General features: G+C 47.5%; 7 protein-coding genes across 8 annotated transcripts; all 7 read right to left on the reverse strand.

Annotated features, from left to right (window-relative positions):
• Positions 1–2,091: 2,091 nt before the first annotated feature.
• Positions 2,092–3,525, reverse strand: HOXA4 (homeobox A4). Its single transcript, XM_009982669.2, has 2 exons — positions 2,943–3,525; positions 2,092–2,420 (listed from the first exon to the last, which is right to left on the reverse strand). The coding sequence occupies exons 1-2, from the start codon at positions 3,523–3,525 to the stop codon at positions 2,092–2,094; spliced, it is 912 nt and encodes a 303-aa protein (XP_009980971.2).
• Positions 3,526–15,541: 12,016 nt separating this feature from the next.
• Positions 15,542–17,341, reverse strand: HOXA5 (homeobox A5). The gene is made up of 2 exons (XM_009981703.2): positions 16,780–17,341; positions 15,542–15,792 (listed from the first exon to the last, which is right to left on the reverse strand). Exons 1-2 carry the CDS (start codon positions 17,339–17,341, stop codon positions 15,542–15,544), a joined length of 813 nt encoding a protein of 270 aa, XP_009980005.2.
• Positions 17,342–19,443: 2,102 nt separating this feature from the next.
• Positions 19,444–21,471, reverse strand: HOXA6 (homeobox A6). Its single transcript, XM_009992075.2, has 2 exons — positions 21,036–21,471; positions 19,444–19,703 (listed from the first exon to the last, which is right to left on the reverse strand). The coding sequence occupies exons 1-2, from the start codon at positions 21,469–21,471 to the stop codon at positions 19,444–19,446; spliced, it is 696 nt and encodes a 231-aa protein (XP_009990377.2).
• A 7,114-nt stretch (positions 21,472–28,585) lies between these two features.
• On the reverse strand, positions 28,586–30,365 carry HOXA7 (homeobox A7). 2 transcript variants are annotated; one of them, XM_086614795.1, is made up of 2 exons: positions 29,990–30,365; positions 28,586–28,869 (listed from the first exon to the last, which is right to left on the reverse strand). In XM_086614795.1, exons 1-2 carry the CDS (start codon positions 30,363–30,365, stop codon positions 28,586–28,588), a joined length of 660 nt encoding a protein of 219 aa, XP_086470921.1. The 2 variants fall into 2 exon arrangements, with proteins under 2 accessions (XP_086470921.1, XP_086470920.1); XM_086614794.1 differs by having other exon boundaries at positions 29,984–30,365.
• A 6,986-nt stretch (positions 30,366–37,351) lies between these two features.
• On the reverse strand, positions 37,352–39,255 carry HOXA9 (homeobox A9). The gene is made up of 2 exons (XM_009992495.2): positions 38,709–39,255; positions 37,352–37,590 (listed from the first exon to the last, which is right to left on the reverse strand). Exons 1-2 carry the CDS (start codon positions 39,253–39,255, stop codon positions 37,352–37,354), a joined length of 786 nt encoding a protein of 261 aa, XP_009990797.2.
• A 6,605-nt stretch (positions 39,256–45,860) lies between these two features.
• HOXA10 (homeobox A10) lies at positions 45,861–48,367 on the reverse strand. The gene is made up of 2 exons (XM_009988901.2): positions 47,554–48,367; positions 45,861–46,135 (listed from the first exon to the last, which is right to left on the reverse strand). Exons 1-2 carry the CDS (start codon positions 48,365–48,367, stop codon positions 45,861–45,863), a joined length of 1,089 nt encoding a protein of 362 aa, XP_009987203.2.
• Positions 48,368–57,862: 9,495 nt separating this feature from the next.
• HOXA11 (homeobox A11) lies at positions 57,863–60,230 on the reverse strand. Its single transcript, XM_086614727.1, has 2 exons — positions 59,567–60,230; positions 57,863–58,095 (listed from the first exon to the last, which is right to left on the reverse strand). The coding sequence occupies exons 1-2, from the start codon at positions 60,228–60,230 to the stop codon at positions 57,863–57,865; spliced, it is 897 nt and encodes a 298-aa protein (XP_086470853.1).
• Between the last annotated feature and the right edge of the window lie 8,829 nt (positions 60,231–69,059).

Below are 69,059 nucleotides of genomic sequence, written 5' to 3' on the forward strand. Positions count from 1 at the left end.
GAGTTACGCGCCTGCGGATAGTAGTTACCTCACTTACAGTTATATTTTTCTCCCTTTATAAGGAGATAGCTGGCAATTCAGGGTTTAGTAAACAGCAATATGTGAGTGGAAGTGCACTTTTCAGGCCTGCTTCTCGGTCAGATTTGGAGGCAGCAGTGTTTGCTGAGGGTGTTTACACCCACCATCTCTCCGATGCTGGAGATGCCACATGCTCTGCCAGCGGCACGTTACATTTTTCTGTGGGACGATCCTTACTTCCTGGCCAGGCAAGGATGATGGCAGTACCGCTGGGGCCTGGTGCTGCCTCACCCAGGGGGTGATGGTGCACCCAGTCCTGGTGGCCTCACCCAGGCGAAGAGAAGCATTGATTCCAAAATCCCTCTTCGATGTATTTAGGTAAGTAAATAAGTCTTGGCCTTCAGGCCTTCCCTGGACGATTTACTAGCACTTGAGCTACTTTCCAAGCATTTTCCAACCCGGCTCAGTGCTATTCTCTGTTGTGGAAGCCCTGGGCAAGGCTCCCCGTTACCAACTCCGCTTTGCCTGCGCTCCTTCGCTGTCTGGAAGCAGCGAGGTGAGCAGTCTGAGCTGGCACCACTTGAACTCCATTTTGCCACAGCCATTTCTACAATCTCAGTCAAATAAACCCCTTGAGTTGTACCCAATTTCGTGTTTCTGCCGAGGCTCTCTTGACACATTTCGAAACAGTCTTAAAAATAAAATAAAAGTAAACAGAAACAGAAAAGGCAGCTTAGAGAAACTTTAGGTTACCGCCCATGTATTCCCCTTCAAAAGTGCTAGCCAATTGAGAAATCATAATCGGGCGAAAATGAACGAATAAATCACGACTGGCTAAAGATTTAAAGTGTTATAATGGGGAGCATGTGTGACTTCTCCTCCAGCAAAACCCGTCATGGGAGCTTATTGGCTCCCAGTAGAAGCGTAGTCTCTCTGTAATGCAGCTGAAAATAGTCATACGGACGGAGATGGAGAGTCGTGCTAATTCTGCCTTAAGTCCGCTAAGGAAAGAACACCACTCACCTATACAATGAAGCAAGACCTTTCCTCGTCCTGCAACGCTCTTTTTCCCAGCCAGGTAATTGGGAGTCAGGACTTTTTTCACTATATTTAAAGCAACCATTACCTTATTGACAAGACGAATCCGAGTTAAAACAATGCGTTAAACCGTTGTTTTCCATTCCTGGTGCCAACATCAGCCAAGCACAAGGTGGATGAAACAGCACTGAGTGGACTTGTGTTTCAAGCATTTAATTATTTTCTGCAGGATAATCTTTATTACCAGCACTTGGCACTGTTATACATTACACCAAAAATCCACAAATTGTACATGGACCCAAACGATTTAGACGGTGCCAAATATGAAGACAGCAACAGCCTTTATAGCAATACTTCTTTAAATAAATGCAACAGGGAACGTGGAGAAAAACTAAGAGATCACAGCTACTGCGGGGGCTACACTTAAAACCAGTTAAGTTACCTTTGATACATAAAACATTTTCCTTTAGACAGCGTGAGGGGACATTTTTCTCAAGTCTTTAACCTCCCGCGGACGTGTTCGCTCTCTCTCCCGTGTTGGCGTGTGTGCACACGTGTGTGTGCACCCTCACACACACACACGCACACGGGAATCCACGAACACGCCACGAAACAGCGCTATTCAAGTCAATGCCTTACACAAGTGTCTCACGAGGTCTTTGTTTTAATCGTCTTTTATTTTTAAAGTGTTCTCTAAAAAAAAAAAAAAAAAAAAGTCCGTCTTAGGTACAGAGAATTCGTCCGTGACAGCATCCAGCCCCCTCTTACATCGAGGGCAAGAGAGAGTTTCCATAAATAGAAAAAAAATGATGGGCATGGAACCATTATCTATATACAATGTAGACAATCGTCCGGGTTTTGGTTTAAACATGTGCCCGTTCTTGGACACGTCTCGTCTTCCTTTCCTGCTCCTGTTTTGTTTTACACAGTTGTTTGGTCCAAACGGCCAGCCTCCACCACGGGGCAGCTGGAAAAGCCCAATAGATAGGTATATATATATATATATTAAAAACAAACAAACAAAAAAAAACGTATTTATAGAGCAGCTGCGTTGGGTGTAGCCCCATCGAGCGGATGAGGGTGGCCCTGTGTCTGTGCTTTGGACTGCTGGCTCAGTGAGGACTGGTTTGAGGAGCGCATCTTTGTGTTAGGCAGTTTATGGTCTTTCTTCCACTTCATGCGTCTGTTCTGGAACCAGATCTTGACCTGGCGCTCGGAGAGGCAGAGGGTGTGCGCGATCTCGATGCGTCGCCTCCTGGTCAGGTAGCGGTTGAAGTGAAACTCCTTCTCCAGCTCCAGGACCTGCTGTCTGGTGTAGGCAGTGCGAGACCTCTTGGGCTCCCCTCCGTTGTAATTGGGATTGACTGAAACGTGCGCACAGAGGCACACACACGCACACGCGAAGGGGAAAGAAAGGGGGGTGGGGGGGTGGAAAGCGATGGAACATAATCATTATTTAATAACTCGACACCAGGTTCACTTAAGATACATAAACGGCAAGAAAAATTGTTTCGCAGCCTATCGACAGTGGGGACAATCGAGGAGCAATAAAAAATGGTGATGGGCATTTGGGTTAGAAGAAAAGCTTCAAAGACACATGGCCCAGAGCCACCGCAGGGCAATTAAATTTATGGGGGCTATAATTACTGCCCTAACAGTTTGGCGTCTCGTAAATCTTTTGATAAAGGACCCCGGATACAAAAGGTTTCTCACTTTTTTTTTTTCCTTTTTTTTCCCCTTTTTTTTTTTTATTAGGAAACGCGAAGGGAGAAGGAGGGGGAAAAAAAAGCCACACACGCAAGGACCCATCCCGGCCCCGGGAGCACCCTCCCCTCTGCCCTCCTCTGCAGGCGCATCCCCACCTCCCCCTGGCAAGGGCAACTCACCCGTGCTCACATGGATCTTCTTCATCCAGGGGTAGACCACCGGCTCCTTCCCCTTCAGCCCGGGCAGGCTCTTGTCGGGCAGCAGCGGGCAGCCGGGCCCGGTGCCGGCCCCGGCGGCGGGGGCCGCTTCGCAGCGGCGCTGCAGGGCATGGCCTGGGAGCAGGGGCTGGGGCGGGCCGGGGTGGCCCTTGGCGGGCGGCGGCGGCGGCGGCGAGGCGCCCGGGGGCGGCTGCTCGGGGCCCGGGGCTGCGCTGCCGGCGCTGCTGTAGCTGTAGGGCGCCTGGGGGTAGGAGGGTGCCTGTGCGGGGTAGAGCGCCTCGGGAGGCGGCCCCGGTGGCCCCGGCGGCGCCGCAGGAGCCTGGTAGCCCGGTTCCCGGCGCGGCCGCGGGAAGTACTCGGGTAGCGCCGGGCCCGGGTGCGCAGCGTGCAGGTGCGGCGGCGGCGGCGGGGCGTGCGGGTGCGGGTGGTGCGGATGGTAGCTGGCGGAGCTGCCGGCGCTGCCGCTGTGCTGCGTGTACTCCTCGCAGGGAGGGAATTTGGGCTCGATGTAGTTGGAGTTTATCAAAAACGAACTCATGGTCATTAATTTGTGAAGTGCAAAAATACTAATTTTTCTCGCGTTGTCGTTTTTCTGGGCTCGGCGAGGCCCCTCCCCTTCCCCCCTTCCCTCCCCTCCCTCCCTCTCCCCCTCCCGTTGCTGTCAAGTGCTCGCCGCTGCCAAAGTTTGGGCCTCCAGCTTCCCCCCACACTCCCCCCCCTTCCCCGCCGCACTGCCCTCCCTTCCTCTCTCCCACCCCTGGAGCGCCTACAACACACACAACACACACATGCACACACACACCCCCGCACCCCCCGCCACCCCATCACCACCTGACCGCCAGCGCCAATTACCGCGCGGGGCCGCGGACCCCGGATCAGGAAATGGAAGGAGGGCGAGCGGCCGCGGGGCAGCTTCGCTCCCGCGGACCTACCGCGGGGGCCCCTGCCGGGGGCGGCCGCTGCCGCCGGCCCCCCTCCCCGGGCGGCGGCAGCCCACCGAGGGAGCGCCCCGCCGGGGGCTGCCGGACGCCCGCGCCCCTCGTCCGCTCCTCACCAGCATCCCCGACTCCTCCCGCCCGCCGACCCGGGCCGCGTCCGGCAGTCGCGGTGTCAGGAGAGATAAAGCTAATCCACCTCTGACAGTCTTTCTCCACCCCCGTGCCCCCCCTCCAGCACTTTTTGTTCCTGCATTCCCCCGCGGGACTGCGTAGGAAGCGGGGCGAGGAAGAGGAGCGCAGCCCAGCTGCGTGATCCGGAGGGAGTCAGGCGTTGCACAAGGCGTTGCACAACCCTTTTAAAACAAGCCCGTCTCCAGACGCCTGGAGTCGGGGCTGCGCGCACGCAGAGGGCGGCAGCGGCTGCCGGGCGCAGGCCGCTGGCAGCTCTCCGGGATCTGTCCCCAGCGCCCCTCCGCCGCGGACCGCGGGGGACCGGGAGCTCTGGGGCTATCCCTTTGTACCTTTGAAGCCGTCCTAACCGGAGGAATAGATGCAAAAATTAGTAGGAAGCTGGCGGGGAGGCCGAGGAGAGCCCTGGCGTGGCTTGCGGGGTGCGGGGGATATAGCGAGTCTGAAAATAACGGGGAGGAGAGGGGGAAGGGAAAGAGGGGAAGGCGGACGCGACGGTATCAAATACTTCCTACCGGCGATCGCAGGGCTCACTACAAGCATCCCTCCCCTCAGAGGAGCCGTTTCCAAACTACGAATTTAAGTCCGTCGGTTCGGTATGCCTCGTCTTGGGTTTATGTCTTAATTTTAATTTCTGCGAGAAATCACTAGCGCCTTCGCAAGAAGTAACTCGCAAACCCTAGCGTAGGAGGGAGAGGGCACTCGGGCACTTCTGCGTTGCTAAAATGAGACTGTTAACGATATTTGCAGCTCAGAGGGAAAAGAGGCAACCGCCCTGACCTTAGGTAATTGAAATTTGATGGTTAAACTAATTACGCTCTTATTCTAACGGGAAAATAATGCTTACTGAACATCAGCTAGTCTGGTGCATTCGGAGTTAGAAGTGAACTTTTCGGACTATTTTTTTTTTGTTTGTTTAGTTTGTTTTTTTTTTTTTTCCTTTTTAGGAAAGCATATAAACACACAAATATTTACCGCACCCTTCGAGAATGTAATTGCTGAGTGGGTAATCTCATCTGCTGGTATGGGAAAATACATCTAATATATCAAGCGCAAATATGATACGGTTTAGGTCTCGCCCTCCTAAAGATATTACATTAACAGTTACCCTGGTTTATATTCAGATTATTGTCTTTTGCAATTTTATAGATAATGGATACATGCAATAAAATTGTATTTGAATATATATTCTATCTAACAAGGCACACATCGTATCGATTTATATTTTATACACACACACACACGCACGCACATTGCAGGCGGCTTGTAATATGTTAGAACATTTCCAGCACTTGGGTATACTGGGGTACTTATGTAAACAATCACTCATTTCCTCCTCCTATCGAATGTCTAATTTGTAAAGAGAGTTAAAACACATTTACTTACTCATTTCCAACAGCACATCTATGAAACTCCTTAACTGGGCTAATAAATAAGTTTCTCTATTTACTCTGAGTGGAGAGGAAATGCCGTTACACACACGCACACAGGGACAGCCGCAACTGTTCAACAACACACATTTGACAGGAAAAAGGAGATTGTTTTTTATATATACATATATATATGTATATGATAACAACAACAACAAAAAGCCGACAGCAACCCCTGTTGTAAAAGAATAAAGCTCCCACCTACACGACTGCAAAAAATAAAAGATTGCCCAAGTACACCACGAGCAGAGGGCGTTTTCCCGGCGTGAAGAGATATGCGTACACATACAGACACGTACGTACAAATACCTGCCGGCCAGCACCAGATGAATTACACTGGGTTACCGTAAATATTATCCTCGGCACAAGTCCTGAGACGCTATGGCCAGAGCAGTACGGCGGCTGCCGTGCTCCCAAGTCACCGTAAAACTCAACGAAAAGTGGTGTCTCGGTTTGTAAGCTCAACCCTATATCGGGAGAGCTGACCGGGCTCTGTTTCGTGTTATTTACCGTGATTAGATCTCAAAATATACTTATTTCACTGCCCCTCTTTCTACCGTGGGGCTCTGGCGCTTGCTTACAGAGAGAAGGATGCAATTCTGTATACGACTGTAAATCTGCAAGGTGACCTGAGCTGCCCAGCTGAAGTCTGTTTTTTTCGTGTGGTTCTGTTAGTCTGTGAAGATGTGCTGAGGCAGGACCTCCAAAAGGCCTGTTCCATGTCTTTGTGGTTTTGTTATCATAAACAAGAACCCAGCCAAGACCACCAAGTGTTATCTTGCACACGGCCATTTCGACATTTTACTGCAAGATTTATGGCTGTAATAAACAATCTCAGAAACCCTTTTTTTTCCCCCGGTACTTCCCGTTAACAAACTTGTAGCATCATCCTAAGCTCTCAAAGAAAGAAAAGGAAAGGAAAAATAGGCCAGCTTCCTTATTTTCCCAGAAGAATTAAAGGCTCGATTTCAGTGGCGAAGGAGACTTTAATCGATTAATAAAGGAGCGAGGGTTTCCTGGCAGAGAAGGAGATGGAGACCCCACTGGAATTAAGTTGAGAGGGAGATAGTTAATTTCCAAGCATCCAGAAGAGCCAAACTCATACATATCCAAAGAAGGGGGAAGGGGGTTCCCCCTTTTTTATTGAGAAACAGGCAAGCGCTCGTGCTACCCTCCACATGCACGGCTAAAACGTAATTACCCCGAAAGAGAAAATAATAAGAACAGCAAGAATAGTAACAGTAACAACAACAACAACAACAACAACAACAACAACAACAACAACAACAACAACAACAACAACAACAACAACAATAATAATAATAATAATAATAATAATAATAATAATAATAATAATAATAATAATAATAATAATAATAATTCGACCTTTCGCCGTGCCCGGGCATCCTCCACCGAGAGCGGTAGGAGGAGGAAGAATCGCACAAGCAGCCTGGTTTGAATTTGATTTGAAGCATTTTGAATATATTTAGCCCCAGCTTTCCCCTCTTGAATGCGAGGCTGTCCCAAGTTTCAAAGTGACCGAAAAGTGACACCGTGTGCGTTTTGTTTCTTATTAATCTTACACATTGACAGTCTTTGTTAAATAACAAGGCGTGCCCTTCACCAGGCGACATTTTCATATTTGTTAGACGCGGTGACCTGAAGTTCACCTCGGCCTTGGACTTAGTTTTTCTAAAAGGTCTATAACAGTGTCTCTTAGATAGCGGGGTGCTTTGCCCAGGTCACTACTTCTAAGGGAAAATTAAGAAAAAATCGCGGGAAAATGTAAACGTTATGGAATGTATCGACTGTATTCCCTCCTTTGTTCCTGGGAATGATACAGCCCCCGAGGCTGCTCCTGCCTCCGCGGGCGGGAGCGCTCCTTCCCCTACTCTCGCTGCCGGGGCAATGCTCGCAGTTTTGCCCCAAGTTCAGTATTCGGTAAAAGCGATGGCTTCTCCGGAACCGAGGTTCTTCTTAGCGCCGGGATGGTTGGCGGGATTTGCTCGCTCTGTCTTGGCGCGGTTAAATAAACACACGTAAAACGTGATTTGTGCTCGGGTTTTAAATGAATGATCTTTTGAGCAGACCTTCCACGCCAGAGAGCAGCGCGCTGAATCCAGAGAGTGAAAGGACAGAAAGAGTTCGACTCAAATCATTAACTGTTCTGCGCCAGGTTGTTGCCTCTTTTTTATTTTTATTTTAAAGGAGTCATTCAAACAGCGACTCGGGAGAGTCAATATTTATTAAAGTCGCAGTTTCAACTCCTTTGAAAATATTCTCATTGGTATTTTTATTCTAAACCAGCTTGAAACTACAGAATTCGAGCCACTAATTGTTTTGGTTAGAAAGCAAATGGGTTTCACCTACTCTTGATTAAGCCGGTTATAGTAACAGCTTTCGTTCTGGGTATATGAAAGACGCATTGTTGTTCTTGGAAACAATCTGCCTGCTATTCTCTAACAAAATAGATATTTGGTTACGGCTTTTAGCTTGTTATCAGGCTTCTTTCTTACACCAAATAAATACTCGAGATGTGAGAGGTTCTATACTATCTCCATCGAGACTAGGCTCCCTAATAGTACCATGTGCTCGCTACAAGTGAGGAACAGCAGCAACTTGTGAACAACGTCTGCAAGCCGAGCAAACACTTGCAATATATACTTTCCAGGCTTCAGCAGGTACTTTAGGCAAAACCTCTAACAACCACTTTGGCTAATCTGAAATCTAACCCCTCGCATACTCGTTCCCAAGAAATAGCGCTCGACTGCCACGATCCAGCTGTGTCTCTGGCAAATAATTCACGCGTACCGGCTACACAGAGGCCGGTGTAGGCTCCTGCCTTGGGGGTGGAAAGGCAGCAATGCATGCATGGGGGTGAGGTGCGCTTTCTCGGACTTCCTCGTCGACCTGTCCCCTCCTCCACACCTTTCGTATCTGCTTATGAGTATTTGGGAATATCCTTTCCCTCTTCCTTCGACCCCTCGTCCTCGTCATTTCAGGCCGAATCCGTTTTGCTGTGATCTCCCCCCGAATGAAATTCCCTGTCCGATAGTGGCCAATTCTCCCTGCAGACACGCCTAACCGAGGAGCTGAAGCTTCGACACCGAGGAACAAAAAATCCCAGGGATGTAGGAATAACTCTCAGCTCAGAGAAATTCCGCTCAACTTTTTCTTTGCGGGGGGAGGAGGGCGGGAGGATGGAGGGAAGGAAAACAACCCTCCCTGCTCCCCATTTCGCTGGGAGCCGCTGCCTCGAGTAATTCCAGAAGACTGTGAGATCCCTCCAAATGACGGAGCGGCGCAGGGCGCCAGCTTCTCCGCAACATTTTCCATCGGTAACACAAGACGGCCTCACCGCTCCGCTTTTTAAACGAGTTCCTTCGAACCAAACGTATAACCCTTATTATCTTCAGCATGTCCTGTTTAAGCACAGTTTAGCGGTCGCTACAGAAATGGGAGCGAAAACAAAGGCGCGGCTGGGATCGATACACGCGTTAATAGCTTCGCTCCTATCTTATCTTCCTGCCATTTTGCAAAGTGAGAAGGCTTAACATTAAACCTCTTAAAGCGGGTTATTATATAATAAACATGGGCGAAACATTTTGCTACCTGACTCTCGGAGGAGGCAGCACCAGCGGCTGCTGTGGGGGTAACATGCGTGTTTACCTGCCGCGGCTGAACCCGAGATATTCAGACACAAATGTGGCCGATAATTCAAGATGAAATACAAGGCGTATTACTCTTGAAAAGAGGAATTTTCTATCCTTTCCTCGGTAATTGAGGTCATTCAGCCAGTAGGGTTCACCTGGAGTCCATACTGTGATACACACGTAACTCAAAGCTATTTTATCTTTTGTGCTGATAGTCAAGATCTCGGCTATAACATTGACATCAAACTCTGTCTGGGCGAATGACTAAGAGTGGTGCAAAACGTAAACTTTTGACCCTCAACTTTTTGACCTGCAGTTGTAACGCCCTTAACCACAAAGATATACAAAAGCTATGCAGCTTCTTTTAGGAGTAAGAGACTCGCACTGTTTGTTTCAATAGTTCTGCCGTTTCCCCCAGCTTTCTAAGGGCTTTTTTTTTTTTCCTTTTTCTTTTTCCTTCTTGCTGTTGAGAAACCGGATACTTTTGCATTTTCAGTTATTGCGTAATTTTTATTTTATTTTCTTTAATCTCGCAGCTTTGTAAAGTGCTGTTAAATCAGTTTTCACAGCCTTTCAGCAGCGTTGGAGGGAAGCCTGTTACTCAAATGCGCTATATGGTTACAATTGCAGGTGAAATACTGGGTAAGTTCTGGGCGTGAGGTTTGAAGGAACGTAGCGACGAGCGTTGGGGGAAGAGCTGCAGCTCTCTGCTGCGAGGGTCGTAGTCATTTCTCCTTGATTTAAACATAAAGAAACAACTCTAATTGTTTGCGAAGCCTTGTCTAGGCAAACGAGTTGACTGTGAACTTGGTCTAAAGCGAGCTCTGCTGGTGATTCCTAGGGTGTGCAGATTTATCTTTTCTGCATTTACTTAACCTGGCAGTGAACTGCACGGGCTGCCATTTGTTATCCAGAGACAGACTTCACCTCAAGCAAGGACTGTTCCACAAAATTGCAATAATTACCCAATAACCTTCATAGCAAATATTATTATTGAAAAGACATTTTTTGGGGGGGAGAGGATATAGGAAAGATTCCTTACGCGTGCTAGAAGGCGAAATCCTTGCGAATTTTACACGCTCTCTATGTCAGATTTGATATTGTTTCTGCGTGTAGTTGCAGGAACATGTGACTGCGATGGTCCATGAGTATTTGCCTTCCAGAGAGACATTAGTGAGGATGCTCTAATTTGAAAGGGATAATATTTTCGAAGATGACCAGGCGGCTGTGGGAGCTGTGTTTTTGCACTCTGGCTAGCAACTGCAGCAACGAATCGGGGTGATTTTAAAGGCGGGAAAGAGAAAGAGCTAAGAAAGCAAAGCGATGTCTTAACTTGGTCAGGATTTACTTATGTCTGCATTTAATGCGTTAAATCTGTATTTGCGGGGAGGGAAAAGGCATTGCTCCAGTATCCAGGGTTTGAAATCGAAACCTCCTGATCCGCCCCTCATGATCTGTTCCATTCAATTTCCCATGGAGCAGATTGCAAACTCCTCTGTTGTCACCCTTCCACAGATACACACTTATTAAATGTAAGGAAATGGCAGAATAATAATTTCCCCGTAATGTTCTGCAATTAGGGCGTTTGCAGGGATTAGACAAGGCTGCAGAGCTGTAATTTACGGATGATTTTCCATCGGATTCTTATACTTCTGGTTTAGAGAAAGTTATGCCTTGCAAAGTCACTAGGTACATTAAGAGAGTTGCCTAATCTTTAATTGGCCTTACGCTTAGACATGACACACTACACTCAGGTATTTCTTTCAAAGGATTAGGTGAACTACATTTCAAATCGTAGAACGCTACTTGCCATGCCTGAACTAAACCAAACTTCACGCGCATTAATCCCCCAAAAACAGCAGCAAAATAACGTGCGCAGATAAGACCTCTCTCCTGATACCCAGCGATTATTCTCCACGACGTTTTCCCTCGGAAAACAATTAGGACCTGGGAATGTTTTGGTAGAGTTCGGCAGTCTGCGATTGAATTTCAAAATTCGAAACTGATTAGAAAATCTTAACGCGTTTCTGGACTTGAATGGCTTCAACTGTCCCGCTTAGGACAGGGCAGGGCCAGAAATACGGAGAAGCTGTCATTTCTGGCTAACTTGCTTTTGTTGTTAAAGAGTTTCTTGCAGTACGGGCGGGTTAATATGCTTGGGGGTTTGGGGATGCTTTTATTTTCCGTAGTTCTTGAATCTCTGTACACTGCTTTATGTGGAATATGCTGCAGAAGCCACGTTCAAAAAGATGAAAATACGTAGTAGCAAATCTTCTTGAGCTAGACAATGAAAAATTACAATCCGCGATGATATCCAGGTTCCTAAAATATTAGTCGAACGGGTGTGCGTGTATGCTTGTGTTTTCGCTGGATAATTCAAATAACGTAGTGTTGTTGAATATTGAGTAATCGCGAATGGTTTGTGTCTAGTACCATTCCCTGCTACAAGCGAAAGATTTTCCTTGGAAAAGAACTCATATATAAAAAGAAACCCAAACTTTTAAAGGGTTTTCATGCCTTTGCCTCAAACTATAAAATTTTATGCATATAATATAGCATAATATATGGCTATCATATATAACGTTCTGGTATTCCTATTGACAAAAATGTGACAGCTAGTGTCTTATAAAATCTCCAGCTGTTTATTGCGGAAATGATTTTCAAATGTGCATTTGGATACACATTTTTAAAGCCTTTCCCGTTTTTTAAATATAAAGTATATGCATATGTATTTGCTTAGTGTTCATAGGAACATGCACAGACACAAAGGCTTCCAACTCCATTTGTCTTACACAGGGGATTTACTCGAAATATTAAATATTTGTAAAACTGTGAGATCTTTGAGCTGAGCCAACCTTATATACTACCGTTTCTTTAACGTTAAAGGGAAATCAATTAAAAATAGGGATCAGTTGGCAATGCGCAGACCTTGCAGAAGTACACAATCACCTTTCCCTCCTGTGCCCCTGTGCCTTTTTCTCATTTTAGCTTGCAGTAGCAGATACAACCTAAACCACAATGTTCAAATCCGATAGCACTAGTGAAATAAAACAAAGCCCATCTCCCAGCTCGCAGCAAACCATTCCGTTCTGCAAACCCGAGTTTATGACACATGAAGGAAAACAATGCGATCTGCTGAATCTCTGCTACTCCAAACCTGAGCGGAGAACAAGATACTCGCAGCTGGTTTGGAGATAGAAATATAAGTGTAATTTGGAAGTAATTGCCAAATCTCTTCCCTAGCCCCTAACTAGTTGGTGTGCACCCCCCGAGATCACTCGCCTAAGCAACAGCTCTAAGGATAAGGATCAGGCCTTAATGCTACCCAGAGAAAGACAGAGTTCCTTTCACCCTTTCATTCAAGTCCTGGAAATTCAAAGACTAAAGTTAAATCCGGCCATAAAGTTTATTGCTGAGTAATCACACTCTAGTGAGAACAGTCCACTTAAATAAAAAGAATGTCGAAGTAAACACGCAGCTGGGGCCTACCCCACAATGGCAGCCAGCAATATAAGGCAGAGAGGGAGAGAGCAGAAGCTGGGGGGATATTTACAATCTTCAATAAACCTAGCCCGTATTTCATAATTTGCAGCACTCTAATGACCTGTAGTCTCTTGTATTAATGCTACAAGTTACAGTCAATTGGTTCGCTTTAAAAAAAAAAAAAAAAAGAGCCAGATGAACGTATATATGTATACACACGTACGCACCCTTTGTATACATAAATAGACCAATATTAGACACACGTATGCACGTGCACAGCTTTACACAGGCGTATACGTCTATTTATACATGCATGCACATGAGTACATAATTTAAATATATTTATATTTATGCAATTACATGTAGGATTTGGAAAAAGTTACAGCAACATTATAAATGCGCATCTCTGAAACACACCACGCGCTTGCAGATGGACATATACACACAGCTTTCTGCACAACCCAGTGCAGAAAATATGAATCTGAAGGGCTCCGGTACAGTCTGTGCCATTTTAATACTAGCTCTGATGTGCAACATATTTCACCAATCCAAAGATTATTACCATATCAGCATGCCTCTAACTCTATCATGTCTACAGAAGACACTGCCCAGATAATATCAAGCCCTATCTATTTTCTTTCCCCTTTTTTAATCGCCTGCAGTAACTACTCTTCGCTAAACAAAACCTCTCCAAACTTGGAGAGTCTATTGGAGCAAAGGAAGTAATTATCTTCTGCGGTAGTCAAAGTGATTAAAGCTAGGCCCCAAAATCCATCTCTGCCAAAGTCGCTTATTGTGGTTTACTTTGATTTGATCGTTAAAATAGAGAGCGAGCTGCTGCGAGTGAAGGGATGGGGGGGTGGGGGGGCAGGATTTGCAGCGCAACCTGGATCATTAGTGGTTGATCCTGCCTCTCGGGCTCGGTGGGACCGTCCTGAAAAGCTCCAGGCGGAAAGGAAGGGAAAGAGAAAGAGAAAGAAAGAGAGGCGAGAGGCAGCAAGAGCGAGCGGGAGCCTCGGCTTCCCCACTGTACAAATAAACTTTAAGGAACTTGTGCACAAAACTTACCTTTGACTTGCAAGGAGCCATTTTTCATACAGTATTGAGAACTTGTGGTTTGGATACTTCTGTCCCTAAACCTGACAATTTGAATGGCCAGGAGGCACACGTAGCCTGCAAAAGAGTCAAATGAAGTCCAGCGTCAGTGAGATTATATGTTATGTGGTATATAATGTTGGATGTCAACTCCCCAAAACCATAAAACTTACTTTAATGGCACCACGTGACTTTTTATAGCCAGTGAGCCTATCTGTCTGTGCTATGGATGATTTTACGATCTAATTCATAGACAAAACCCTATTCATTTGGCACCCAAATGTCATATAGCCGGAACTGGGGCTTATAAAGTTTACTGTTTTATAACTTTTAAGGGAAGGCATCAATGTAACCAGTCAGTAAATGTGCAAATCTTTAGTTGCTCTTAGAAGCTCAGAAGAGTTAACCATTCAAGCTCTGATGGGGTAAGTAACATTACGTTTATAGCAAACTAACCGTAGCGAAGAAAACCAAAAATCTTTAAAGGGTGAAAAGTGGGAATGTGGCTAGCGAGGGTTACTACTACGCGCAGAGGGCTCGGACGTGGCCGTCCTGCAAATATGCTTAAGAAAACCACAGGAGAAATTCTAGAGCGATGCAAACACGTCTTGGAGTTAGTAGCGTGTTTTAACAAAGCACATTATTTGTTTTGTTTTGTTTTGTTTTTCAACCATCAGCAAACAGCTAACAGTTGATTCACTCACAAAGGGTGTTGATTGTGGTCCTGCGATGCAGCTTTCCACCTAGCGAGATACTAGCAAAGAGGAATTTAGGATTAAACTTTAAATTAAAAATACTGGTAGCGGACAACCGCAGCATCTACCATTTGCAACGTGCAGCAGGAGCCAGGTAAAATATTATTGCAAATTCTGCACGGGTTAATTTTTTTTTTTTTTTTCAGAGGCAAATCAGGAAGCACAACTTCTTGCTTTGCACAAACCAGATGACGAAAACTTTACAATAGAAAGTTTATTTTTTTTGATTTCCAGTCAGTTTTTTTAAAAACAAATACAAAAAAAAAAAAAAAAAGCTGATCACAGTTTGCTCAAACAGCCAGACTTTGACTATATTTGTAACTTTGTTCACAAAAAACATACATCACAGAAGCTGCGCTTAATAAGAGCCACTTCTAAGAGTTCGTGCAAAGAGTCATATACAAAGGCACAGCAAGGACATACTGCTTGGAATCACAGTTTTCGTCACAGATTCACTATTCACTACACGTAGGACAAGTTCAGTTGATTTCATCATTTCACCTCTACAACAGCATTAATTACACAGGAATTATATAGGTAGTTTGAATAAAAATATTTTTAACAGCTTGGAGCTATACAGACATTAACACTTGACCACACATGCACAGTTAAGTAGGTTGAGTGCAACACATAACATTTGTACTAAACCGGGGGAGGATTTCTTTCTCTCTCTCCTTTTTTTTTTTAATGTTCTTTTTTTTTTTGTTCTTTTTGTTTAGTTTTGTTTTAACAGTTACTTCAAGTAACACAGCTCGCTTCATATAAATAAGTTAAAACATCTATTATTTTTTTCAAGACAAAGCCATTCAAGACAAAGAAATGTACGATAAAAGCAGATCTACTTATACACGCGAGAGGATGGTAATAAACAGGCTCATGATTAAAAGATGAATAAGGGCGACAAGAACAGGGTTTCTTCACAGAAGTAGCACACGGAAGTTTTAGAAAGTCAACTTAGTACTGACATGAGACGCAGGGTCAGCTAATACTGCTCAGTACTTTTAACTGATCAACCGCTTAGGGACGGAATGCCCCTCCTGCAGCTGCCATGCTCATACTTTTCAGCTTATTATCCTTTTTCCATTTCATTCTCCTGTTTTGGAACCAGATCTTTATTTGTCTCTCTGAGAGGCAAAGAGCATGTGCTATTTCAATCCTTCTTCTGCGGGTCAGGTATCTATTGAAGTGAAATTCCTTTTCCAGCTCCAAGGTCTGATAGCGGGTGTAAGCAGTCCGAGCCCTTTTCCCTTCCGGTCCCCCTATGTTGTCTGGAAGAGAGAAGTACATGATTTAGATTATCAGCAGTCACTCGGAGCCTTCGTCTCTTATTGCAGCTACCAGAGACCAGGACCGTTATTCTCAGTCCTGCTTGGTTTTGTTTCTGGTTTGGATAAAGGCTCAACAAGTTCTCCTCCAGCCTCTTTTAGGAAAAGCTTGGGGGATGGGGATTTGGTGGTCTCGGTAAGTTTTCGCTTGAATTTGGGGTTCGATTTTTTAAAATAGATTTTTCTTTTTTCCTGAAGGCTAATCCCCCCTCACGCCTCCCCCACATAAGCTGGTTTGGAGGATGCCTCTGCTGCTAGCTGGGTTTTTAGGGCTGGGAGAGCAAAGCTGAAGCTGAATCGTGCATCCCTTTCCCATGGCTGAGCTGGGGAGGGCTCTGGGAAGCAGCTAGCCCCCGGCTGCTCCCCCAGCAGCGAGGGAAGGGCAGGGCAGGTACCCGGGGCTGAAAGTTGCTCCGCTTCCCCGCGCCCCTCAAGCCCTCTCCCCGGCGTTTGGGGGCGACTCTCCCCCCTCCCCCACGGCTTCCCAGCAGTGAAAACTGCCCTCCTCGCCCTCTCCTATTCTCTTTTTAATACGGCTCGGCAAAATAAATGGGGTCAGCCGCGCCGTTCCCACTGGAGGATCCCCCTTCCAGAGGAGAGCCGGGAGCAGCCTCTGCTACCGATTCCCCTTCGGGAAGGCTCTTTCTGCTCCCCCGCTGCCCGCCGGGGCCGGCGCTGGGAGCCGAGCGGGCTGCGTTTTTTGGGGCCGGACTTTTCTTTTTTTTTTTTTCTTTCTTTTGGGGGACGGATTCGCCCAGAGAAGGGAGCGTGCTTCCCCTGCGAGCAGAGTTGTGCTGTGCGCGGCGGCTGCCCGCCTCACGCCCTCCTCTCCCCCCCTCTTCCCGACCTTGCTCGGCGCAGCCACCCGGTTTACATTAAATCCTCCTTTTCCTCCAGAGAAATAAAGAAAGAACAGGGTATTTGCTTTACCATGACTTATGTGCAGTTTTCGCATCCAGGGGTAGATCTGGGGCTGTGAAGGCTGGGCTGTGCTTTGGTCGGTCGGGGCACTTGCCTGCTCGCTGCTTGCTGGAGTGTCTTCCTCAGTCCCAGACGAGGTGCCAACCCCGTCTCTGCTGATGTGCGTGTTGCTGCTGGAATTGGACGAAGTGCTGGTGGAGTTGGCGAGGGAGTTTTTCACCCCGTGGTGACTCTCGCTGACGGGCGAACCGGCCACGGCGGTGCAGGGCAGAGGGTCAGGGGGAGGCGAGTGGGAAGACGTCGCGGGCTGGTTGTACCTGGGCTCTGTCGAGGCAGAGGTGGTGTTGGCCGGGTAACTGCGGGGTCTCTCATTGGCACCAAAGTGGGTGGAAGCAGAGCGCCCGACGCTGAGGTCCATGCCATTGTAGCCGTATCCGTACCTGCCGGAGTGCATGCTGGCGGAGTCCCTGTATTGCTCGTTCACCGAACTGTGATCTCCATAATTATGTAACTGGTAGTCCGGGCCATTTGGATAGCGACCGCAAAATGAGTTTACAAAATAAGAGCTCATTTGTTTTTTGATATGTGTGCTTGATTTGTGGCTCTTGGTCGTTTTGTGCGTCTATAGCACCCTTGCACAATTTATGATGAATTATGGAAATGACTGGGACATGTACTTGGTTCCCTCCTACGTAGGCACCCAAATATGGGGTACGGCTTCACATCACGTGCTTTTGTTGTCCAGTCGTAAATCCTGCCTGATGACCTCTAGAGGTAAACTCGTGCACTGGTGGGGGAGCTGGGAGGGCGCAGGCGGCCCGGGGCGCGCCGCCGCCGCGCGCCGCCGCCCGCCCGTCCGCCGGCCTCCAGCGCCACCCGCTGGCGGCGCGGGGGATGGCGGCGGCCCCCACGGGGTCGGCCCGGGGTGACGGCCCCCGACGGCGGCGCGGAGAGGCGCGGAGAGGCGCGGAGCGGAGCGGGGCACGCCGCCGCCGCCGCCCGCGGCACCGGGAGCGGGCGGCGAGGCGGAGGGGCCGGCGGGGCTTGCTCCCCCGCCCCGGCCGCCGGAGACCCTCGCGCCCGGCAAGCGCTCCGCTTTGTGCTTGTTGTCTCCGCAGCGCGAGGCTTATCTACACCGGCTAGCAAACCCTGTACGATCCGTCCTCGGATGCTGGCAGCATAACGTCCCTTCCAAATGTGTATATATATACATATAGATAGTTCCCCCCCTTCTTTTTTTTTTTTTTTTTCCCATGCCGGAGGTTTCGAGGGGCGCCCGGGTCCTGCCGATATGAAATGGCAGGTACCTATGAAAGATAAATATCGTGCAGCGTTTTTCCAACTCGGGGTCAAATTCCAGGCGGCTTTACGGCCGCCGTTATTTTTACGCCTCTCGGAAAAGAAAAAAAAAAAAAAGCATTAAATGCGGCGGTAGCCATTTTGCATTAGTATTTCTCAGATTTGGCTTTTAAAATATTTAGAGCGGTAGCCCAAATTGCGCTGCCTTCCAAACAAAAGAGCCTTGATGCGTATACAAGTATATTTGTACACAGCTTCACACGCACACTCACGTACACACAATAGAACACAGAGAGATACAACGTATATATTAATCAATATTTTCGCTGCGCTTATTTTACTTACACAGAACTCGAAGTGGAAGCATTTTATGGCAGCCACTTTTCTTTAGAGTATCTATCTATTTATTTTTTCCAGTGCTAAGAAATGCGAATGTGAATTAAGATACCACAAAAGCGGGGTAGATCCACGAGCTATTATAACACACACTTTTCTTTTAATAAAACAAAGGGGGGGGGATAAAAGAAAGAAAGACCGACCCAAGCCCATGGAGCCCCAAGAAACGCAGTCCATAATTCAAAGCTCTTTCAGTGTAGACCTGAGCTCACCGAAACCTCGGTGTGAGCTCAACGGGAACCACAGAAATTCGCCCGCTTGGAAGCCTCTTCCCTCATTTCCCCTGAAGTTTAACGCCGAGTTTTTACTTTAATGCTAATAGTGCAGATTAGGCAGTTTAGCGGCATTTAGAAAATCTCCCTGCAATTCATGTTGGCTTTAACTGGAAGTTTATACTCAGGGTTTTATATAATGATTTTTTTTTTAAGGCTTTTTCTTCTTTTTGCTATTTAAATATCTTATACATGCGTAAAACTTTTTTTCCTCCCTTGCAGACCGTAAGCTCCCAAACATAACATAACGAGATGGCCCTATGTAGTGGGAGTTATCAAAGACATAAACTCAAGATTTTCTAAAATCTCTCGTATTTCTACAATACGAGCATTGCTAATTAAAAAAAAAAAAAATCACTCGCTTATCTCTTCTCTCACAGGCACGCCAGGGACACTCACTCACACACAGATGCTCACCTCAAATATTTAAAAATCTGGGCAATTTCTCTAATACTTTAAGCAAATCCATCTACGCTTTGGAAATGTGGTTATATACATACATGGATATAGGTTGAAAGCTGGGACTTCCACGTATATTAAAGAAAGTCACAGATGATCGCAATGTATAGCTTTTAACCAAGCCTGTTGGGAATTAATAGACTGTGACAAACCTATAGGATTTTAGTAGCAGAAGGAACACAAGGTAAATAATAATAGTAATAGTAAGCGCTAAGGAAAGGCCTGGTAGCGTTTATTAAACGTGGTTCTACTCCCCTGACTTTTCCTCTGTTTCTTCGCTGCTGGGCTGTGTGGAATTTATGAATTTGTTTTCCTTTTTCCATTTCATCCGCCTGTTTTGAAACCATATTTTAATCTGGCGTTCAGTAAGGCAGAGAGCGTTTGCAATCTCAATACGTCGTCTTCGGGTTAAGTATCTGTTAAAATGAAATTCCTTCTCTAACTCTAGCGTTTGGTATCTGGTGTAAGTTTGCCTCCCTCGTCTCCCATGAGTTCCATATACTGTACCTGTAGAAGTAAAGACAAAACGATCGCATTGGACAGGGCCCAGTGATTTCAGACCAGAAAGAGCCGTTACTGTATTCTGCCTCCTTTTGCAGGCACAATCACGGGGGGGGGTGTGTGTGCTGATTTCCTGGAGGTTTTGGGTTTTTTTTTTTGTCCCTCTTTTCCTTTTCTCCTGCCTGCCCAGCTGCAAATGCGGGTGTGCAGCGTGCTTACGGTGATGGAGTAACTGGGACACAAAGAAGCTTTAAGGTGGATCTAGGGAAAGTGAAATAGGTATCACCCTTGTGAATCGCTGCGCAGCGTCTAGCCTCTGCGTGTTGAGAGCCTGTGCGCGCACACGCACGCACACACACACAGACACACGTGTGCGAGCCGGAGAATTGTACGCATGTGTGTGTGTGCGTGTGTGTGTACACGCACATGCGGGTGTGTTTACACAAACACACCCTATTGCCATGGCTGTGACTACAGAGGGGTCTGTAATTTAAGTATAATTATAGACATCAGCTAAAGATCATAGAAGAGCCTTTGCCATTTGCTCCGGAATTCATTGCCCTCGAATGCAAAGCAGCATCAGAATGCTTTTGCTAAAAGTTTAACTTTCAAAAAAAAAAAGAAATGCGACCCACAGTCCAGCGAACTTAAACTCGGGAGGAGGGGAGTCATTAGCAAACACTGGAAGTAAATGTCTTAATACGGGATTATTAAAAATAAGTGTAATCGCAATACAACCCTCCCCCCACAGCATCACTCCTAGACAGAATAGTTCAATTATGTGAAGTTCACTTGTAAGTCAGAGAAAATCCGCGATGCCATGGAAGTGCGCCCACGGCCCTAGAAACGTGCTCTCAATATCCAATACTTACAGGCTAATGAGCTGGGGGAGGGGGGCGAGGAGGAATGTGCCACAAATGCATTGGATCCTCAATACAGAGGGCATATTCCCTACATCGCTCTCTGACAATGAAACACCGGAGCAGAAGCTTTTGGGTGGGTTTCAGAGAGTGGTAAAACTGTTCTGCCTCTCTCTCTCTCTCTCTCTTTCCGCCCCCCCCCCCCCTCACTTCCTAAGGATTCGCCGGTAACTTTCACAAACGGACCCACAAGCTGCGCTTTCGGCCACCATTCCCAGGGTGCCAACGTGCCAGATCTAAAATAACCTGGGAAGGTTTCATGTTACACGCTGCCCTACAGGAACCGTGCCTCTCCAGCAGCCTGGACTCAGTATCTAAGTATCAAAAAAAAAAAAAAAAAAATTGGGGAAAGAAACTTTTCCTTCCTCTTTCTCCACTCCCCGCCCCCCCCCCTCCAACTTGCATCGAAATGCCTTACCAGCGCAGGAGTTCATCCGCTGCATCCAGGGGTAAACAGGGCTCGTGTACTTCCGGTCGGTGCCTTCGTCATTTACAATTTTGGCTTGGACGCCGCTGGATTTGTACTGTTGATCGGGAGAAAAGTGCAGGTAGTCCCCGGTCCCCCTCTGTTTGGCACTGCCGGAGGGAGAGGCGCTACTAATTTCCTTGTCCGAATAGAAACAGGAGGCTCCGTACTCGTAGGAAGCCCGATTGCAAGCAATGACGGTGTTGGACTGTTGGTAGAAACAAGGTGAGGTGTAAGTCTTGTCCTGCAGGCTGCTTGCCCCGTACGAAGCCGGAAAATGCCTGAGAGCATCATAGCCCGCCGGGTAAAGGGGGATCTGCCCGAGGAAAGAGTCCTGGCCCCCGGGCAGGCTCCCCGGGAAAGTGGGATTCACGAAATAGGAACTCATTTGCTCTCCCCCTCTCCCGGACCGTGATTTGTTGTGTATTAGTACATCTGGCGATAACTATTAGGAGTCATCGAAGTGGTTTGTTTCTGGATGGCCGAGCGCCAAAAGCGACAGCAGAAAATAGGAGCAGCTGACGGCGGGGCGGCCAATGGGAGCGCGCGCGGCGCCCGCTCCCCCGGGGCCGCCGCCACCGCGCCGCCAACTTACCGGCGGCCCCGGCCCCGCCGCGCCGCCCCGCGCAGCCCCCGCGCAGCGCTGCGCAGCCCCGCGGGGTGCGGCCGCGCCCCCGGGGCGGCACCGCCCCTCTGGAGAAAAAATATTCCAATAATAATAGGAATAATAATAATAATAGTAATAGAAATAATTCCCGGCGGGAGCAGGCAGCGCGGGCAGCGTGACAGGGGCGGACGGAGACACCCCCCACCCCCCCCACCGCCCCCGGCGGCTGGAGGTGTGTGTAGGGGAGCGCCCTTAAAAGTTAGCGGCCTCAGGCCGGGCGCGTCGCCCCCGAGGGAGCCGCGCAGCCCCGCGGGCAGGGTGGGCTCTCCGGCGAAGGAAGACGGCGGTGGATGCTGCGGAGGGAAAGTTTGGAGCGCAGGGAGCACGTGAAAGGGGGAGCGGAGCTCAGTGCGGGTTGGGGGTGGCGGCCTCCCTCCGTTTTCCCACCGCGCTGCCACAATCGCAACCAGGTTTTGGGTGATTTTTTTGTTTCGGAAATAGCCTCTCCGCTGAGGCTTCCCTTCGGAGCTCGTGCAGCCGGCCCCAGCGCCGAACCCAGCTCTTGCGAGAGAGGCTACCGCGTCCTGCGTGGAAGAGCTCTCGTATCTTAATGAACACACCCATAATTAATGCGGAGGTTGTGGCTGGGTCAGGAAACGGTGGCCTTCTGGGGAGGGGGATTTTTCTTTTACACCAAGCGCCCGAGAAGGCCCCGGGAAGGGCTGGGCGGGCTCCCGGCGCCCCCCGAGCAGCCCAGATAAAGTCCCACGTGTCTCTTCTCCCCGAGTCCCCCCCGCCAGCGTCAAGCAGAGGGAAACAAACATTCAAATTCAAAAACGAGCCAGTAGGACTATTCCTAATTAAAACAGCCCCTCTAATGAGTCAGCAGAAGCCAATCGGTTTCGTTGTTGCTGCGAATAATTTGATTAAACGCGGATGTGTGTCTTTAAGAGGGGAAAAAAAGAAACACACGAAACAAACATTTCCACCTTCATTTTTCAACATGGCAGTTACTCCATAGCGGAAACATAAGTCTTGGCCCAGGGCAGGGACAGTAACAGTATAATCAGTAACAGTTTCATCAGTAACAGCGCTGATGAAATTCGCTGAGATGCTTTTAATTCAGCCGTAGCTCTGCAGTTCCTGGATATAACATGAGGTTGTTCATTCCAAGCTATGTTTACTCATAATCCGTGCCCATTACCATAGATTGAATAGCCTGGTTTTAAACGCGGTCTGACGGAAAGTGACATTAGTAGGAGCCCCGATTCCTAAAGTAGCTTTCAAAGGAGTGTTTTGTTGTTGTTGGAAGACTATTTGTCTCATTTCCGGGGGCAGATTACGATACCTATAAAACAGTAGTGAGTTAAAACATCTCTCCACAATAGTTTGTATTGTTCACAGTCTCAGCTGGACTTTCACATTCAGATGTTGATTGCCTCCAATTTTTTTTTTCGACTTCCTTAACCTCTTCAGCCCGGCTAATCCACAAACACACCTGGTCGAATTACTACTCACTAGAAGCATGTTTTGGGAGGTCATTTCAGAAATGTGTATTTCCTGAAAGCCAGCTTTCTCCAGAAAAAAGTTTTTTCACTCACTGCGATTAGAGTTAAAAAAAGAGGAAATACCTGCAAACAAGCACACAGCACGCTAAACACAGAGAGGATTTAAAAGAGCAGATTTTCGCCACCACAGGTCAGAACGAAAACGCACCGTGAAAAATGAATACTCGGGACACGCGAAACACACCGGCCCTACTTTAAAAAGTTGTGCCCAGACGGTCTTTTGTTTGAATCATCACACAGAAATCAAACCAAAAAAAAAAAAAAATCTCGCCAGGCTTAGTTATATTTACATTTTATAGCATCAGTTACATAATGGTTTCTTTTTTTTCCTCTTTATTTTTTTCCTTTTTGTTTCTTTCCTCTTTTTCAAGTTATTGTTCGCATCCAATTCAAACTGTCGAAAGCCCAGCCGCAGGCAGCAAAAACATTTCTTCGTTGACCCCATAATATTAAAAGGAATAAAATGTGCACGTTTGCCTGGCTGGGTCGTGTTAGAGTAGTTACAGTGACAGCTAAACAATCCGCACTGCAATCTCCGCTTCAGTCACATTCAGGCGTCCTCTCCGCTCCTCCCCCTACCCCCAGAAAACCCCGAATTACGATAATCTGTTACCCCCCGGCTCTGCCGGGGAAATGCCTTGCCGAGACACATTTCCCAGCAGTTTCCCTCCACCATTTCCCCCCAGGAAAAGCAGAAAGCCGCTGCGTTTTGCCACCGCAACAAAGTCACACTTTGCTATACCCGTGTATTCCATCCGCCTTTTATTTGTTTTCGGAATGCCCCGCAACCCCGGCACCTCCTGCACCAAACACTTCGCCTTCCTCCTCCCGCCGAACACCCGGCCAGCAACCCCCGCCACCCTCGGACACAGGTGCGGGGGCAGTTACCCTCTTAAGGTTCAAAGCCTCCTTCTCCTCGTACATAAAACCACTTACAAATCCTTCCCGTGCTCGGCAGCGTCACCAAAACCAACCTTGAACTAATAGCTCCTAATCCAAACAGTTTGGGCAAGACGAACCGTTGTTTAGACTGGCGGGGTATCGGGAGCCTGGCCAGGGGGACGCGGGCGGGTCCTCCCCAGCCAGCTCCCACTGTGATATTTTACATTGACACACCGAGGTACAAGCAGAGGGGAAGGGGAGGGGGCAGAGCCGGCCCTGCTGGAATATCTTGCCCGGGGGCGAGCTCCGATACTCCCGTAAAAAAAAAAAAAAAAAAAAAGAGGTAGGCTGGATTTCTTTTATTAGTTTTCTTCTTTTTTTTTTTTCTCTTTTATTTGGGTTTCCCACCGAGCACTCCCAGCGCAGCCCTTCGCAGGGGCTGCGGGGGCCGCTCCGCTCGGCGCCCGCCTCCGCCGCTCCGCCACGCCGTGGCAGCACTGAGCGCCCCTGGCCCCGCAATAAATAATGCGGCGCTCGCTGCAGCTCCAGTCCGGCGGATACCGCAATGCCATGCAAATCCAAGGCTTTATCAGCCCGGCAGCACCAGCAGCGCCGGGGCCAGCACTCAAAGCACTCCGAGCCCCTCGTTCGCCATGAGGAGGCGGGAGCGGAGCCGGGCGGCGGCGGCCGCGGCGGGGAGGGGGGGCGGGTATCTCGGGGGCGCCGTCCCCGGGGCCCCGCTCTCCCCAGCCGGCACACACCGCGGGGCACCGGCCCGCCAGCCGCCGCTCCCCCGCCCGAGCGCCGCACCGTAACAGTCACAACAAGGAGAGAAAGGTGTGGGGGGGGGGAAAAGCAAAAAAAAAAGCTCCGTCTCCGGCGCCGAAATCGGTGCAGCCGCTGCAAAGCCGGCTCCGCGCAGCCCAGGCGGGCAAGATACCCACGCCGGAAAGCGCCAGGAACGCTGTTCCGACGGACCCACGACACGGGGATTTTTTGCAGGCAGCGCTTGATCTGATACAGAAAATCAAAGACACATTCGCGCTGTTTCCCCCCCGTCTAGAAATAATCTCTCCGCTGGACATGCCAGGGGAGCCAGGAGACATTGTGCTGACTGCTGTTTGGTTTTGGGGTTGTTGTTTTCTTTTTTTTTTTTCCCTGAAATAGTAAAGATTAAATTGCATCTAAATTTCAGTTGCCGCAAATGAACTTTAAGTTAATCCTGCGAAATAAAAAAAAAATAATGTTTGGGGGTTTCATTTTTTTTTTCCTCGTGCTGGGAAAAAAAAAAATCCCCTCGAATTTATGCTGTAAACCTGAATTCTTATAAAATAACCTGATTGTCACAACAACCCCCTGGCAAATGCAAACAGAAATAAACTTCGTGGGAAAAAAAAAAATCCACGTCTTCTTGCTAGATAATAGAAAGTAGACATTTTATTTAATTATATTTTTGCATGCACTGGTTAAGTTGAAATCAACTGAGCTGCAGCCACCTCTATTTTTGGCTGGTAAGATTTCCATTTGGTTTAATTGCACATGTCTAATATTTAAACGTATTAAACCATGTTTCCCTGCTCACGGTAGTGTCATATACATTTCTCACCTTTTAGGTTCTGGCTCACAGGAGCCCCTGCGACTTTGACAGCTGTCGCTTTGGCTGCACAGGAGACGAATCGCCCTCCTTTTGGTGCCAGAAGAAGCAGGAAATTAGCCAGGTTGCAAGTTGAAAATCTGCCACGCCAGTGCTTTGAATCCAATATGCCACACCTTCCAGCGGGGGAACTGGAAATTGCCATCCCGGATCTGTGTTCTAGGCGGCTGCTTATGCCGAACCTCCGCACACTTTGTTCACTATTGCCTTACAAAGAACAAATGAAATGGGGATTGAAAGCCAGAGAGATCCGAAGCAGGACAGAGCTCAGCAAAAGAATGCGGCTCTATTCTCGCAAGGGAAATTATAAAAAAGTTCATGTTCACGGTTACCATCCACATGACCGACAGCGACCAATGGAAAAACCGAACAACTCATAAAGTTGTATTGCAAAGTTGTAAATTTTCATAAACAACAACGGATTTATGGCCTTTTCCTCATCACTAAGAAGAGGCAGGTCTTAGAGAGGCGCCATCTTACCACAGAGGCAGCCCTGGAGTTTTTTTAAAAGACCTGGAGTTTGTACTAATTTTATTAAAATTACAATTAGTACGTTGACCAGGAACAGAGTGTAGTAGAAAAAGGGAACTTCTGTGCAAATGATGCTCTTGTTCAACCTATATTTACCCGGTCGAATAAAGGGACTTTTCGAGCGAGATTCTTTTTTTTTTTCTTTTTTTTTTTTCCTCTTTTTTTCCTTTTTTTTTTTTTATAAAAAAAAAAAAATTTAAAATATTAGATCTCCTTGACATTACACCGTACCTGGCAGAAATGGCACCTTTCCTAAAACCGGGCGATTTTTTCTCCTTTTAAACACCACCCTGATGCCCCCCGCACCCCAAAAACCGCACGCACAAACCGCACACGTATGCCACCAGATCATTTACACTTGGAAGTTTCGCATCGCACTTTCTGTTCAGTACCAAATATTATTTCACTGCACGCGATTTCGGCTTGATCGCCGGACGCTTGGACTGGGGTTATGATTTTAAGAGGACACAAGAATACGGTGGAAGGAAGCCCTCCCCTAAAGAAGGTTTTCCGCTTTATTAATCAACTGCGTTAGGGAAAAAAAAAAATCACGAAGTCGAGATAGAGAAATTGACTGACTCATCAATTCGTCACCTTGGATTTTTTTTTTCTCCTTCTGATTACGGGGGGGGAAAAAAGAAAGTATGGTCTAATTTCTTTATTTGTGTATGTAAATTATTTTTTATGCTTCCTTCTAATTGTTTCCCTAATAAAGAAACACAATTCATTGTCAACAAGCATATTTATTATTCTGTGTAACATAAAACACATTTATCGTGGGAGATACTTGAACACGGTATCACTTCCAAAGAGAGTTCACAGACGGGTTTTTTTTTTCCACTTCCAATACTTACACGGCATATCCAAATGTTCACAACGAACACATCGAAACACATTGTAACATACAATTTTTGAATAAACTTTAGCCAAATCTTCAAGACGGATTTATACAGAGTTCTTAACCATACATCATGCTACAAAGTTTTCAAATTAATTACATACTTCCCAATTTATGACATGATCTTACAAATGAGCTCTAAGACGAATATAAATGACAAAAAAAGCGTTCAAATATACAGTATCTGCTGTTGTAGGAAAATTCACGGTATTACGTATTAACACGTTCGGATAATCAGGACAAACAGGATTTTTTTTTTTTTAAAGGTGGTTAGATGGTCATTTAAATTCACGTTTCAAAGACCACTTTTCACTATATTAAGTAAGATCAACCTAGAATAAGAAAACGGCCTTTAGCAGAGGCAGCCGAAGGTAGAAGCCAACGGGAGATATCAAACCGCTTTGTACAATATTGGCATGTGTTCACTTCCTCACTCGGAATAGTAAAGATTCGAGAGCAAAGATATATTGCAGCATATGGTTTTCATTTATAATTGCTTTGGAATAAATATATTATTTTAAATTTAAATATATTCAGCCTTTTCGGTACCAAATTCTATACCAAAGCTATTGATGCGTGCTTTCAAACGACTACACTTACATTTCTAAAAACATTTTGCGATTCACATTAGTAATCTTATCTTCTTTTGACTACTAAAATACAGTATACTTTAGAAGATAGGTAGGCGGAGCAAGATATATAGGTAGTCTGGAAAATAGGTAGTACAAATAATTGCTGTAGATTGTAGTGGTTTGTGGAACATCTTTTTTTTTTTTTTTTTCCCTTACTTGCTGTTTAACCTTTTGTTAGTGTAGGTGTTAGTTATGATACTTTTTTAACAATAATAAAAAAAAAAAGAAAAAAGAAAAAAAGAGAAGTGCAGAGCTACTTATTCAAAATTAGGTAGTTTTTCTTGACGTGAACCTAATGCACTTTTCCCCTTACACATGATTTGGACTATTGAGTCAGGTAGTTACTTCGGAAGGTCACGGTTTACTATCTGTGCAAGCAGCAGTTCTCCCACTGAAATGTCCCCTGGACAAACCCACCCAGGTTTGGGTGAACGGAAAAACAAATGATTGTAGGATGCTCTTAGGAAATATCACCGAAAGGTTCGGCAAAGGGCAGGTTTGGGGAGCACAGAAGAGTGGAGAGAAGGCTGGAAAACCACCCCAAGAAACCTTCTCATGTTTGCAAACGCTCGCTTGCAAGATGATTATTAAAGGGAACTGATTTTTTTTTTTTTTTAATAAAAACAGTGAGTCTCTCCCTCCCTCCCCCCCCCCCCCCCTTCAAAGGGAGCTTTTCCAACTGTCACGTGCATACATTATACTAAGAGATCGCTTCCTCGACTGGGACTCCTTAGTCCTCCTCCTCTTCGTCTTCTTCCACTTTTTCGACAGAGGCTGCTGCTGACGTGGGCTCGTTGGAAGCCGGGATGCTGGAGCTCTCTTCCTTGTGCTCCTTCTTCCACTTCATCCTCCGGTTTTGGAACCAGATTTTGATCTGCCTCTCCGTCAGGCAGAGGGCATGGGCGATCTCTATCCTCCGCCGCCGTGTCAGATAACGATTGAAGTGGAATTCCTTCTCCAGCTCCAGGGTCTGGTAGCGGGTGTAGGTCTGGCGCCCTCGCTTCCTATCTGGACCTGAAAGCAAGGACACACGGCCAGGAGTTAGGCAAGAAGAAGAAGAAGAAGAAGAAGAAGAAGAAGAAGAAGAAGAAGAAGAAGAAGAAGAAAGGTGGAAAGTTTCCTCTTTGTAGTGTGTTTTTTTTTTTCCTTACTATTATTATTATTAAAAAAAACCCAAACAAACAAAAAGCAGCCGAGCAAGAGTAAATGATCCCCTTCTCTCACTTCCACACACACCCCCCCCCCACATACTTTGCCCTAACAAAGACATTTCAGCCCCACGACTTGCCCTGCTCAGGCAGGGAAAAAATTAAGTTGCTCGAGACATAGAAAAAGTGGATAGAAAGCATTCAGGAGAGGAGGTGGGGGAGGAAATTGCTTTCGGGAGGAGGAACTTTCCCCTCAGGCGATATATTTCCTTAAAACCTTCCAGACTTTCAGGTTTAGCAAAGCGAAATAAAAAGCTGGAAGACTGGGCTGTACTTATTTATTTTAATGTCGGGGCTCCCTCCACACACCCCCTACCCCAGCCTGAGTCGTAAACAATACATCGCATTTAGCTCCAGAAGAGAACTCTCCTTTTTCACACACTCTCCCTCCCCAGCTTCCCCCCCCCCCCCCCCCCCCCCCGCCCCGTTTTCCTGTTTAGTACATTTCTATAGATCCTTATCTCCGTGGAAAGGGCAGGAGGGACGAGAGTGGCACGTCTCGGCAACGTGGGCTGGCGAAGCCCTCAGCAGCCCGTCCCCCGCTCCTGAACGCCCCTCTCCCCTCCGCCTTCTCCAGCGAGCGGGATTTTTTTTTTGCCCAACTTCGGCAGAGGGCAGGGGAGACACTTGCCCGTGGGGGCTCTGGGAGCCCGCAGCCAGCTCTCCACGTTTCTATAGCAAACAGCGCAAATCAACTCAATGCTAAAATTCCATAGCAAATGGAGTTAAATAAATTTACGAGGCTAGAACCCATTAATTGGGCAATAAAAAGTTTTATGATACTCATTTACATACAATGCCACGGGCTTTCTACGCAATGGCGCCTCGGCTATAATTAAAACCATAAAGGCTTGTGCTGACAGTAATTCTGGCGACACGCTTTTGCCTGGCTGCCACGGCTCCGAGCCCTCTCCGCTTGCCCCTACCTGAAGACCTCATCCAGGGGTATATCCGGAAATTAGGCTCAGCCTGGTTGTGCAGGTTGCTTTCCTCCGCTTTCTCACAGCTGGGTTTGGTTAGCTCATTGCAGAGGACGGGAATGTTCTGATCAAAAGAGGAACAATGCAGGTTGTAGGCATCAGAGCCCAGGCTGTATCCGGAAGAGAACGGGCTTTGATATATGGTACTGTTCACATTGTACAAGCCGGGCATGGAGGAGGCGAAGGCACCCGCGCCTGGTCCATAGCCGCTTCTCTGGGAGTTGCTTGCAAAGGAGCAAGAAGTAGGCTCTGCATTTTGGAAAAGAGAAGCCCCCGCCGTATATTTGCTAAAAAGCGCATTCACATAATACGAAGAGCTCATAATTTTGACCTGTGATTTGTTGTCCGGCAGGCTTCAGTGTCGGTTTTACGAGGTAGCGTGATATATGATAACATTACACCCCCAGATTTACACCAAACCCCATTTTCTTTTGGACTGAGCTGCCTCGAGCACGTGACCGGTCATATGACGCCGCCCGCCAATCCCCGCCCGCCTCACAGGTGGTGCCGGCCGCGGCCCGCCGGTGCCCGGACATGGACGGGCCGGGGGCGCCGCTGCCGCCGCCGCCGCGCCCGGCAGCGCCCTCCAGCCGCCGCCGCCGCCCCTCGCCCCCCGCCCCCCGACGGCGCCGCCGCGGGAGTCGGGGGCGCTCGGCCTCCCGGGGGCACACGCGCACCCGCTGTGGTCCGCTAGGCGGACCGGGGGGAGTGTGGAAAAAAGGAAATAAAATAAAATATAGACTTCGAAGGAGGCGGCTCGTCACCCACGCGTTGTTCTTGTGTTTTTTTGTTTGTTTTTTTTTTTTTTTTTTTCCGCAAGGAAAATAAGCGGGGGGTAACTCCGCAGCGGGGTTTATGGGGGTACCCTGGCCGCCGGGCCCCACCGCACTGCCGCCGGTCCTGGGGGCTGCCCCAGCCTTGAAAACCAAGGCGTCCCCCCGGGAGAGAGCTCCGCTGATGTAACCCCTAGGAAAAAAAAAAAATACGGTCACCCCGCCCTCCCCGCCCCCTCGAAAAAAGGCAGAGAGAGGAAAAAAATCTGCGAGGACTCAGCTTTATGAACGCCTTAAAAATGAAAATATATAACCCCCCCCCCCAACCAACCAACCAACCAACCAAAAAATAAACCAAAGCCCCCAGAGTTGAAGAAAGTGCCTACGAATTACTTCAGATCTCGGCCGCCGGTTTAGTGCCTCTTTTACCTTTCCATCCTACCTACCTTACAGTCCTACGCGTGAGGCGGCAGCGGTACGCTCAGATGACGGGGAGCGTTGCTGCTTTTCTAAACACTGGGCTCCCCAACAATGCGAATGGCTCTCCATTGAGGATGCTGCACCGTGCCCTTCCTTTAAACGGATCGTAAAAGGAGTTTCCTTCCCTCAGACAGGGAGTTCTGGTAAAGACAGCTTTTACTGCCTGCCTGTATTGCACATCATAAACTGGAAGGAGCACAATGGAATTGCCCCGGAAATTCTCCTCTCAATTATAGTTTGGTGCCCCGTGTACAAGACTTTCTCACCAGTTAAAATCGTTCTTGGCGATATTTCGCACGGACCCTAAACTTTGCGTTTTGTAAACGTGGGACACCCTCTCCCCCCGCACTCACCTCCAACACACACGCACGCACCCTTTGGGACTCTTTATGCGCGGTTATTGCAGCCCCATGAATATAGGTTACTGACAGAAGCAAGTAAATTCTCCAAAGCCAGATCCCTGAGATACTGGTGCTTCAGAGCATGCAAATGTGACTGCTGCATCTAGATATTTGCCAAGCGTTAAGTACGTGAAAACGCAGTTGTTATTCACAGGCGTGAGGGAGAAGCTGGCGAAGAGCCCCCTTCGGTTATTTCTTCCAATTCGCCATATTAGACGATATCGCTGCGGGTCGTAATCCGATGTGGGAACATGCCGGCAGAAGAGACTGCTGGAGAGGAATAAAGGCCCAAGAAGTTAAACGAATGCGAAGCAAACAGGACGACGACTAAGAAAGATCAAAGAGGCTGAAGCAGATGACATTAGACCAATAAATTGCTCCTCTGGTGACAACATACCAAGATGCAAGAAGAGAGAAACAGCATATACAACCAATGTCTAGACTTAAATAAGGAGAGAGTAGAGCGAATAGATTAGCTGGATGGTTTTATTTCGAGCTCCCTGATTCTGTATGATCTGCAAGTTTATGCGGTTTTCTTTGCGTGTGTGTGTTTATTGCTGCCACCTTGGTTTTTTTTCCTTAATATTTTGCTCTCGTCCTTTTTTTCCTGTCAACCCTTAAGATTTCTCAAAAAGCCTTCACTGAATAAATATTAAAGGAGTCCCCAGACATGGGTCCCCGCCACCTTGTTACTTCACCCACCCGCTGCATGTTAGGAATAACGCTGCTTCTGAAACCTCTCATTTTGTCGCAACACAAACCAGGCAGGACCCCCGCTCCTCAAAGCGCACATTCATTTCAATGTATTGTTTTCCAATCGAGGAAACGGCGAACGAGTACAGATTGCAATTTTCCCTCAACGCAATATTCTCACACGCTTTAAAATAATCCTCTAGGCGGGATTCATTGTATTGTTGTGTTTTTGGTTTGGTGTTTTGTTTTTTTTTTTTTTTTTATTGTGAGCTCTAGATACCTCTCTTTGCCTTCTGAGCTTTTCCGGGAAGTACACGGTAGTGATAAACCGGTGCTCACAGTTATAAGCGACCTGGGAGCACTACATGATTATGGCTTGTGTATTAAGCAGTATCTTGATGTGGTTCGTACTAGGTGAGGATTTTGTTGTTTCGGAATCTGTTCTCGCTGTAATTTATCCTCGATTATAATGGAGCGCACTGTGCCCAGTTATTACTTAGTATGACGATGCATAACACTTTTTAATTTCAATATAATTTTACAGCCAAGGAAAAAAATAATTAATCATCATAAGTTTAGCAATGCCATTGTAGACAAACATTTGATAGGAAGGATCTTGTTAGAAAGCAGGGAGTGGCTTTTTCTCTGTATCCCTAGAAAGAATTAAATCTTTGAAACAGTACGGTGAAAAAATAGCTCAGTGCTCACGTTCCTTCCCGATGCTGAATTTCGATATAAAGAGATTGGCTTTGATTTAAGAAAATGTAAATAAAACACTGAGAAAGTAGTTCTGTTAGGGAGCACTATGCGGCGGTTTGTTTACTTGTCTGGCGGTGAACTGAAAAACACGACGTTCGTACTTCAGCCCACATTTTATGCTTCCTTTCGTCCTGCCTTTATTTTCCTTCCAATACTTTTTCCCCCCTCTCTTTTGGCATCTGCCATCTGAAAACACTCCACAATTCCCGCTAAGCCTCATTCTCAAGTCGCGAAAGTCAGCAAAAGCAAACGGAAAAAAATAAGGAAAACGACTCTAGGAAATCAAATAGAAGGCGAGGAGAAGTTAGGAATGACTTTGAGAGACACGTCGAGTTTGCAGAGCATCAGCCTTCTCGCATCTGCATCATATAATTACAACGGGTCCCACAGAGCTGAAATTGCTGGAGATGCAAGCAGGGCTTTTTATTTGTATCGAAGACAGCTGTGAGGAATTTTACTCCCCAGTAAATAATTTTCAAAACGAGAGGTTTGTGGCGCTGCCGTTTCCCCGCATGGCTGTGTCTCCAGCTACGCGGTGTGGAGAAGGGCATTGGAAAATCTGGCCGAAAATCCGGTGAAGCTCTTCGGGGGCTCTGCTCCCAGGCTAATCCGGGGATACTCTCTTCCACCCTGCCCGAATCCTTCAATTCCCCCTTTCTCCAAATACTCCATTTCTCATCAGCCCTTCGGAAGATCAGGGCACCTTCTTTGCAGGCTCAGAGCTTTGCCAGGGAAGGGCGAAGGTTTTTGGGCAAGTGGAAGAGGAGCTGGCAGCTCAGTGCCAGGGCTCCATCCATCTCTATTAGCTAATAGGAAATACCTCGGTGTTTTGAGAATAACAAATGTAGGGTATGTCCTTGGTGCAGAGGACGCTTTACTTTTGCCAGGAGAGCACTGAGCGCGGCCAGGCGGTAAACGCCACCATAACCGCGCCCGTTGACAACGGGACATCCCTCACCGTACTCCCGGCGTAAGGGGCCAAAACAGCCCTTTCAAATCTATCGGCCTTTGTTAAAACCAAACCAGCTCTTCCAACCCCAGTTATGCTCCCATAAAGTCGACAATTTTAGGAGCTTTCGGGCCGGCGGCCGAGCGCTTGATGGCGGGCGGCGCGCTCTCTTTCGCGGGCTCACAGCGCCACCTGCCGCCGCCGCGCCGCCACTGCCGCCGCCGCCGCCCGCCGCCCGCCGCCCCGCCGCGCCGGCCCCGCGGAGCCAGCGCCTCTGCCCGCCAAGGCACGGCAAGATAAATGTCCACTTCCCAGCATGGATTTAAGCAGTGGAAGGCCAATAAAAGGTTGTTATTTCCGCTCGCCCGCTTTATCTAAAACAGCCAGACAAAACAAATGAAAAGGCTTTTGTAGAAAATCTTAATTGTGGCTGGACAGTTGTAAACTCATTAAGAGCCGAATTCCAGACAGTTTGCAGACCCGTCATTTATTACACCTCTTAATGCTGATTCTTTGAAGTTGCCTCTGTCTGCAACAACAGAGGGCGTCCCAGCATCCCCAAATACAGGCTCAGGGATCAATTAGGGGCTTTTTGTGTGTGGTGCGCACCAGAACGAGCTCCCTTTCGCTAATTAGAACTCAACAAACCTTATCCTGGATTCCTTTCCTTTTTTTTTTTTTAAAAAAAAGGTGAAGCAGAAAGCCTTTTTTTTTTTTCCTCCCGCAGCTCTGCACATCTGTAAACTTCTTGCCGGCTCCCTAAGTTTTGTCTTCAGCCCTGCAGCGTTTTACACCCCATAAACGGTTACAGCAGTCATTTTCTTTTATTGCACTGTATGGCTCTGAATTTTCCTAACAACGACTTCTGCCAAGACCGTAACTGTGTTCCGTCTTATTTTGCTTTAATACATATATATAGACATATGTATGTAAGCGTACCTCCTTAGAACAAGACGGCTTTTATTGTTACTCGACATTCTTGCAAACAAGGGTCGGTGTGGCGCAGAAGTGTGCTGCGGCTGATATTATGGAGGATATCTACTCTGAGCAGTAAGATGTCCGCCCCAAAACAAGGGTAAATTTCAGCAAGCCCGCAGACTCGACTATTTGCTTTTGTTGCTGAGCTTGGTTTGGCTTGGGCGGCGGGGGAGGGGTGGCGTAATAGGGGTGTGTGTAGAAATCTTCCACTCCAAAGAAACCTTATTTCTGTTTATAAAAATTAAATCCTATTTTGTCTTCTCTGCTCTAGCCTGCTGCCAGCCCAGCTCTTTCCCTCGGCTAAATCAGCGAGTAAAATTGACACCATAAATTCTACCATAATCGTCAGTAAAATTTTATCTGTTCTATCTATACGTACATACATAATCTGAGGAGCTAGTAAAATGCAAGGGGTTGTTTTATTTGCCACCGAACATTTAAAAGGCAGGAAGAAAAGAAAAATCCCAAACGTGAAGGCAAAGGAACGAAAAAACAGGTGACGTTGAAATAACGTATTTTGCATGGGCGATTTTCTCTAGGAGGGATTTAAAATCAACACGCCGGTAAGGCGAGCCTTCTCACAAAGCTTGTTGAAGCACACTTAGCTCTGAACATTTCTGGTCCAGGCTACTTAAGCATCTCAGCTTAATGTCACCGTCTGAGCTGATTTACATTATTGTCTGCACTAAAGAACGTCAGACATTTGGTTTAGTCCTAAATCCTCCCCGCCTCGCCAGGCGAATTTATTAAAAACCGCGTTAACTGGGGAGCGTGTCCCCGCTGCCAACCGAAGGGGCTCCCTCTCGCTCTGCTAAGGGCCAGCTTACCAAATTGTATCCGGGACGGGGGAGCCGTGCCTCCTCTCGGCAAAGCAATGGCACGTAGGACCTGCATCTGCCCATTTAGGACGAAAATAATCCCAATTTTTCATCACCTGGGGTCTGCGTTTATAGACCCGTCGATTTGCCTTGGCTGAGAAATAATGCTACTGCTCGCCTCGCCTCCGCAGCTGCCATAGCCCTGCCACATCTGCGGCGAGGTTTGGCGTGCCGTGGAAGAACCCCTCCTTAACTAATCTTTAAACCAGCACAAAATATAAAAGAATCAATAAATTTTATTTGGCAAAAAGGTTAAATATCTTTTCAACACAACGATGTTGGTCAGTAGGCCATGAGGTAACTATTTCAAAATAGACAATGTACGTTCTGCATCAACACAAATTCCCAGATTTTATTTTTTTTAATCGATACAAATTTACAATAACCAAATGTAGGTTTTTTATAGTGTATAAGTTATTATCAATAAAATTAACCTTCATTACAATAACCATCAAATCATTCGATTAAAATTAAAACGTAAACCATAGTAGTTACCCTTTTCACATATATGTATAGCTCCGAAATCTGCTAACTGCTCACTGGTGCAAAAACAATATTTAGCTAGTCTGTTTACTTACTTTTTTAGTATATAGATTATATATACAACCGACAAAGACAATACTATATATATATATATCAACTGTGCATACTAAAATGACTTGCTTCAATATTTTGAGAACCGTAATTCCCAGACATCCCGGACGAACTTCTTTTCTACTTTTTTTTTTTTTTTTTTGCATTGAGATATATAATATATATTTTACAATCAAAGGTTAAGTGTCTAATTATACAGAAAAGACTTAATACACTACAGAGCTATACTCTATGCAATTTTTATAATAAACAACCTGAGTTCAAATTGAATTCTAGCTTACACATTACATCCGGTACAGCACCCAAGCACATAAATTGAGTCACAAACATAATTACCACAATAAAACACAGTGTTCAAGTATTAGAGCAGAGATCTCTCTGCCGCGCAAGGAGCGAATAAATTAACTACGTAGACTAAACTATACAGTCCGTAAATAGTTGTGCATTATGAAAAGGTAGTTTTTTCTTTTTTTTTCCTTTTTTTTTTTTCTTTCTCTAAGTGAAGAAACAGGTAGATTTATACAAGCCAGCTAAACAGCCTTTTCGTGCTAATGCCCCCTTTTTCTTTCCTATCAGAAAATTAAAAGTCTTACTGTACCTCTCCTGGCAAACTGGCCTCTGTGACAATTAAGGTACAATCATAATCAGAATTTGCCAAGGGAAAAAAATGAGGCCTGGACCAGACGCATTGCATGGCAGGGGTCGAGAGGAGGATTTTTGATGGTTTTGTTTATAACTTTTTTTTTTTTTTTTCTTTTTTTTTTTTAATTGTATGCATTTTCAATTTAACCCGCGTGTCGCCATCATTCGTCCTTCGCTCGATCTTTGTTGATTTTCTTCATTTTCATCCTCCTGTTCTGAAACCAGATTTTCACTTGTCTCTCAGTTAAATTGAGGAGTCTGGCCACCTCGTATCTACGGTCCCTAGTGAGATACATATTGAACAGAAACTCCTTCTCCAGTTCCAGCGTCTGATGCTTGGTATAAGGGCACCGCTTTTTCCTGGTGGACCTTGCGTGGAGCCAGTTTGCAGCTGGATTGTCTGCAACGAAAACAACAGAAGTTGTTCAGCCTCGGGAGGGATGAGAGGGCGGAAAGGAGGGGGGCTGGGGAAGGAGACCCACGCAGGACCAGCCGCGTACGTGTCTCGATATTGGGGTTTAGGACCTGGGACACATTTCCCCGGGCACAGAGGATGGTGAGGCACAATGGACTCCAAAATACAGAGACATGGAGAGGTCACACGCAACGACACGCGGCAAAGCCCTGCCGCCCCCACCTCCCCTCGCCTTTTTTATTGTTTGTAGGATGCAATTTAAAAAATAATCTTCCTCCTTCCCCTCCTCTCTCTCTGTCTTTGCTAGCTCACTCCCTCCTTCCTGGCCTCCACACACCCCTCCCGCCCCAAACTGCCAGCCCGGGGAGTGACCAGCCAGACCAACATGTCATCGAAATTGTTTCACTTTTTAATTTCGGCCTTCTCCCGTGTCATCACTGGCAAGACCCACGGAGCTGGCGAGTCAGTCTACAGCTGGCATAATTAAAGCCTCGCCCGCCTAGGACCCTTGTTCGCACGGCGTTAATCGCCGTAGTAATCCCGAGGCTTTCTGCCACCAGTCCCGCAGCCCTGGGAGAATCCAGCCCGGGATTTTCCACCAAGGAGACGAAGGGGAGTAGAGGGGGGACCAAGTCAACGGCGAGGTTTCTGCTCCCAGCCCCGCAATAGCCGCCCCGGCCTGCAAGACGTCTCAAAAAGATCAGATTCACATACGATGCTTTCTAGGCACCCTCTCCCTGGCGTTTGCCCACGCCTGGGAGCGCGGCGGGGCGGGAGGACGCGAGCACGTCCTGCGGCGTTTGCTGGGGTGGCTGAGGCGGGGGTGGGCGGTTTTCGCCTTTTTTTTGTTTTGTTTTGTTTGAGTTGCAGTTGTGGGGTGGGTTTTTGTTTTCCTCTCAGCCTGGAAAGCCCGAGCCATCCTAGGTCCCGTTCGAGCCTGCGAAAGGCAGCGCTTGGCTCTTGCAGATCGCAGACCCCGGCGAGCTGGAGCAGCGGCGGCGGCGGCAGCCGGTGCTCGGCCGCGTAATTAGCCCCAGCGCCTCGGCACCTCCCCGCGGCCGGCGCAGCGCCCTGAAGTCCATTACCCTCGCAGTCCCACTTACTTGGATCGATCTGCGGTTTCTCTCCGTTTGCCTCACTTTCTCCATTGCTTTCAGAGAATGCGCCTTCGTGGCTTTGCTTATCCCTATCAACTGGAGGAGAACCACAAGCATAATCAGAGAGAGACAAAGTGTGAGTGTCAAACGTGGTACAGTCAGCCCTTCTGGCCGCCAGCGGTTCAGGTTTAATGCCGTAATGCCTGCCGGTAGGTAACCCGGGGAAAGACAAGGAGCCCGGCACAGGCTCAAGCCACGAACGCATGTACCTGCCGTCGGGCGGTGCCACGGGCGCCTGGTGGTGCGCGTAGGGGTGGTAGACGGCGGGGACGCCGCTGGCGCCGGCCGGGTGCGCGGGGCTCCAGGGGGGGCCGAAGACGGGCGCCTTGGGCTGGAAGCTGCAGGGCGCCAGCTCGGGGTGCTCGGCCAGCGCCGCCGGCCGCGGCGGCGGCCCCAGCGGGGCGGGGGCGTAGCGGGGCGCCGCCAGCTCGTCCCCCTCCGGCACCAGGAAGGAGTCCACGTAGTAGTTGCTGAGGGTCCCGGGAGCCGACATGGCGGGCGCGGGCGGCGGACCCGCCGCGGTTCGGGGCTGCGGGTTTCACGTAACAACTTGGTGCTGGCGGAGAAGTAGAGTCAGTAATAAGTTGAGGGCAGCCCGGGCGCCCATTGGCTGCCCCGGTCACGTGGCCGGGGAGCAGAACAATAAAGTATAAATCAGTCCGCGGGCTATTAATGGGTCAGTGTTTTCCAGCCATAATTTTTATAGCGCGGCCATATGTTTTTATGCAAAGGGATATTGGAGTTATACGGCGGGGTTTGTTTTAATTGCGGCCAACTGAGATTAAAAGATCAGATTCCCTATTACAGCCCCCCCTTCCCCCCCCTCCCCTCCCCTCTCTCTTCTCTCTTCTCTCTCCCCCCCCCTTCCCCCCCCGTTTAAGCGGACTATTTTATATCATAATTAATCATCCCATCAGTGGGTCCTGTTCCCCGCGAAAAAAAAAGCCCACCACCCTTGTGATCGGGGACCTTCACATAAAATTATACAATAATTGAAGCAATAAAAAAAAGCAAAATAGCAGTTGCGGTATACTGTATTTAAATATATATTTATTATATTTCATAAGGAGTTATTGTTTCGGGAGCCACGGGGTTGTTATTAAGTCAGTAACTATGAGCGCGCTCATTTGCATCGCTGTGTTTCAAAGCAGTAAAAATTTACGAGTGCTTGGAAAGGTTAAATTATACTATTGTGTTTAGTTTGGGAACTCGCTGTAAATAATACCGTTCCGTTCGGCACAGAGCTGGCAGCGGAAAGTCAAATTCAACGCATCCCCCTTCCGAAACTGCTCCGCCGAGCCGGCCCTCCCCGCCTGGCCGGAGGAGGACCGGGGCAGGCGCTGGCTCGGTATTCGGGCTGGCCCGCACCAAACTGCACTTCACCACCCCACCCCGCCGGGCAGAGCGCGGCAGTGACCGAAATACCCTCCTCGTCCTCCCCACCGCACCGCACCGCCGAGCCGGCCCGCCCGCCCCTGCCCTTGGACGGGGCCGCGGCGGCCGGGGACCCCCTCGCCAGGCCGGGGACAGGAGCCGGGGCTGGGCGGCGCGGCGGCGGCCGGAGCGGAGCGGAGCGGAGCCGCCGTCGTGGCCGGGAGGGAAGGAGCGCGGGCAGAGCCGCGCGGCGGTATTTATCACGACGATTAATTCTTTAACTGTGCAGGGAAGCAGCAGGGGGAAAGGGGAGAAAAAGCTCCGTCTCCCCGCTGCCGAAAGGCACCCCGCTTCTCGGGGCGGCTATCAAAGGGGCACTCGCAGTCGGCCGTCCTGCATTCTGGTGAATCAAATTTATGTGCAAATATAGTTATTTATTTGCTGGCACCTCCTTTGACTGCAGGACACAGGCTAGCGGCATCGGAAACCGAGCGGAGGGTTACAGTCCTCCGCAGAAGGAGGGGAGGGTGCGCGGGGGGGAAAGTAAGAGGCGGCCAGATCCAAGTCCAGTGTTAGGAATTAAAGTCGTGGCTGAGCGCTTTGCAAACACGCCTGTGGCTCCCTGGTTTTTCTCCGGCGGACACTCACGCTGTCTGTCCCCGTGGTTAGCGAAGGAGCGTGGTCAATGGGATGCAGCGGGCACAAAAAGTCTCCGCGAGAGGCTCGATTTACTCGAAATATCTTTTATTGAAAATAGAGCCCAGCAAATGGTAGGGACGGCTGAGTAATAATTAAAATCACGTGTAAATATTGTGCATGCGAAAGTGTGGTTCTAATTAGTTTTACATCGCTATGTGAGCTGTCTCTCTCCCTCTCTCTCTCTCCCGCCCCCCTTCTCTCTTTCTTTTTCTTTTCATGTCTTCCCAACAGTTTAATCCGAAATCTTACAGAGATCCTATTTTAACAACGCTCTCTCCCCCCATTCAGGATTACAAAGGCCCATAATGAAACTATTATCCCCCATTAGAGTTCGAAAATTACGAAACAGTTGCACGATCTCCACAAACAAGGAGCCCGTTATTTTCTAACAATTTTAAAAATGCAAATAAAACTCTCCTCTGCTGTTTTTTGTGGCCATTGTATAGACACGCCGTAATAGAAAAAAATAATTGTATTTCTTTCCTGGAAAGACGGAACTCGACGTCATTTGTATTTATTATTAAGAGTCAGCTGTGGTGAAATGTGATTGTAGAACTTCCTTTTTCCATTCAGAAAAAATAATCTTAGCTGCAGGAGTCCTGGATGTTTATATTCGAATTTGGGTTCTCAACTTGCAGCGGGTTTCAATTTTTTGGTTCCTCACCAAAAATAATAGCAAATGAATAACAATAACAGTAACGTTTAAGAGAAAGTGCCTGCATTTTTATTTCCCCGTAAAATTCAGTGTTTGTTCACCGCCGGCATCCAAGCGGCAGGAGCGGGTGTACAGAAAGCAAGAGATAAAATGTAGGGAATAATTACAGACATTTTTCACGCGGTCACATTGCTGACAATAAAACTGGAGAATTTGCCTCTCTTTTCGTCCTTTTAGACCCATTTTTCCCCAAAGTACATTTTGCACACCAGCCACGAAGGCTAGTGGGGGTAGCACGGGCTTCGTACAATTTGCGTTCCAAATTACTTAAGGTTTTGGTGGCTTCCACCCTCGGAGGCAAAAGATCCCCCAAACAGGACAGAAATAGACGTTTACATCAAATTGCGGTATGAAATCAGAATGCCCCGGAATGAAGCACCGCTGGAGCGATAGTGCCTGGATAAAAATACTCCCTGCCCTTCATCCCAGCATAATCAAATTAGCAGAGCTCTCATTTCGCTAGCTCGTACCCCGGGCTGCAATAGGAAGGACACGGTCAATTTTTAAGCGAGGGGCATCTGCAAGCCCTGCTTCATTAGCCACGCACCGCGGAGGCGCGGAGTGTACGCGGGCGCGGGGCAGGAATCCGCGGGTGTTGGCCATCTCTCCTGAACGGGAAGTTCAGGATCGCCTTTCCCCAGCGTTTCCTGCCACTGCAAACCTCTCTCACGGAATCGCCGGTGCTACGAACGTGTTTTGGCTCAGCGGAGAGAAAAAATGATTCAGGATTTGGGGGAGCGTCCCAAAATCAGGATGATGCGATTCAAATGGGAAATAAAGGACAGAGGCAAACCTCTGTACAAGCGCCATACAGGCACGCACAGACATATACACTGTAAATACACTCTCGGTATGTACACAGACCCAGCAGATAGCCCGTCAGACGCACAGTGTGTGTGGAGGCAGACACAAGCACTTAAATTTGGCTGCAATGTAAAGCTCTACTCCTGCCCCAGGACGCCTCCTCCTCTAAGGAACGGGCTAGGATGCGTCTACCTAAAATCCGCTACCCAAACTCCTCTGAGTTCCTGCAGCCCAGCCTGGAGTTTCGAAAAGTTTATAGTTGTTTTTTCTTTTTTAAATTATTTTTTTAGGCGAAAATAACACGACCACTAAATAAATAAATAATTAAATAAATAAGAATTAGAAATAAGCCTCCAACGAGTGAGTTTTCTACCCTTTCCCCTGCCTGCCTTTCCGCCGCCGAGGGTGCCCCGCTCCGCTGCCATGCCGGCGCTGGCTGCCGGGCGGAGGGCCCAGCGGGAGGCCGTCCCTGCCCGCGTCGCGCGGCGGACACAAAAGGCGGCGGCGGCGGCGGGCCCGGAGAGGTCGCTGTTGCCCGTTCCGCCGCTGCGGAGAGCGGCCGCGCCCGCGTCGCAATCGTGATCGTAACCGAGGCCTTGCGGGGCAGCGGGCGCCCCCGGGCATCCTCGGGGGAGCGGGCCCGACCGGCCGCGGCGCGGGCCGGCGGAGGCCTGCGACAGGCCCCGGAGGGCACCAGCCAGCCCTGCGCGGGGTGAGAGCCGCCGGCGGGGCCGGGCACCCCGCTGCGAGTGCGGTCCGCCCGGCCGCGGGCCCTGCGCTCCGAGGCCTTTTTTTGTGACGGTGAGCGGAGCGGGGCCGGCAGACTTACCTTTCCCCATCCCCTCTCCTAGGCAGGCTTTTGGGTCTCTGTTTTTTACTAAATCCAGACAGGAAAATAAAAAACTGCGCGCCGAGCAGAATGCAAAAACGCACCTGACCTTGAATGCAGCCTACGAGATATATTAAAATCCCGCAAGCAGGCAGGGACTCGCTTAGGAGCTAGCTAACCTTGAAGAACTTGTCAAGCTTCCCCCCTCGGCTGCCGTGTTTATCTGAGGAATCAAAGGAGGCTCCGTTGCAGATGGGGAACAATGGCATTGGGACTTGACGCCTACAGATCACTTCAGCGCTAAGATTTCTTCGGGCAGAAAGGACCCTCGCACCAAGCATACCTGGTGATGATATCAACTGAAGTAATTAAGGCAGTTTCGTGCTGTAGAGAGAAAGGTGGAGCCCCAACAACATGAAACTACCTAAACCACAGAGCAGTTCTCAGGCGCTAATTAATACTTTCCCCATTGCCGTGGTCCTTAACGCAAGGATCCCGCTACGAAAATAAAACCAGAAACGTGACTAAAACATCCCTCTCGCCCGCCCGCCCGCCCCCCCGGCGCCCCTCCGCGCCCCCCGGCCAGCATCGGGTAGGTTAATGGAAACAAGAGAAAAATATAATAACAACATCCCCCCACCCCCCTCCAGGCAGCTTTCGCCTCTCCATGCAGATGCAATCGGGAAGAAAAAGGCCGTGCACGACAATGTTACATCATGAAACGCTAACGGCTCCCAAGAAGCCCGGGTTCAAAGTCTATCCCCCCTCCTCCCGGCGTACACATACCCTGCAAGGAAGCATTAGCTCTCGCTCTTCTCCCAGCTCTCCTTTTGCCTTCCCTTTGTGCAAGATTCTATTAGCTAAACATGCAGCGAGGAAGGGAGGATGCAAAAAAAAAAAAAAAAAAAAAAAAAAAAAGGCAGCTTGAGTGAAATAAGCTCTTCCACATGCAGCCAGGTAGGGAATAGCCTTGTCTGGAGGGACCCGCTGGCAGGGAGGAGAGGCTGGGGTCCCCCCCCTCCCCATGCGCTCACCTTTACGATTTCTTCTCAGCCCTGAGATAAAGCTAGCATTTTGTCACCGTCCTCTGGAATTAAAGATCTCCGCACACTTGTAGGTGTTTGATTAAAAAAAAAAAAAATCGTTTCCCTACCCTCAAGAAATAGTAATTTGCTTCCTCAGTCTATGCAGCTCCTCAGTCAACTGAAACCACTCGTTCAAGACAGCAACAATCCAGATATACTAGCAAGTCATAAAACTGAACAAAAGCCGACAAACCTTAGAGCACCATCGCTATATGGCCCAGACAAATTACGACCGTCTAGGTAATATTTAAATAGATTCCTAAAGTAATTGCAGGGGGTTTAGGCAACTATTCCTGTTGTAAAAGTTCTCGAAGACATAAAGTAGAACCTGAGGATAAACAGTCACAAAAAGAGGTAAAATTAAAAGGATTCATTCCACGTTTTTTTATTCTTCTATGAGAACATAAACATCGTCTTTTTCACGCACAGCAGCATTACAATATTAATTTATTCCGATTTAAGGTAAGAACTAGATATAGCTAGAACTAACATTTATAATAACCATAGAATGCTTTTGCTTAAAACAGTATCGGCATTTTAATAATAATAGACATTTATACATATCTGTATTTATAGTTTTCCCCTTTCTTTTTTTTTTTTTTATCTTTTTAAAATTTTTCACCTATATGTTTGACCCTTTAATGCATATAACTTCACAGTATAAAGGAAGACGAGCATATTCTCCCTCGCAATCTCAGACTCTGGCTCAGAAAGTCCTTCTGATGTTCAGGATACATACTTTTCAGTGAAATTAGTGAGGAAAAAGTGACTACTTTCTTCTCAAGGGGGAATTTCTGTGTGCTTGTCATGTGTTACCAACGGTAACGCTATTTATAGACCAAAATAAAAATCACTAATTCCACATATTTAAGCAAAACTACATTAAGTAAATATCTACAACCAGAAAGAGAGAGAAATTCAGAGGTAAGTGTCATAATTCAGTCCATGAGCAACACGAACTCTTTTATACCTTTAAAGAGAAGATATTTCATTTTCCTGGCCGATTTTAAAGCTGTAATATTGACTTTTAAGGTAAAGCAAAAAAAGAATTGCTCTTAACACCCGTTCCCATGAAGCCCTTTTAAAGGATGCCTGCATTTCATTATTGTAAGTCCTGCATTTGGAAAGAAAAAGGGGGGAGGGGGGAGAAAAGGAAAACAGAGAGGGGGGAAAGCTCCCAATATATAGAAATATGGCAAGACTTAAATTCTTCATTCTGCAGCTACGTACAGTCCAAGTTACACCACTTATAATTTAAAAGAATGCGCCTTTAACCGAACTTGTTTACTTTTCAGAGAGAGATATGAGGGGAAATATATTTGCAGCTCCTGAAATAGTATTTCTCTGTTTCAAAGCTTAGAGGAACAAATCGGCCCCGGGGAAGGCTGAAGAAAGCGGGGAGGTTCATGCACGGCATTTTGTGCATTAGCGTGGCTTTAGTCCGGCCTCCCCCTCCCACCCAAAGTAGGTCTTACGATGTTAAGGACATATTGCGAACGTCTAGAAATCGTTAATCCATACAGGTGCGGATGACTACAGCCTAGGAAAATGATACTGGCTCTTTAAAACATAAAGATATGTTTAGAGGTTCATCAAGAGAAATTAAAGTTGGCTGTGAGCTCCCGAATCCTATTCTCTCTGTTCATTTTCTTCAGTTTCATTCTGCGGTTCTGAAACCAGATTTTAACTTGTCTGTCTGTGAGGTGGACTGTGCGGCTGATCTCTAGGCGACGCTCACGAGTCAGGTACATATTGAATAGAAACTCCTTTTCCAGCTCGAGAGTTTGATGCTTGGTATAAGGGCACCGTTTCTTTCTGCCACTTTTTGCCGTGAGCCAGTTTGCTGCATTTTCTCCTTTTGAATTGCCTAGTTTTGAGAAAGTAAAAAATGGGCGTTACCAGCGAGTAGGAGGCAAAGAGCCGGAGGGGACAGAGTGGAAGGAGCATCTGTGTGTGTGTGTCTGCGTGTGTGCGGGGGGCTCACTTCGCCAGCTACGAGGAGTTGGAATGTAGGGTGTCCTTGTGGGAACAAAGAGCTTCGAAGTGGTTTCTCCAAGAGTCCTGGATCCTCCCGGGAAATTCTACCTCTGATCAAAAAACTCCGGGCAGCCTCTGGTGGGACAGCGTGCCCCGCTGGGATCTTTATCTCCGACACCCCCCCCCAAACAGGCTTTTACCCGCTCCTCCTCGGCCTCTCCCAACCTACTGTTACTGGGGGACAGCTTGGTGAAAGGCCTGGAGTCTTTCCCCCCCCTCCCAGGCACCTGCTTCCAAAAAAAACCCCAAAGCCTGAGGATCTGAACTTTGTAAGCATGTTCTGGAGGTGAAAAACAAGGTGAGCTGAGGACCCGGAGTCTTCCCGCCTCCAGTCCCTGCCTTCCCGGGGAGCTTCGCCCCGGCCCTCTCTTTTTCCAACCATTTCCAGAGAGAAAATAAAAATAAAATAAAAAAAAATATCCCCCCGTTGCAGAGTGTTTATTCCTAGCAGTGGAACTGCCTGGCAAAGAGGTAACAGCGATCCCTCGATGGCTCTGAGTGGTTCGTGGTTTGGGGTTGGCTCTCTAGTAGTTTTCCGCTTTCTTTTTTGTTTTGATCTTATTATTTTCCAACGGGGCTCCTGAAGGAGTAACAGGGCTTCTGAAATGCGGCCGGAAAGAAGCTCCTGAAAAGTCTGCCGCCGAGGGAAAGGGAGGTATTTTTTTTACCATGGGGACCCGAAAGGAAAATAAATAAGCAAATGAATAAATAACAACCCGGTTATCTAGTGTAGACGCTGAAGGATATTCGCGAGGCATTCATCAGTCTAATTTGATAGCAGTTCATAGATGGCACATTTCAGAGCGGCTGTTACTCCGAAAAGCATTCTGGATCGTAAAATATAACTTACCGCGTTAATAGGTTTATTTATTGGCACTGCCTATTGCTTATTTTGGATGCTTTACAAACATCTCTGTTATCTAGTAGGCACCTTCTCATCACAGGGGAAAGATTGATCTTGTTTTTCTGTATGTTTTAGCAGCATGCAGGCTAAAGTTGCCCAGAGCGGAGGCTCTAAGGGTTTTAAACTATAGGATGGACATTAATTTTTACGGCAACCCCATGCCCGAATATTACAAAGTTCAGAAGGTCAGTCTGAGCAGCGCTTCTTGGCAGCCCCGCGGGGCTGCTGGGATCCTCCTTTCGCATCGCGATGCCACTATTATCCTCAACTGTTTTTTTTTTTTCCTGTTTTTTTTTTTTTAATCATCATCACCACCACCATCACCGTCATCAGTGTTCGCTTACCTATGGGCTCTTTCTCGGGAGAGGCTTTGCTGCTCTCTGACGGAGCTGGAGAGAGCTCCTCTGCGGTGGAAGATGAAGCCTGAGTCTCGTCCTCCCTCTGGGAGACGCACGCCAAGGGACTGGGGGAGCGCTCCTCGTCCTCCTTCCTCCCCGCGTCCGGGACGGGAGGCAAAGATGGAGGCGTCTGGAAGCGGCCGGGGGGCTGCGGAGGGAAGGGGGCAGCCCCGGCCGGCCCCGCGCCGTAGCTCTTGGAGGTGCCATAAGCCTGGGAGAGGCGGAAGTAGCCCGGGACGGGGACCCCGCCGCCGCTGTTGGCCGGGCTGACCTCGGCGCTGAGCCGGGGGAAGGGAGCGAGGTCTGTGGCGGCCGAGCCCTTGGGGCATTTCTCTGAGTCATAGAGGCAGTAGGAGCTCTCCTCCTTAATGCTTGGAGCGAAGGAGCACGAGGTGGCCTGCTGGCTCTCCGGCTCTTCCATACGACAGGACCGGGGGGGGTCTAGCCACACTTCCATCCCTGACACGTAGGGGTGCGAGCCGGGGACCATGCTTTGAGAAGTACCTTCATTGCGTTTGCTCAAAACGGGGAAAAGTCCGCAGCTTTGCAGCCCGTAGGACAGATCGGACGCCTGTGGCAGGTAGATACCACTGTTGGGGTAGTAGCCGCCTCCGCCTCCGCCTCCTGCTCCCGCCGCTTCCCCTCTGCCCGAGCTGATCAAGGAGTCTACCAAAAAAGAGTTTGCAGCCGGGCTCTCGGAGCATGACATTGTTGTGGAATAATTTGGCGAAGGGAGCAGATAGCCCTTTCTGGCTGACATTTCTTGTGCAAAACATGCTGAATATGATTAGAGATACCCCCGCACCACGGCAGACGCTTGCAGCCAATGGAAGCCCGGGCCTCCCCAGCAACCCCTCCCCGTCTGGTTTCGTATGCACCGAGCTGCTCTCAGGTCGACCTCTGAATTTGGGAGATAGATGTATATTAATGTGTAATATGGATTTCCATACACACAGGCGCGCACGCTTCGCCCACATGGGCGAGTGGCTGCGTCTGGGCGGGAGCCGCGCTGCCGGGAAGGGGAAGGAGCGGGCTTTGCTAGTACTAGCTCCAAGTTTGGCTCCCCTCTTATCACACGCACTGCTATAAAATAGCCCGACGGTCCTGATGTTTATTATACCTAGGCTGGAGCGGTGTCCAGATGAAGCTTTTACTATCACTCCTCTCTCCCCGCGGTTGGGCCTTCCAGCAGCGATGTCTGCTCACCTCCCTGCGCAGCCTATGTGTCTCACGAAATTAATAAAGCCGCGGCTCGCCCGGTGTTTTATGCTCAGGCTCTGCTCATTTTATTTGATTGTCTCGTTTTTTTAAGAAATAAAAGACGTGTTATTGTTTATCACGGATCATTGGAAACCGTAAAGGGGCCTGGTGCCTCTCGCGTTAAACTACTGAGGAAGGGGGCTTCTTCCAGCCTAACATCACCGCCACGACGCCAGGCTGAGCTTAAATTTCCTGGAGATGAAATGCTCGCTGCTGCGCTGAAGAATCTCTTAGGGAGCAATGCCACTCTGGGAGGATTGATTGTGCGGTTGCAGCTCCTAATGCTTTAGTTAACGCTGGATTCTTCCCGAGGTCTGATTACCATTTAAAACATAAAGCCAGACACATGCCACAGAAAGAATCCAGACGTGAGCAGTTCAAATGGATCCTCACAGGATGCTGCGCACCCTGTTTATTGGTGTGTTTATATTTGGGCGATCATTTTTATATCTCTTCCGTCCCCTCGTTTGGGTCAGTCACTTTTCGCCTCTTCAAAAGCACCGTCTCTTTCACAAGCAATGTACTAAATAATAGAAAGAAGAATAAGCAGATGAATCCTGAGATACTAGACAGCCCTGCCCAGTCAATATGTAATTGTGGCGGAGGCAGCAGACAGATAGCAGACAGACAAGGACGGAGACAGAGAGACAGATAGATTTTCTAATGAATCGCTTAATGATGGCTTGTTTTCACTTCCATCATCTCTAGCTCATGCCATTTTTAAGTCGCCTCACTGCCTAGCCCGCGGAATTAAGGTCTTTTTAGCCCGAGGGGACTTCGGGGCTGCCCAGTACTCGCTGCTCATCCCCGAGGAGCAGGGCTGGCTCCCCTCTCCCGCACGCTGCCCGGGGACGCAGCCGCCGACCGGTCTCCGCTTCCAGCAGGGCGGGCGGGGGAGAGCGACTGCCGGTCGGCCGGGGGGTAAGCTCCATCCCGGGCGGGAGCCGCTGCCTGGCACCCGGCTGCTGTGCCCGGCACAGCGCTGGCGGCGGCGGTGGGGCCACTGCCTGCCGGGCGGGGCGGCGGCGGGGCAGGAGCGGTGCCCCGCATCCCCCGGCGCCTACCCTTGGCGTTCCAACGGCCCCGGGGAGCAGCGGGGGCAGGGGCTGGGGCAGCCCTTGCCCCCCCTGCCCCACGGGTCTGTCAAGCCCCACGTGGTCTCTTCCCGCAGCGTTTGCCTGCCACGAGGAAATGGTTTTTCCACATCGTGACATTCCCCCGGAGGAGTCCCTCTTTGCGGCCGGAGGAGAGTGTCCCTTCCCGCGGGCCAGCCGAGCCGGCGGCGCCCTCTCCAGCCTCCCTCCGCGCCCCGTGGAAGGACCGGGGGAGGCAGAGGCTGCTACAACTTCGCAATACCTATAGCAGCTTTACGGAAAGGAGTCTGATTTTTCCAGTGTGATGGGGCGAGCATCACAGCGCGGCTTCCTTCTGACCGGCCCGTGGGATGCGGTGAGAGGGGTAGATCCCACCGCCTATAGAAACCCGCCGAGGTGTTTTTTCCTCCCCCCTCGTACTTCCTCCTGCAATATTGTTTGTATTTCTCCAACCTGACTAACCCCGCGATGTGTTAATGTGCGATGGACAAACCCTTATCATATTCCTATGAGGGCCATATCACTGCTAACAAAATTAATACCACATAAGGCACAGGTTTATTGGCTGGTATACCGGAAGGCTATTATCAGTAGGCTTAGCGTTATAAATACAGATCTAAATAAAATGAAACGTGAGCCCCAACGCCGCCTTCCAAATACGTTTCTCTCCACAAGTCAGGTATAAAAATTACTCCGGGGAAGTCCGCTCTTGCGGTATGTTTATTTTGCATTTGCCAAATTAAATAGAAATGGATTGCAAACATAAAAGCCGTACGGAACCGAGGAGCAACACTTGAAATCCTTCCAAAAAATAAGCAGCTCCCTTTCAAAATTTGGATTAAAGCGGAGGGAAAGGCCTATAAAAGTACGCTGCAATCCTCGTCGGCCGGAATAAAACAACTCGAAACGCATTGGAAGAAAGACGGGTTGGCTTTTTCTCCCTCTCTGCAAGCTAAAGCAGAGAAACCAGACAAAAGGCACGAAGACCAGGGACAACTTGGAAGGTTTTAGGTTTTATTTAGCGTTCCCTCCTAGGTTTCGTAGCAGAGGTCTGGGGTTAGCCCCTCGTGTCAGGTTCTGCAGGAGCTGCCGCTGGCAAGGCCGTGTGTCGGTCGCGGTGGACGGTGCTGGTTTGATGGTCAAGGCACTGGCTCCGTCTAGATCATGAACTCAGCTCGGCTTTGCATTATCTCCGCTTTCTTTAATCGCTAACAAGGCCAAGGCAAATAGTAACCAGCATCATCAAACTCAGTGAAGTAAAACTAATAATGTTCACTTGATTCGTAACTATAAAAGATAATGGTCAATTCTGGCTAAACCGAGCTAATTTGGCATGCACTGGGTGTAGCTACGGCATTTCCAGCGCTTAACAATGTGTCCCTTGGAGCTTAACCCCTATTTAAAAGAAATTTTAAAGAATATTGTGGACGCCAGGGGACGAGAAATACTTTATTTTTAATTCTACTTCTGTAAGTAAAGCTATCCGAGGGTCTATAAAACCGAGCAAATAAAATTCTGATAAATATCAAAACCGGCGCTTTCACGGAGAATCTAAATTCACGGCGCGCATAGACAACGCTATCAAAATAAAACTTTATTGATCTAAGAAAAATATAATAGATGCATTAATAGCGTCGTTAAGCCGTTTTATTGGCTGGACTAAAATTAAAACCAAAAAGGGAATAAATAAAAACCGACAGCTCAGCCTAAGCAAACTCTGACTGGAAATCTCAAAATGTATCATGTTAAACTGTGATTTATCTTTTTATTATTGGCCCCTATAACCCAAAAGATCAGCACTGTTAATCCAGAGACGCATTTTGCGAGCTAATTAAAATATGCTTTTATTTGTAGACACGGGCAAACCGCAATTTGTGAAAACGTAAATGGCTTTGCAGACTGCTGCGGGAGGGCATGCGCCGCCTCTCTAAGAATACAGCCGCGGATTATATACAGCTCCAAAAATGAATGCAATCAGGGTATAGTTATTTCATATTGGAACTGTCAGTTGTCAGGAACGTACGTGTGTGCCAGATTCCTCTCTCTTTTTTTTTTTTTTTTTTCCCCTCCCCTCTGGATTTGCTCCAAAGAAGGCGGATTCCAAACAGGAGGTTTAGTAACTGCGTCTGTGCCAACTTAGGTGACAAATGACGGCCCCACTAATTTTATCTTTACTAGAAATTTTTTCACGCTGGTGGGGGGACGACGACGTTGGCTTGTTTTGGCGTGTTATGCTGTTAAAAATTAGGCTGAGATTCAATTTTCTTCCAACCATCCGGAGGCTTGTTCCCCTACCTATGTTTTATGCTGTATGTGTATCGTTTTACTCATTTGGATTAGGAACATATTTTGCAAGTAATTTCGACGAGCTCCGAATTCTAGTGTGCGGCAGGACAAAATTCACCCAAACCAATTCATTAGGGCTTTATCTCCTCGCCATTCCTCCGGCACTGGTGAGAACAACGGTGCTTTCTATTGTCCGGAGAGACCCAAACACCATGGAGAAGCAACGACGGTATCGGATTATGTACGTGTCGGGTAAATCTTACATACCCAAGTCCGTCTTGTAAGTGTACCCCTTCTACTGCAAGAGACAGGCCGCACAGCTGTATTAAGCATTTGAAACCGTATCCCTTCTCCCCTTTTTGTAGCTGTCTTTCCTTTAAATTAAAGATCTGGATGCATACACAAATACCTTTTTTTGGTTGCGGTATATAGCTTGGCTCGCAGATACGCACGTTGGCCCGAAGTTTCGATTTCAGAGCGTTTAATGAAAAGATTGTGACAAAAAAAAAAAAAAAAAAGTCAACAAAACACAAACCCAAAGAGCTTATGAAAAAGGCTCCCAGGGGTTTGGATGTGGTATGTGAGCTGAAGTTGAGTACACGATTAATTAAACACAGTGTAGACACTGAGTTGGCTTCGCTTCTTCCCTCCAAAACATGCAAACCCGAATCATGTGAAATAATAAACAGTTATTGTAAGAAACAAGCTTGTTTTTTTTAAATATTATCCTACGACCGCGGCCGTCAGTAAACAATTCGTAACCAGAGGGCGCTTTAACTGCTGCTGGGGTCCCTTTGATTTATTCAGCCGAGTATTGAATGGGGCAGGGAAACAACAAGGGGAAAAATAAATATTTGATCAAATATGCTGAGTTTAAAATGAAATGTTGCAAAGGGACCCTCAAATCGCCCTGCTCCTTTCCGAGACGCGGCTTCTCACGTCCTGGCGTTGCCGAGGGGAGGTCAAAAGAGAGCAACATCCCCCAGCTTTTAATCGAGCATCTTTGATGAAATCGATAGGATCTGATAATAATCTCAAAACTGCTCTCTGCCGACGGAGCATGTGCTTTTAACTACACTTGCAACAGTTCCCTGGAAGCACATTTTTAAAGAGTGCTTTCTTAAAAAATACCGCAGGCCAGTTGCATTACTTTACATATGAGAGCAAGGACAAAATGATTATTTTTTTTTTTCCGGACAGATATTTTAAAATTTTGTACCCTCTCCTAAGAAACACGTGGATTAAAACATGTAGCTAAACCAGTATCTTTTCCATATAATACCACTTTCCCTCCCACCCTTCTCAAATAGAGACATAACAAAAACATGTGAAACTTTTATGAGCGAGAAAAGTAACCTGGAGTTAGGGCTACTCGTAGCCAGGATAGAGTTTCAAAGCTACAACCCAGAGCAGCCCTGAGCACATGAGAATGTGTGACTATTTTTTTGTTTACAGCACATGTGCTCGTTAAGAAAGAAAGAAAGAAAGAAAGAAAGAAAGAAAGAAAAGAAAGAAATAAAAAGAAAAAGGAAGAAAGAAAAAGAAAGAAAGATGAAATCAAGATCTGGTCTTGCCTGAACATTGGCTGAATATGCAATCACACGAATAGCTTTTAGCATAAGTACGTCAAAACTTGTTTACCACAATCTGTGTCCAGCTGCAGGAAGCAGACTACCCTTTAAAGAAACCAAACGACCCTAACTAAACTACAGTTCAAGTCCAATAAGATCGTCAGAATTGTCTGTCATTTGCAGTCTATGTTGCCATAGATCTAGTTGATTGAAGACACCTACTGTTCCACACATAAATGTCAAGTTTCATAATATTTCCAGTGCTACAATTTTTTTATAACTGGAAGAAAGCTAAGAGTTACTCTGAAAAAATATTTCCAGATAACGCGGATTTTCCACGCGGCTGGCCAAAACTTTACGAAGAGAAAATAAAAGGTCAACCGCAACGTAGAAAGTCCCTTCTATAGTATTTCGCATCGTAATCACCAACTTTTTTCATCGCTTCCCCTCCCTACGCTTCTTTTCCGCCGTGCTCAGTGGCGGGGAGTGGCGGGGGCCACCCCCAACTCTCTAGGTACCACTCCGACCACCGCACACCCCACGCAGGGTAGATGTATAAAACACTTACCTTCACGCATTTCCTAATTTTTAAGAAACTTTAACTTCACCGAGAAGCCTCAGCGGCTCCCCCACCCACCCTCCCACCCCATCCGGAGCGGCTTTTTTGTAACGCGAAGCCCGGTTAAGTGCAATAATTACCCGTGCTGCTCCAGGGATGCAAAATGAACAAAGGCCAAGATTTTTTTTTCTTTTTTTTTTTTTTTTCCCAGGGCAGTTCCCCTCGCCCCGGGCGGCTTTGACATTGATCTGAAGATCGCCATCTTGTGGTAAAAAGTCCCCCAAACCTCTGTCCACCATCCCGCCCGCCCGTCCGTCCGTCTGCCCGCAGTCCTGCCGCGGCCGCAGCAGGACGGCGGGCGGACGGACGGGCGGACGAGCGGCGGCGGAGGGCAGTTGCCCGCTCACCTCCTGTTGCAGAACCTCCGGGCGAACCTCCTCTGCCTTTATAGCGATGGGTTTCATCCAGGCGAGCGGACAAATCACGAACACTTTTTATGGCCACATTGTCACAGCAACACAGAGGATGTGATTTTATTGGGCTAGGAAATCAAAACCCCGACGAGAGAAACTCCATGGTTTAACTGTCTCTGGGATTGGCTATGAATGCCAGTTAATTTTTAACCGGGAAAGGAAGCTTGCTGGCTTGGCTTTCATTGCCATTCAGCACGCCATCCGTCCCTCTGTCCCTCTCCCATTGCCTCATCCATCTGTCTGGCTCCTTTTAACTGGCATTCTCCCTAACATGCTAGACAAACAAACAAACAAACAAACAAACAAACAAATTCCCCTTCCCCCCCCCTCACTTTTTACCATTTCCCTTGGGTACATGTCATCTGGCTGGGTGGTGGTTGTCAACAAAGGCCCAAAGCCAGTTAAGTCTCTTCACCTCAAGGTTATGGGTGATGTCCAAGCAATACAGAAGTTCAAAGCCAGTAAACAATGTGAAAACAGAATGTACTTTCTTTTCCTGATTAGGATTAAGGTTAACATGAAAGATTCATACACTCTTCCCAAAACACATTCCTATCTTAGCTATTGTTTGGGATTTAATTCCCCCCCCACCTCCCCCAACTCTCCTCCCTCTCCCCCCCCCACCCCCCCGCCAGTCTCAGTCCACCCTTTCCCTGCCTTGGAGATCAAGGACAATTTCAAACAGTCCATTTCCACCATACTGCCATGCAGATTCTTCTTTTTTTTTTTCTTTTTTCTTTTTTCCTTTTTTTCCAAAGACAACAATTTTCTTAGGGCTCTCACGCTTCTGGCCACATCCATCGTCTGGCTCAGACTTTCCCTTTGGTGCCAGGCTTATAAAATCTGCCCCAAACGCTATCGACACCACAAACATTTCCCTAGCAGCTCTCCTGGACACATGTGGTGGATAGCAAACAGCAATGTAACATCAAATCCTCGAGCACAGGACCTTGGCCCTGCTGGCACTGGCAGGATAAGGAAAAGGCCTAACAAGTAGTGAGCTATAAACATACTTCATTTTCCTTTTCCTGTGATCCACTGAAATGATGGTTGAACAGGCCTAGGTTCACTTGTTAACTCCAGAGTAGAAGATTTAACGGCTAAGTTCACAAAAGAAGGATAATTCACCCCAAATGACTGAATAAGGTCATGAAGAATTTCGGGTCTCAGAGTTACATTGGATAAAAGAACATGCAGTAATGTAACACCAGAGTAAAAATATAAAGTTTCGATTTTTTTATTTTCCTTGTGCGCTGATCCACTGTATGCATGCAACCAAATACTTTCGCATATTAAAAGAAAACTGTATATACATATAAATGATACATATTGAAAACAGTGATGTCATATAAAGATGCCAATTTTGTGAACGTGTCAAAGAAATTACATCCATTGGTAAATTTATTAATCAAAAAACATTCTTATCACCACTTTGTTGCACATGTAAAGAAATCTCACACCCTTTAGCCCCAAAGAAACAACAACAACAACAAAAACCCAGGAAAAAAAAAAGCATTCGAACAAAATAGGTCAGGGGTTCTTTTTTTATTATTTACAAATCTTGTAAAACACCGTTCCTGTATGAAATATACATTCAGATATTCTTAACAGCAAATCACCTTAACGATAGAACACTGTATCCTTTGTAAACTGATATAGATTTTTAAATATTTTTCTTTTTTTTTAATCGTTCTTTTTCTAAATTACATTTTTTTTCACGCTTTGGTTCCTGCAGGGAAATATATATATTTATAGATATTTAAAATAACTCCGAAAAACTCTCCATTCTTTGCATATGTCGACTGTGCGACAAAGTAGAGCTTGTGACATTTAAAGTAGACGACAACAGAATTACCATATTTACATTGTTTGGCTTCTGTTTAAACTCCTTACTGGTCACCTTTAAATGAACATGCAATTGAGTTATTTTAATGATCCAATGTTAGTGCATTGCACAACTCCAAGTTTCAATTAAGTGTCGTGTGGTATTTGCTAAACTGTCGTTCTCCACAGGTATTTCCTGAAGAAAGTTTGTGAGCCAGAAGCCAGAAGTTAGTTTTCTTTACGGAGTTATTTATTCTAAAATGCTGAAATTTACACCTTTTTTTTCCGTTTTATTTTTAGTATTTAAATATGATTTGTCTCCGAAAAGATGGCAACACGTAGTCAGTTGTCATAAATAAAACAAGAGCTAATTAAAATTTGCTAGTTTTTTTTTTCAGTGATTGTTTCTTTACAATATATGGCGAATTTATACCTGATTTTTTAAAGTAAAATATTTAAGTCTTTCATTTAGTTCTCTTTCTTCCCTCTACCCCGTCCCTCCCCACACCCCCAAAGGAAACACTAGTATACCCATCACTACATCCATATTACAACTGCTCGCGGTTGGCCTCGTGAAGGTGTAGCCATGTCATCCCCTCTCCCTTCAATTCTCTGTGTATGTGTCCCTCTTAAATACTCCTTTCAAATCCACGGGCAATAGAACGCTGCCTCTAACCTAGACGTTTTCCGCTAAGGGAGGACGAAAGATTATTCCTCAGAGTTTATATTTTGCAGTGGTCCTGGTTGGGTGAGCTCGACCTGGCGATCTCCAGCCAGCTGTTCCGCAGCAGCACAGGGGCGAGGGAGGGCCGGGGCTGGGCTAGTCCGGGGACGGAGAGGTGCCGTCCCCGTCTGTGCCCGCCGAAAACGGTAGCAGAGTGAGCCGCAGTGCCTGGAAAGGTAAGAGGTATGGATTTTGCACTCAGAGGTGACGTGCACGTTTAGAAATGGATGCCATGTGTGTCAAAATCAAATCGATTCCAGTTGATATGTAAATATACATACATATATATATGTATATATATATATATAATCATTGAAGTTCCAGAGTGGATTTACATGTATGTAAACCCTTGGATTCTTCTAGTCCCGTCAGATACACACCTCCTTCCTCCACGTAACCCCGTGGCTTGACCTTGTCAAGGGCGAAATCTGAATTTAATCTCGTCTTGAAAAACGCTATGAGTTTTAAAGTAGTGGATTAGCTGAGTAATATTGTAATCGGTCCCTGTTAATTTTTTTTTCTTTCATTCTTCTGTTCTGAAACCATATTTTCACTTGGCGGTCGGTCAGATTGAGCATTCGGGAGAGCTGAAGGCGTTTCTCTTTGTTTATGTAGACGCTGAAGAAGAATTCCCTTTCTAACTCTCTAATCTGATATTTGGTGTATGGGCATCTCTTTTTACGGGTACGTTGTCCACCTGTGGAGTGAAAAAAGGCAGAAGCGTTTGAGAACCGGCTGTGGCCGGCGGCGGGGGCGAAGGAGGGGTGGGGGGGGACACTCGGGCAAGACACATTAATATGGAAAAGACGCCTTTTGCTAGCTCCGGGGCCGGCATTGGCAAGTCCGAGGCTGGACGCCAGTCCTCTCCGCCTTGGCGGGTGCGGGCAGCCTGGTACCGGGAGCCGCCGGGAGCCGCCGCGGCCCCGGGCAGCGGGCAGGGCGAAACCCCCGCCGAGAAGCGGGGATCTGGCCTTGCTGGCTCCGCGGGGAGGGCGGCCGGAGGAAGGAGTGGTAGCGGGGGGTTCCTGCGGATTTCACGAGTTGGAGGAAAGCCTTTGTAGGCTGCTCCGCCGGGCGCCACGCACAGGGAGCTGCCCAGCGAGCAGCCATCACCTGGCTGCCTGCAGCAGCCGGTGCGGCACCGGGCAGGGGACTCGGCGCCCAGCCCTCCCCGAGCCCATCCCCGCTCGAATCTCGCCCTCATTCCCTGGGCTAATCCCGGCTCTAGGTCCCCAGCAGAGGAAAAGCCCCTGAGTCCAGGGCTAAGGCGTCTCATTCTCCCTCAGCCGGCTATTTTCAAGCACGCTCTCCACCGCATAGAGGTATTCTCCTCTCGATTAGCCATTACGGTTTAAAAGTTCATTAAGCAGAATATAAAAGGTTTCAAGGTTCAGGAGCTCTTTACATTAAACGTAGCTGCTATCCCTTTAAAAACTTCCTTTTCTAGTACAGTTCATTGTCGAGGTATTTTTTTTTTCCCCGAGTCATATACTAGCTTTGCCTTTTAAAAAGCTCACATAAAAAAATCAGACTTTGACAGATTGAATAACAATTGTAAGTAACAAACTGTTGGACAGAAGGCAACACGTAATTGCCACAGTGCCTTAGTAAAATGGCTTCCTTTAGACAAAAAGGCCAGCTTTAGGTTAATTTGTTTCTTTTAATATATTGCTACAGTTCAGGCGGCTACTTTATCTGTTAAACGCTATTCTAGTGCAATCGTTAAAACGGCGAAGGCTTTGAATTCGGCTCCTAACTAGACTTCTGGTGCAACACATGGCTTTTATAAAATCACTGGATTACGTTGATATCAAAGGAGTCAGGATCTCCTTTTTTTGCCGAATTTACAGGCACCGAACGTACGTTATTATATTTTCGAGAGTTGACCACAGAGGTCTTTTTTATTATTATTTAAAAAAAAAAAAAAAAAAGGAAGGAGAAAGAAAATTTTTTTTAAGGCATCCATTGCCCGGTGGGTATTTCACGGCCAATTTCAGCACTAAACACGTGATCTCGCCTTTTATAACAAAGTTTTGTTGGGGGAAATCTAAAGGCCCTTCATAAACCTTATATGCTTATAAAACAGCATATAAAAATTTAACAGCGGCGGTGCGCTAGATTTCAAGCTGCCTTTCCTAAAAGCGCTCGGGCGCTGCCTTTATACGTACTGGAGCTGCCGGATTTCTCCTCATTGTTGCCGGAAGATGACTCGGGGCTGCTGCTGCTCTCCGGCCGCCTCCGCCTCTCCTTCTCCTTCTCCGCCGTCGCCGCCGCCCTGCCGCAGCCGCCCTCCGAACTTGAAGTTGCCGCCGCCGCCCCGGCGGCCGCGGGCGCCTTCTCGCCACTCTTGTCTACCGGGTAGTCCGCCGAGGCCAGGTTTTCCGCCGTACCATAAGCCGTCTCGAAAAACTGGTCGAAAGCCTGGGGTAGGACCCCGTTCCTGCCCACCGTGCTATAGAAATTGGAGGAGACGTTGGTGCTGGGGTGGTAGACGTTAGCTGTGTTTTTGCCGAACATTTCGCCCATGCTAGCAGTGTTGGTGGCAGGCAAGCAGTCTCTGTGCATGATCTCCTCTGCGGAGTAGCAGTGGGGCAGATTGTTCCTGGGGTGCCATTTACTGGAGGGATCAATGGCATATTCCCTGAAGGTAACTTCTCTCACAGGTTGGACCTGGGGTAGGTTGGAGGAGTAGGAGTATGTCATAGGGCGAGAAGACGGGGTCTGGGGCAAAAAAGAAGGGAGGCTGGAAAAATCAGGACCCGAGACGTAGTAAGTACAACTTGGCAAATACATGTTAGAGGAACAAGGAACACGCTCATCAAAATCCATCATTAGGGCTACCTCGGCTTCTCCGCATTAGCTGAGCTTAACATGATTCTCTAACGCAGCTGCCTCTTTGAAGCAGATCCGTGAAGTAAGAGATGGGGAGACGTAAGCTGACGTGGAAAGCTCTCCCCGGCGGCGGCAGGGAGGTGCGGTCACGTGGCCCGACGTTGACATTGACGAGCGGCGGGTCCGGGCCCCGCTCCCTTTGTGGCCATCGCGGGGGGAAGCAACAGCTCCTCGCCAGCGCCTAAGGGCGAGCCGAGCGCCGGTCGCCCGGGGGTAGCCTTGGGGGGCACAAAGGCTCCTTGCCACTGCCCCACACTTAGCCGCCCGGCCCATGGCACCCACTGGCTCTGGAGCGGAGATGCTTAGCCGTCCCCCCGGGGCTAGGTGAGACCTTTCTGTTTGTTCGTGTGCTCGCCGGGGCGTTCGGCGGCTCGCTGGCAGGCTCCGAGGAGGGCACAGGAGAGGTGTCGGCACGGTTTCTTCTGGAAAGCTGCTTTCGAGCAGGAAACGCTTCTGAAGAAAGCGGCTGGGTTGTGTGTTTTGGTTTTTTTTTTTTTTTTGCCTTTTTTTTTTTTTTTTTAAGTTTGTTTTGGTTCGGTTTGGGCTTCCCCCCACCCCAGGAAAAAAAAAAAAAAAAAAAAAAAGAAGGGGCAAAAAAGCCCTCGTCCCGCAGGGTTTTTCTGGAAACGTTACTAGAAAGAGTGTGCCAGGGTCAAGTCTGTACTGATTTTCATGGTGAATAGATTACATGCTTGCATTCATGTTCACTTCCGAAGCGCTTAGTGTCTTCCTTCCCTTACTTACATATTAACCTCAAATACCCCGCGCGACTTCAGCCAAGCTTTGCTGGAGGTACTTAACAATGTCGGGTTCCCAGGACGCAGGTCCTCTCTCCTCACCCCCTCCGAACCGTCCCTAGCCGTGTTCGCAACGCCAGAAAACCCTTTAGATTGCATACCACGGAGCTAAAGAGTGTTTGCTGATCTCCCTGCCTCAACACTGCCGCTAAATACTTGGAAAACCAGTGGATGTTGGGCTATCCCGGCTTGACAAATACTTCCAGTTTAATTGCCAGATGCCTAGTTAAAATTATTTGACATACTTCCTGACAACCCCTAGGAACAAACTTGCCGTACCGAGATACCTTCCTTCTTGCTTCATACCGTCGCTGAAGGCTGAGACTCGGGGAGACCTATTTTAAAAACGCGGTTAAACTTTTACTATTGTTGCATGAAAGGGATGACATAGAAAGCGGATTGTACAGGGCAGAGACTAAAAAGTACTGCTCTGCCAATAAAAATGCACACCCCACGGAATGAGCAGAGCCAAAGAAAACAGAGAAATACGCCAAAGAATACAGCACCTTTTGAGGCACGGACATCCCTAGGCTCTCGGAAAAAAATATTTCTTTGCTATTCTGATGCTCGATTTCAGAAAATAAATATTTGGGTTCCGGCTGGATTTCATCAAAATAGGAAAACAGAACAGCAAAAGGCTATTGTGAAGTCGGTGTTCTTAGGAAATTAGAGGTAGTTCAAGATTCATGCCCCGTGGACTTTGGAGGCTCATGGAAGGCAAACGAAAATGTTAGGGAAAGAATATTTGGATTTTTCCCCCCTCTTCCTCTGCAGTGCTGTAGAAGTATTTATATATCCGGAGAAAGTTCTCTAGTAAATTCTGGAGATCTTCGGTATTTAAATGTCAACATCGATTTGTTTATTTATTGCTTAGCTTATCATAACTGACTCAATAACAAATCTAATCATGTTGTGCACTGAGAAAATATTCTCATTATGTATTTTCCCTACATTATAGTTAACTGTTGCGTTTGAATTCAAGCTGTAAATTCAATATTATCAAGTAATTGCTTTGTAGTGGAGTAAACTAATTTATTAGCATTAATGTTTATATGCCTTTTTCTTATTTTACAAGGGTTACCCTTCACAAATCAAATGCTCTGGACGTATCCCTGTAATGAACTCTTTATTTTGCTTTGCTGCAAGAACTTCTTACGCCTACTGCATGTCTGCAAGCTGAACTTGAAATTAATGAATTAATCTTCTAGCTTGACATATTTGCTAGAAAGTGGATGGAAAGAGATCGCATGTCAAAACCACTAGCAGAGGACTGCAGTGTCGTTTAGGGATTGTAAAAGGGTTTGAGGGTTTTCCCTCTGTCTCACTCTCTTAAAAAAAAAAAACCACACACACACACAAAAAAAAAAACCCACACAACAAAACAACACCTTGGGGTGGGGGGTGCAAGAGCTCTGGTTGGCTTTTTCCTTAACGCTATACTTTTACTTGCGTTTACTTTCTCCCCCTAGGTTTTGATGGAGGGGGGTGGGGGGTCAGAAGCCCTCTTTCAGTATCCGAGCGTTGTTTATTTTCCCTATGTGTCCCCCCATCCTTCAATTCCATCGATGAAAAACCTCTCCCCACACCCTGCGCACACGCAGACACCCCTCCCTTCAAACAAAAAGGAACGTATAAGGATTTCAGTGACTTTGAGATAACAAAGGCGCCACCATTGCAGAGCCTCGCCCCGCCTCTGTGTGATGGCAAACAAATTCTTGCACTTGTATTAGGGCTTTTAAGGCTATAATTGAACACGGCGCGTCTAGGAGAACCGAAAACAGTTCTAGACTGACCTGCGGTTTTATAGCACTTTGGCAGTCAACTTCAGCTTGTGTCAGAGCAGACATGACAGAGCTGCCCAGCGCTTAATCGCAGGACACCACTTCCTCGGACGCGCCGCAGCCCCCCTCTTGCATTTCAATAAATTTCAGACCTTGGGGCTAGAAACGGGGAGCAGAGCCGGCACAGGTTTGTACGGGGCTCTTTCCCGCTTCTCTCCGCAGCCGGGGCTGTGGCGCCGTGCGAGGCTCCGCCGTGCCAGAGGTCGGGGCTGCCTCTGGGAAACAAAGGGAAATTAAGGCAAGAAGGACGAGAAGGCAACTGGAAATAGGCGTGTGTGTGCCTGTGCGTGGGTGTGCGTGGGTGTGTCTGGGCATATGTGTGCTAGCACAGCATGCACACGTGCAGCCCCGATGCCTCCTTTGGAATCGTTCGAGCTGTTCTCCCCCCTCCTCAAACCCAGCAGCCTGTTTCTTCAGACGGGTTTGCAAAGCCAGGGAACCCCAAAACGCCTCCCAGTTCAGCCTGCAGAACACGCAGGGAGGGCGATGGGGAAGACTGCGAGAGGCGCAGCTCCGTCTGGGAGGGAGCAGGCACCCAAGGCACAGGCTGTTCTCTGCTTTATTTGCTGTTAAGTGAAACAGAGATAATGTACGCTTAAAGCCCCGGAATGTGTGGGTAATTGCAGGGTGCCTGCTGTTAAGTTGCTGTGTTCAGCACAATTATCAATGTTGATTATTTGGTCTAATGTTGAATTGCTCTTTTAATACAGTAATTGGGACTTCCGCGCTGAGGAAGGGGGAAAATCGAGCCTTCCCCTCGCTAACCTCCCTGAAAAAAAAACATAAACAAAAGCAGGCATTTCGTTTGGAGAAGCAAAATGCATTCGTTACGCCTTCCCATGTATTTCGGCCGGATTAGAGAGGGTAAAACCGCTCTGAATTTGTGAGCTCTGCTGCAGGACGTTTTTGCAAGCGACAAGCGTGGCCAGGAGGTGGGGAGCCTGTGAGCACGTTTACCCACAGCTAAGCTAAACAAAGCGAGGGGAAAAAAGTTACATCTCTTCTTTGGAGGAGTATAAACAGAGCTAGGACGCCTCGATAGCCTAGCTTTCGTATATACAGATGGCATGCAAAGGGAACTGTTTAACTTACTACCGCTCGTCTCCAAAAGGTCAAGTTCTATAGTATCTAAATTGTTGTCTTTTTCTACTCTGTTTTGCTTGAAAAAATTTGAAGCCGACCATTTACCTTGCCAATAGGGTGGGTGCCTGTAATTAACAGGAGAAACGTGTGCTAAAAGGAATTTGCGTCAAAAGGAGCTAATTAAAATATTACACGATCGCTGGCTTCAATCGCTGCTGCTCCTCTCGCATAGGAAGGGTGAGGGGTGTTATGGCTCGAGCAGGAGAAAAAAAATTTCAGGAATTAGGACAGTGTTTTGTAAACTTGCGGGTTGATTACAGTCTACAAAGGCTTGTTAGAAAAAACTAATATTAGGGAATTCATAACTTTGTTGCCAACGAAAAGCGCAACCCCTTCCCACCTTTCCCAATGAAAATAAGGCCAGGAGGTGATAATTCGTCACAAAATTTGCCAAGAATGCAGCTTCAGAAAAGCGTGCTTATTGTTTGGATTTTAGATATTTCGGGCTCAGAAGTTCTTAACTGGCGTTTCTTCTTTTCTGCTGTCTTTTTGACCGTTATGGAAAGGAGCTATACATAGCCATCTGTTTTGATTGTTTTTTTGTGGTGTGTTGTTGTTGTTTTGTTTTTTTTTTTTTTTTTTTAATAAACTAAATATGTTCCCTTAACACTGCGATAGAAGGAAGGGTTACAATAGTTAGCTAAGGTTTTTCCAATGGTTTCAATAATGGGTGATTTTTGATATCGGCGAGATGGAAGCCCCGTGCTGTGATATGGGACAGACTATTTATTATCCAAAACCTGAAGCGGTATGGTTGTGATTTTGCTAGGAAACTGCAGAATATGTGGAAAGAGAATGGGCAGATGTAAACAGGATTCAAGTCAGGGTTATTCTGACTTTTTTGTTGTTGTATTAATCGCATGACATTATTTCAAATATTTCAAAAGGCTGCGTTTATGTGAGCGTAGAACATTTTAGATTGATTTTTAATACTAATTACCGAAATCCTTTCCTTTCCTCCATCACCCTCTGTGTCTTTTTAAGTCACTGAGACGGAAAAGCTTCAGGTCGATTGTTTTCCTCCTCCCAACCCTCCCGTTTAGTTTGACCGTTAGGATTAAACGGCTACGGATCTAAAGAAATATACCCGTCGTTGGCAACCAGCCGCTATATTTTGCATCCTTTGCGCTGATGAATATCCGAGGGCTCTATCTGAAGACCTGACTCCCACAGCTTCAACAAGACGAAATATTGAGGGGTTTGGTTTTTTTTTCCGAGGGAGGAAATTTCTTCCAAATAGGTAACTTCTCTTTTTCTGCAACTATTTTCTTGCAGCGAAACGATTTGTTGTTGTGACAGACTCCTGGCGCCTTCAGAAGCGCGGGTGGCTCCTCGTACCGCCGTGTCTCTGCATCCCCCGCTTATCCAGCCCTGCGCGCCCCAGGCTCCGTGGCGCTGAACCCCTCTAAAATTCTGTTTGTATTTACTGCTCTTAGCTCGCTCTTCAAAAAAAAGAATGGAGACAGATTTGGCAGTAAGAGGGGCATAAGGAGGTATTTTCTCAGACGGTCAAGTATATCAGAACTTGATTGACTGGCGATACTATCATAAATGTCTAATTTTCTCCCCTTGAATGCTCTGTGAGGCTTTCCTGACACATGAAAACACACAGCCAGTCATTAATGTTGCCCCCCGACTGTCCAGATACAGGTGCAAGAGGCTTCTCGCAAAAATAGGGTGCTGGAGAAGGATGTCTACACCAAGCGACGGGCTCTAAAACGAGTGCGAAAGAAAGCAAATTTCCCGTTATAATCCGCCGGTACAGAAAAGCAGGCACCTTCCACCGATTCCCACCCAGAACCACAAAGAAGTGGGTCATTAGAATAGTTTGTAGTAAGCAGGTTCCAGTCCTTTTTCATGCCGATGTATTTTATGTGGAATTAGTCAGAACGGGAACATCCCCAGCAATCCCTCGAAAGCGCGGTGCTATTAAACGACGCGGCTTTCCCCACGGACGGCCACGTCTGAGGCGATGTTCCCATGCAAAATTCACCAGCAGCCCAGAACGCCGCTTTAGCCTACACGTTTAAAAAAAAAAAAAAAAAAAAAAAGTCCGCCAAAATATTCCCATGTCGACTTACATTTAAAAGTATTGCTACAACTGATGCCTTGAACTTGACCTTAGATTTGTTAATCCAGGAAATATATCCAGTGAGAGGAAAAAAAAAAATTCTACTGCGTTGTCTCTAACAAACGAGCATTTTTCTGACTATCAATTTAGGAAGCGAACAACACACCAGAGTTATGAGATATATAATGTGCCCTCTAGATCAAGAGCATCAGAAAGTAAAATGCCTCAACGCCGAGACAAGCTTGTTGTAGAGCTAGACTGCTCCTGCGATGCCAAGATCCACACTTTGCCACAATTCAAGACAAGGTAATCGACTGGTGTTCTCAGTTAAATTGAATTTTATAGGATATAAGGTTCTCTTTAATGCACGTTGAATATTAACAGTGATTTATAAAGGTTGGGTTTTTTTTAATTATTTTGCCCAACTCGCCAAGAAACACGTCAGATTTTACCGTGCCACACTGCTAACTTTATAGGAGAGCCTTATTCACATATCGTGAAACCCACCGAAGTAAAGACATTTCTTCATCAAGGATTGTTTCAGGGGGCGGGTACAGGAAGTATCACTATACCGGGGCTGTCAAATCAACGACTTCAAAGCCCTAACTTCATATTTTGATGGACTCTCAAAACTGCGTTATAATGAAGGTACCTCTACTTGTGTAACCTTTATAGGCAGCTATTTGTCTGAAGCGGGCTTAAAATACGCGCTGCAGTTGAGGATGCAATCACGTGCAGCTCAGCTAGCTCTATAAGGACGATTTCTTATCTGTTCTCTCATATGTCACGCAAAGATACCCATAAAAATAGCTCTCCCTGTAAGACTAATATGGCTGCTCTCGGCTATGCCGGGGTGAAAACCCGCTCCCGGTCCCGCTTATTTCCCTTTCCCGTCTTTTCAGAAAACGCCGATGTTAATATCGCTTCTTACAGAAATAGGGGAGCATCAGCACAAGTCGGCAACACAGGCCGGGGCAATTTGGGCAAAATTCCCCGAATCACACCAAGGGGAGTGTGTGTGGGTTATTCGTCCTTTCTCTTTCGGTTTTATTTTCCCATCAAGTGGCCATACATCACGGTATTTTCATTTTACCAACTCTCACGTATTTAAACATAAACCAACCACTAGCTGGAGACGAAGCTCATCCGGGATCGTTTCGTATTAAAATTAATCATTTTTTATGTCTACTCGAGGGCATCTCGAAGACTAAAGCCAGACCTAAAATACCCTGCTTTTCCATATGCTCTAGCCCAAGCCGAGTAGAGAGGCTGATTCACATGACCAGGAATAAATAAAAGCACTCGGTGCGTTCGAATCAAGGTGATTACGACGAAGTTCACATTAATTTAAACTGGCAGGTTACAACGCCTGGCTGGCATTTTTGTCTCTAGATACACACAGGCAATGGCGAAAAGCAGACAGGTTTAAACATCCTTCCCCCGCTTTTTTTCCACACAGAGCCGTCCACTCTCCTCCCCGTCTCTCGAACGATTAAAATAATTCCAGAGACAAACACACGGCAATAAAACAACCGAGAATAAAAAGCAGGAGCCTCTTTTCCACGCAGCATGACCCAACTCTGAGAGACAACTCCGGCGCAGCACAAAGCCAAGCAACCAGCAGCTCTATCTGCGCATCTGCCCGCGTTTTGGGCTCTGACACCAGCCTCTCCTGGCCCACGTTCCTGCCAAGAGCTTTCTTTGCTTTCCACCTATGCTGGAATGGGAAGCAACATCTCTGGGAAAGGTGGAGCCAGCACCCAAGCTAGGAGAAGCGGTCTTACTTTTCTCAAAGGGCTCTTCGGCTCTATCAGCATCAGCCCAGACAGTCGCCTTCCACCCAGGTCCTCGCAGCAGAAGCGGCACTTCGGCCTCTTACGCCGTGGGAGAAAGGGAGTGGGGTAGGTGGGTGGGCTGCGGGGGAGAGCGGAGGCCTGGGAAACCCTCCACAAAGGCCTTCCAAATGACTTTGCTCCAGTCATGCAGGGAGCTTTGCGGAGGGACCGGGTCGGTATTTGTTGTTGCCTTGTTTGCTTCATTCACCACCGAGCGAGGGGAGAGGACAAACATTCAGCCGCTTCCAGGAAGAGCATGAAAATCTTACCCCAGCATCCAGAAGTCTCTCGCCTGCGCAAAATACATCCCCGTGAAGACTGACAGCTAGGATCCCGCGCTGGGCTGTAGACCTCCGGATCAATGAGGATGGATTGCACGATTTTTGGTTTCCTCCCTTACAGATTAAATAGACCCCATCCACAAAACAATCCTTCTCGAGCTCTCAGCGACTTGGGTTGCTGTTGGTTTGGGGTTTTATATAGATATTTTTTTGTTCTAGTTGTTGTTTGTTTGCCTTTAGACGGAAAGCAATCTATCCACTAGGGCACATCGTCCTTCCTGCCTGCTTCAGGCAAAAGGCAGCAATAGCACAGGCTAATGACGATTATTGCTGTTATTATTACTACTATTATTGCTATTTATTCCCCTCCCCCCCCCCCCCTCTCTTTCCCTGTCTCCTAGGATTTCCGATGGCGATTTGCACACAAGGTGATTGCAGGAGGCTAAAATGCTGTCTAATTCCATGGATTCCCATCGCATGAGAAGGAGAGGAAAAAAAAAAAAAAGTCCCAGTGTTTTTGATCACGGGACACCCGGCCGTTCCTCCCCAGTACACCCCGGGTCACAGTACAGTAATGACCGTGGGTTGTGCGTTGTAGGACTTGACCTTTCCTACGTAGAAGAGGGCGCTTTCGTCTACGCTACGGGGAGGGAAGGAGAGGGGGGAGCGGCGGGAGGAAGAGAGATGCTCTCTTTGGGGATGTTTAATCACAGTTCAGATCTAGGAATGGGCAAAGCTTCTGCCTTTCAGCACGCCATATTGAAACTATTCACTGGAGAAAAAGAAATATTCTTTTTTTTT

The sequence above is a fragment of the Tauraco erythrolophus genome, chromosome 7 (genome assembly GCF_009769465.1).
Source record: "Tauraco erythrolophus isolate bTauEry1 chromosome 7, bTauEry1.pri, whole genome shotgun sequence".
Taxonomy (NCBI): Eukaryota; Metazoa; Chordata; class Aves; order Musophagiformes; family Musophagidae; genus Tauraco; species Tauraco erythrolophus.

Coding starts and splice junctions, on each gene's coding strand:
- HOXA11 (XM_086614727.1), bottom strand. CDS start 60,230: ATGATGGATTTTGATGAGCGTGTTCCTTGTTCCTCTAACATGTATTTG. Junction 58,096..59,566: donor GGAGAAATCCGGCAGCTCCA/GTACGTATAAAG, acceptor TTCACTCCACAG/GTGGACAACGTACCCGTAAA.
- HOXA10 (XM_009988901.2), bottom strand. CDS start 48,367: ATGTCAGCCAGAAAGGGCTATCTGCTCCCTTCGCCAAATTATTCCACA. Junction 46,136..47,553: donor TCCCGAGAAAGAGCCCATAG/GTAAGCGAACAC, acceptor TCTCAAAACTAG/GCAATTCAAAAGGAGAAAAT.
- HOXA7 (XM_086614794.1), bottom strand. CDS start 30,365: ATGAGCTCTTCGTATTATGTGAATGCGCTTTTTAGCAAATATACGGCG. Junction 28,870..29,983: donor GATGAGGTCTTCAGGTAGGG/GCAAGCGGAGAG, acceptor CCTTGCTTTCAG/GTCCAGATAGGAAGCGAGGG.
- HOXA9 (XM_009992495.2), bottom strand. CDS start 39,255: ATGTCGGCTCCCGGGACCCTCAGCAACTACTACGTGGACTCCTTCCTG. Junction 37,591..38,708: donor GAAACCGCAGATCGATCCAA/GTAAGTGGGACT, acceptor TTTTCGTTGCAG/ACAATCCAGCTGCAAACTGG.
- HOXA4 (XM_009982669.2), bottom strand. CDS start 3,525: ATGACCATGAGTTCGTTTTTGATAAACTCCAACTACATCGAGCCCAAA. Junction 2,421..2,942: donor GAAGATCCATGTGAGCACGG/GTGAGTTGCCCT, acceptor CGCACGTTTCAG/TCAATCCCAATTACAACGGA.
- HOXA5 (XM_009981703.2), bottom strand. CDS start 17,341: ATGAGCTCTTATTTTGTAAACTCATTTTGCGGTCGCTATCCAAATGGC. Junction 15,793..16,779: donor AAAACTGCACATAAGTCATG/GTAAAGCAAATA, acceptor TCTCTCTTCCAG/ACAACATAGGGGGACCGGAA.
- HOXA6 (XM_009992075.2), bottom strand. CDS start 21,471: ATGAGTTCCTATTTCGTGAATCCCACTTTCCCGGGGAGCCTGCCCGGG. Junction 19,704..21,035: donor GCGGATGAACTCCTGCGCTG/GTAAGGCATTTC, acceptor TTACTTCTACAG/GTACAGTATATGGAACTCAT.